General features: G+C 41.3%; 2 protein-coding genes, 1 long non-coding RNA gene and 1 pseudogene across 3 annotated transcripts; 3 read left to right on the top strand and 1 right to left on the bottom strand.

The window, feature by feature from the left end:
- The first annotated feature begins 26,284 nt into the window (after positions 1 to 26,284).
- Positions 26,285 to 49,481, top strand: LOC139181166 (uncharacterized). Its single transcript, XR_011565248.1, has 5 exons — positions 26,285 to 26,526; positions 29,023 to 29,223; positions 31,274 to 31,404; positions 33,812 to 34,586; positions 48,575 to 49,481. It is a non-coding gene; the product is annotated as an uncharacterized lncRNA (long non-coding RNA).
- An 85-nt stretch (positions 49,482 to 49,566) lies between these two features.
- Positions 49,567 to 51,899, bottom strand: LOC139181019 (GTP-binding nuclear protein Ran-like). Its single transcript, XM_070783705.1, has 2 exons — positions 51,708 to 51,899; positions 49,567 to 50,409 (listed from the first exon to the last, which is right to left on the bottom strand). Exons 1-2 carry the CDS (start codon positions 51,865 to 51,867, stop codon positions 49,910 to 49,912), a joined length of 660 nt encoding a protein of 219 aa, XP_070639806.1. The 5' UTR covers positions 51,868 to 51,899; the 3' UTR covers positions 49,567 to 49,909.
- An 8,241-nt stretch (positions 51,900 to 60,140) lies between these two features.
- Positions 60,141 to 65,738, top strand: LOC139181517 (E3 ubiquitin-protein ligase RNF168 pseudogene; annotated as a pseudogene).
- Positions 65,739 to 68,857: 3,119 nt separating this feature from the next.
- On the top strand, positions 68,858 to 70,048 carry LOC139180861 (transcription elongation factor A protein-like 8). Its single transcript, XM_070783429.1, has 2 exons — positions 68,858 to 68,989; positions 69,607 to 70,048. Exon 2 carries the CDS (start codon positions 69,646 to 69,648, stop codon positions 69,997 to 69,999), a length of 354 nt encoding a protein of 117 aa, XP_070639530.1. The 5' UTR covers positions 68,858 to 68,989; positions 69,607 to 69,645; the 3' UTR covers positions 70,000 to 70,048.
- Positions 70,049 to 72,089: the final 2,041 nt, after the last annotated feature.

Raw genomic sequence — 72,089 nt, 5'->3', positions numbered from 1 at the left:
TGTGTTCTTGCCTCCAATGTCCACAGCTATCAGAACTAGTGCGTTTTCTTTTGTGAGAGCTCTCAATGGCCTTTTATATGCCACAGACACAGAGTCTGCCTAGTAGATCATGTGGATTTAATCTGCAGGTGTACAGCTTGTGGGAAGGTTTTGGTCTTCTTCCTTTGCCACACTGCCCCTGGGTTTCAATTGTGGTTTTAGTTCCACCTCTACATGTGGGTTGTTCACTGGGGTTTAGCTCCTGAGGCTGCCCTGTAGGACTTGGGTTTGCCTCGTGAGGGCCAGGTGTGGAGGTGGTGCAGTTGCTTGGGTCACAAGGGTTCTGGCAGCACCAGGCACTCAAGGGGGTTGGCAGCTAGGGCACCAAGGAATATAGTGCTCCAGAAGGGTATGGTAACCAGTATTGGCCAATACACTCCAGTATTCTTGCCTAGAGAACCCCCTTTCTGACAGAATCCTGGCAGGCCACAGTCTACAAGGTTGCAAAGAGTCAAACACGACTGAAGCGACCCTGTGTGCATAGACACAAGACTTTTTTTGTCTGTGGCAGCTCTGCCCCAGTGAGAGTTGAGCATGAAGATGGCACAGCTGCTTGGCTTGTGGAGACCCTGGTGGTGCCAAGTGTACAGGGACATGGAATGCCTCTGCCACAGGAGTTATGGTCCAGTCAGAGTCTTTCTTGAGCCTGTTATAGCTGGCGATCAGGCCTCTTTGGCCAGTCGTTCTCTGTAGCTCTGCCCATTCAGTCACTTAGAGGGCTCCTTTGCCTGGGGTCCTTCTCTGTTGTTCAGCGTGTCAGGCACATAGAGGGGCCCCCTGGCTGGGGTCCTACTCTGTCGATCGATGCATGCGTCAGGCACTTAAAGGGGCATCCTGAGTGGGGACCTACTGTGTAGTTCAGTGCGTCAGGTGTTTGATGCGCCAGCCTCTCTACTGTTCAGCTGCTGATGCTGGCGTGTGGGGAGAGAGAGGCTGTGGTCATGGCTCCATCCCCTGTGTGACACAGCAGTATCGCCTTGCTTCCATGGCCGCCTGGCTTTAATCCACTGGCATTTTTCTCTACGGTCTCCTCCCTCACATCCCCTCAGTCCATCTTTCCACTGTCAACATCAGCCCTCGCCCTGGGATTGCTCCACAATCCCTAAACTCCAGCTCCCAGCTGCTGCTCCTTCCAGGGGGCCAGCGTTCCTGTCCAGGGTATGTATGGTTGCGGCAAGGACTGTCTGATTTTCATTACATTTAGGCTGCCACAGATCAGCTGTTTCACTCTCAGCCTTAAAAGTTTCTCCTCTAACTCAAACAATTGCCCTGATGTGGGGATCACACCCCTGCTTCAGTTCCCCCACCCGCCGAGGGCAGGTCCAGTCCTACTAACACTCCTGTTTTTTCCCCTAGTTCCTTCTTCCTACCAAGTTTTGTGTGGTTCTATATATTCTTTTCTTCTGGTCAGGTATTCCTGTCTGCTCTCAGTTGGTGTTCTGCATGCATTTCTGTGTCTCAAGGTGTATTCCTGATGTATCCATGGAGAGAGATGTACTCCACATCCACCTGCTCCTCTGCCATCTTGTTCTCTTAAGTTCATACCATTTTTATAAGTGGTAGAATGACGGTTTGGGCCTTGTCTGTTTCCAGAACCTACACTCCTAGCCATTATACTTAGAAAGAAGAAAGAGACATTTGTTGAACTATGTCAGCCCCTGTTAGGTGATGTTAGGTGAAAACTATGCTTCAGTAGGCATTTTTGCATATATAGACTGTATTTAACAAAAATGTAAAGATGATGACTGTAAAAATTAGAAGATAATATTCATCACAGGTACTACACCGTAGACAATGTGATATTTTCCATCTTTCTTCTTTTTGCTGTTCTTATAGATACGTGGTAGTAGCTCATGGTGGTTTTAAGTGTAATTTCTCTGAAATCTTGACCTCTTTTCATCCAAATATCCTTTTTAAAATCTCTATTTATTTACTTATCAAGCTGGATCTTTTTCCTGGGGAGTCTGCATTCTGGATTATACTGATTATGTCTCTGTTGTGCTGTTGGTTTTATTCTTCTGGCTCATCCTATTTCCTTTAAATTGATAATAACTGTACATATAGAGGCTTGCTCAGATTCAAATTTGTGGAAAGGGTACCTTAGATGTGGTGGTGTACTTCCTGTAGCCCTATATCAGGAGGCTCTTCATTTCTGGTTGTCTTTCCTCCTGTGTCCTTGTGACTGATCACTTGGGGGGTGTTGTCAGTCTGATCCACCCATATGACATTTTCCATCTGCCTTTTAACTCATGTTTTCTTAGCCTCTTGAAATTTATGGCCTAGATCTATATTTCATTAATGGTTGCAAATGATAATGTTTTAATTCTATAATTCCGTTTCCATTTATTAGCTGGAATTCTTCTAAGACAAACTTCCCCTCATCAACTATGAGGTTACACTGATGTCTGATTGACACAGAAGAGAAGAATTAACGCTTAAATCTTTTGCAGTAATTCTGATTTTCAAGATAGTGAGTTGTTTCTGTGGGATCCTCCAAAAGTGAAAATTGAGTTCTTTTTTTTTTTTTTTCTTTTAGAGTATCATATGATCTAGATGTTTAAATCCATTGCAGGTATTAACATTTTTATGTTCAAACTGTTCTGTTTTTGGACAGTGAGAGCCTTGTGGTTGGCTTATGAGTCTGTAGGTTGGCTGTTGTCTCTTTAACATGTGTTCTAATATGATAGTTTGGTTCAGACTCATCTGCTACAATCCCCACTTAGTCCTAAAATCAGCCTTTTCTCCAAAGAAAGCCAGTTCCTTTTAGTGTGAAATGTGTCTAATTCAATCTGAGCAAGTAGAGTTGCTCTTTACTACTGGGTTGGTCATTGTTTCTTGTCCTTTTTAGTACATGGAGTCAGTAATTATGTATTGTATTTTTAATGAGAATATATATCATCTTCCATCCTGAGCTGCTCCTCTGTTATCTTATAGGTAATCATTTTTATGAATTTGAGTTTTAACTTTCCATTTTAAAAAGTATAATCAATTACAATACATGTATTTATTTCTCTCACATTGCAAGGTAGATTGTTAGCCACTGGACCACCAGGGAAGTCCCTAACTCACATTTAATAAAGAAATGTGATGTAGATGCTGGAGTAAGCAGGAGATGAAAACTATCTAATTTTCCTTTCATTCTCTTTATACACATATGATGGAGAAGGAAATGGCAACCCACTCCAGTATTCTTGCCTGGAGAGTCCATGGACAGAGGAGCCTGGCAGGCTACAGTCCATGGGGTCGCAAAGAGTTGGACATGACTGAGTGACTGAGCACAAAAAGTGTGTGTGTGTGTGTAAAATTAAAATCAGATACTCATTTTAAGGGATTTTAAATAAATCAGGGCAACAACTTCATTTTCTTAGGATCAATAGTTAACTCTGGAATTGTTTTACAGTTTTTCACTTTTCATCTTGAATCTTCCTGGGCTCTGCATGATCTAAAGTCTAAGGCTGACTTATTTGCACTTAGAGTGTTGTTCACTGTACTTTCAGAGTTGTCAGCTGCATAATTTTGAAGTTGTAATATTATTGAGATTTAAAACACATTCTATGTGGAGAATATCTGAAGAATTGTTTGAAAACAAGAGAGACAGCATTTGCAAACTACCACTCAGCTACTGGGTTAGTATCCCTGGTTTGTGATACACATTCATTTATTTATTTATTTTTAAATTTTATTTTATTTTTAAACTTTACATAATTGTATTAGTTTTGCCAAATATCAAAATGAATCCACCACAGGTATACATGTGTTCCCCATCCTGAACCCTCCTCCTTCCTCCCTCCCCATACCATCCCTCTGGGTCGTCCCAGTGCACTAGCCCCAAGTATCCAGTATCGTGCATCGAACCTGGACTGGCATCTCGTTTCATACATGATATTTTACATGTTTCAATGCCATTTAATAACAAGCAAAAAGATTGGCCCATGATTTAAACAGCGAATTCATATAAAATTACAAATGAACAATAAACATGTCAAAATATGCCTAAGCCACAGACAAGATGCAGATATAAATCTTGAGAATTCATACTGAGTGGAAAAACAAGATGCAAAAGATGAGTAATGTGAGTCTTATTTTGGAAGAGATTCTGTGTGTGTGCAGGGTGTCAGGTGCCTTCACCATAGGCACACATCTGGCCGGGAGGCATCATTCAATGATTATAGACTCTTTTGGGTCAGGGGGTAGGGTCATACCACTAAGACATACAGGAGAATTTCATTTTATAGATGTACTTTCATACATTGCTTGAAATACTGTGTATTCAGGGAGAGTCTTTTAATAAAAATTTGAAAGCTGAATATACTTGCAAACAGATTCAGGAAAGTAATGTACACATGCATTTATTACTACTTTGGAAAAGCTTTTATTTTATTCAGTTATATGGAAAATGAAGTAGGAAAAAATAGAATTGAAAATGTCTCTGTGTGCACACATGTGTGTTTCGAGGTCTCCTCCTGCTCTATCACCCTATGTACTGACACTCACAGCTGCAGCTTTATCTTCAGTTCAAAGCAAAGCTGGACTTCCAATCTCAGCTTTAGATTTCCTAGAAAATGATGGAAATAGGTAGATGACTGCCAGTAGGTTAAAAAGTTCCATAAAACTCTAGCAGAAACCATTAGACCAATATCTTCACCTCCATCTGTCCCTCCCTCTTGTTGAGCCTCTGGGTCTGGAACTCTCAGAGCTAGCTAGCATCCTGGATCCTGCTACCTGAAAACAGCCACCTCCACTTTTCTTTTTCATTTTTAAGGAAAGTGAGTACATGTACCAAAAGGGAATAAATGTCATCAGATAGTTTGTTTACAAAGATACCAATTCTATTTGGAAAATTCACATCTCTTAAGAGCCGTCCGATTCGCTGGTGACTCTACATCGTGTTCAGTATTGCTTTCTTTCTTGTCGGTTGGCGGATCCCCACTGTAGAGCGGTCCCTCTCAGAGGGCAGGGCAACCATCCTCCCATTACCCCACTTCTGTAGAGACAGCCCAGTCCATCTCACACCCCGTGTCAGCCCTATATTCCTCTGTCCAGGACCCTGGACACAGCTGTTGATATCCCTCTCGGATGCTTCATCGTCTCCCCGCTACCCTTTTGCCCACCCACTGCCCCACTGCCAAGGCGCTACTGCCACCTGGTGTTTCATCATGAGAAGTTCTTATCAGAGTCGTAAAGAGTATGTTTTTACAGTCTGTGCTTAGAGAATTCCATGCCTGGCGGGCCACAGTCCATGGGCTCACAAAGAGTCGAACATGACTGAGCGACTAACCCTTTACACTTACAATTTGTTTTCAGACAGAATTATAATAATTTTGTGCATAGGTTCAAAAGCTATGTTTTGAAAGAATTTGGAGTTTTTGTTTTTGATTTGTTTTGGCCCAAGGTGACCCTTTTTTGTCAGGAATTTTGACGATGGCGGTACATTGTTGCCACCTCGTGACAGAAATCTGAACTGCAACTTGAACACCCTGAAGCAGAAAGATGGGAGGGAGGGGCTGTGACCCAGGCAAGCAGCGCAGAGCTTTCTGGAAGTCTTGGTGGAAAGTGGACAGTCCCAGATATCCAGGTGGAAAGTACAGCCTTCTATGGTGAAGAAAATTTTCATGTGAGTGGAAGTAAAAGATTATTTAAACATATTACTCTTTGTTTAAAAAAAATAAAATTGCACATATTACTCTTTGAAACCTCTGGATAAATAGCTTAAGATCTTCTTAGCCAAAGTGGAAGAAGTCCACGTATAACCTTTGTAATCTTCTTTTGCACTTTTATAGCCATCTTTTCATATAAATATATTTCTATGATATATTTTTAATATTTTTATAAAATTTCATTTTTCCTATAGAGCACATTATTAGAAAAAATATTTTATTTTTCAAATACATAATGGATTCTTTACCCTCAATTATTTCTTTTATCTTTTTATTAAGACTAAATATATATAAATATTAATAATTTCATCTTTTCTCAAATTAATGACAATGGTATAATTGTGATTATCTTTTAGCAACCAAAGTCTATTTCCAGAGGTTTGAACTTGATATGAGAAAAACACTGTATCAAGTCCATTGTACCTGATTTGGTGCTGAGGTTGAACAGTGTAATGGTTTGCTCCAGGATCTAGAGGCTATTGTAAGCTTGAAAGCAAAGTGAAACCCTTAGGTTGACCTTGGCTGCATAAAGATCCTATGGATGGGGGTGAGGGGTGCCTGATTCTGTTTTGCATAGGTCGGCTCGTCCTCAGGCTAAGCTGGAATCTCTGGGAACAGTGTGTGTGTGTGTGTGTGTGTGTGTTAGTTGCTCAGTCGTGTCTGACTCTTCGTGATCTCATGGACTATAGCCCACTAGGCTCCTCTGTCCATGGGATTCTCCGAGCAAGAATACTGGAGTGGGTTGCCATTTCCTTCTCCATAAAATTTCATTTTTCAATATTGATTATTGCATCATATGATGCTCTAAACTATTTCACTAGTACCCAAGTAGGGGAAATTTAGTGCCCTGACCATACTTCCTGTGACAAACAATAGTATACTTAACACCCTTACCTATATATATATACCTATATCTTTGAGATATTTTATAATGTTTTGAAAATGTCCTTTATAAACCAGGAAAAATGTAATATTTTATATTTACATAACACTGGAAATATTCCTAACATCATTGTAAGAAAATGCTTGTTTCTCCACACATTAGAAATCCTGTGCATCATTGCTTTTTGTATAGGCAACGAGCCATCTCTCATTTTTTTGATCATCACTTGTTTTTGCCGCTTGTCTAGAATTCCATCATAATGTCGGTGAAAATAAGCAATACACAGCCTATAATGGAAACAGAAACGAAGTGTTTTTTTTTTTTTTTTAATTTTGAGCCAAACTGAAGACTGTCCAAAATCACTGCAGATGGTGACTGCAGCCATGAAATTAAAAGATGCTTACTCCTTGGAAGAAAAGTTATGACCAACCTAGATAGCATATTGAAAAGCAGAGACATTACTTTGCCAACAAAGGTCCGTCTAGTCAAGGCTATGGTTTTTCCTGTGGTCATGTATGGATGTGAGAGTTGGAATGTGAAGAAGGCTGAGCACCGAAGAATTGATGCTTTTGAACTGTGGTGTTGGAGAAGACTCTTGAGAGTCCCTTGGACTGCAAGGAGATCCAACCAATCCATTCTGAAGGAGATCAGCCCTGGGATATCTTTGGAAGGAATGATGCTAAAGCTGAAACTCCAGTACTTTGGCCACCTCATGTGGAGTTGACTCATTGGAAAAGACTCTGACACTGGGAGGGATTGTGGGGGGAGGAGGAGAAGGGGACGACAGAGGATGAGATGGCCGGATGGCATCACCGACTCGATGGATGTGAGTCTGAGTGAACTCCGGGAGTTGGTGATGGACATGGAGGCCTGGCGTGCTGTGATTCGTGGGGTCACAAAGAGTCGGACACAACTGAGCGACTGAACTGAACTGAGGACTGTAGCACAGAGGACAGTTTCTGTTCTGATAAACTGCTCTGGAGAAGCATAGGTTTTGGCACAGATTCATATCTTGTCAGAACAAAAAACTTTAAATAACTGAGGGATACATTCCTTCAAGATTTCAAAGAATAACAAAGAAAACAACAACAAATCAGCAGATATTCAGCAAGTCAGTATGGCCTTGGCACCTGGGAAGGGAGTCTTAGCATCAAAGGAGTACCAGCATTAACATCCCAGGAAGGGAGGCTTTGAATCTTTATTTTTAACAGGGATATTCGTTACTTGTGGTCAGTGTATCTTTTTGTTTAATAATTAAAGCAGATGTACAATGTTTGTTTGAAAGGCCACAAAGGCTGTTTTAGTTAGCGCAAAATTCAGATTAACTAATGTATACGTGAGAATGACTTCCCTATACCTTAATATATGAGAATTTCTTTTTTTTAATATAAATTTATTTATTTTAATTGGAGGCTAATTACTTTACAATATTGTATTGTTTTTGCCATACATCAACATGAATCCGCCATGGGTGTACACATGTTCCCCATCCTGAACCCCCCTCCCACCTCCCTCCCCATACCATCCATCTGGGTCATCCCAGTGCACCAGCCCCGAGCATCCTATATCATGCATCAAACCTGGACTGGCGATTCGTTTCACATATGATATTATACATGTTTCAATGCCATTCTCCCAAATCATCCCCCCTTGCCTTCTCCCAGAGTCCAAAAGACTGTTCTATACATCTGTGTCTCTTGCTGTCTCGCATACAGGGTTGTCGTTACCATCTTTCTAAATTCCATATATATGCGTTAGTATACTGTATTGGTGTTTTTCTTTCTGGCTTACTTCACTCTGTATAATAGGCTCCAGTTTCATCCACCTCATTAGAACTGATTCAAATGTCTTCTTTTTAATGGCTGAGTAATATTCCATTGTGTATATGCACCACAGCTTTCTTATCCATTCATCTGCTGATGGACATCTAGGTTGCTTCCATGTCCTGGCTATTATAAACAGTGCTGCGATGAACACTGGGGTACACGTGTCTCTTTCAATTCTGGCTTCCTCAATGTGTATGGCCACCAGTGGGATTGCTGGGTCATATGGCAGTTCTATTTCCAGTTTTTTAAGGAATCTCCACACTGTTCTCCATAGTGGCTGTACTAGTTTGCATTCCCACCAACAGTGTAAGAAGGTTCCCTTTTCTCCACCCCTCTCCAGCATTTATTGCTTGTAGGCTTTTGGATCGCAGCCATTCTGACTGGTGTGAAATGGTGCCTCATTGTGGTTTTGATTTGCATTTCTCTGATAATGAGTGATGTTGACCATCTTTTCATGTGTTTGTTAGCCATCTGTATGTCTTCTTTGGAGAAATGTCTGTTTAGTTCGTTGGCCCATTTTTTGATTGGGTCATTTATTTTTCTGGAGTTGAGCTGCAGGAGCTGCTTGTGTATTTTTGAGATGAATTCTTTGTCAGTTGCTTCATTTGCTATTATTTTCTTCCATTCTGAAAGCTGTCTTTTCACCTTGCTTAGAGTTTCCTTTGTTGTGCAGAAGCTTTTAATTTTAATTAGGTCCCATTTGTTTATTTTTGCTTTTATTTCCAATATTCTGGGAGGCGGGTCATAGAGGATCCTGCTGTGATTTATGTCAGAGAGTGTTTTGCCTATGTTCTCCTCTAGGAGTTTTATAGTTTCTGGTCTTACGTTTAGATCTTTAATCCATTTTGAGTTTATTTTTGTGTATGGTGTTAGAAAGTGTTCTACGTTCATTCTTTTACAAGTGGTTGACCAGTTTTCCCAGCACCACTTGTTAAAGAGATTGTCTTTTCTCCATTGTATATTCTTGCCTCCTTTGTCAAAGTTAAGGTGTCCATAGGTACGTGGATTTACCTCTGGGCTTTCTATTTTCCATTGATCTGTATTTCTGTCTTTGTGCCAGTACCATACTATCTTGATGACTGTGGCTTTGTAGTAGAGCCTGAAGTCAGGCAGGTTGATTCCTCCAGTTCCATTCTTCTTTCTCAAGATTGCTTTGGCTATTCGAGGTTTATTGTATTTCCATACAAATTGTGAAGTTATTTGTTCTAGCTCTGTGAAAAATACCATTGGTAGCTTGATAGGGATTGCATTGAATCTATAGATTGCTTTGAGTAGTATACTCATTTTCAATATATTGATTCTTCCGATCCATGAACATGGTATATTTCTCCATCTATTAGTGTCCTCTTTTATTTCTTTCACCAGTGTTTTATAGTTTTCTATATATAGGTCTTTTGTTTCTTTAGATAGATATATTCCTAAGTATTTTATTTTTTGTTGCAATGGTGAATGGAATTGTTTCCTTAATTTCTCTTTCTATTTTCTCATTATTAGTGTATAGGAATGCAAGGGATTTCTGTGTGTTGACTTTTTATATCCTGCAACTTTACTATATTCATTGATTAGCTCTAGTAATTTTCTGGTGGAGTCTTTAGGGTTTTCTATGTAGAGGATCATGTCATCTGCAAACAGTGAGAGTTTTACTTCTTCTTTTCTAATTTGGATTCCTTTTATTTCTTTTTCTGCTCTGATTGCTGTGGCTAAAACTTCCAAAACTATGTTGAATAGTAGTGGTGAAAGTGGGCACCCTTGTCTTGTTCCTGACTTTAGGGAATTGCTTTCAATTTTTTACCATTGAGGATAATGTTTGCTGTGGGTTTGTCATATATAGCTTTTATTATGTTGAGGTATGTTCCTTCTATTCCTGCTTTCTGGAGAGTTTTTTTTTTTTTATCATAAATGGATGTTGAATTTTGTCAAATGCTTTCTCTGCATCTATTGAGATAATCATATGGCTTTTATTTTTCAATTTATTAATGTGGTGTATTACATTGATTGATTTGCAGATATTGAAGAACCCTTGCATCCTTGGGATAAAGCCCACTTGGTCATGATGTATGATCTTTTTAATATGTTGCTGGATTCTGATTGCTAGAATTTTGTTAAGAATTTTTGCATATCTATGTTCATCAGTGATATTGGCCTGTAGTTTTCTTTTTTTTTGTGGCATCTTTGTCAGTTTTTGATATTAGCATGATGGTGGCCTCATAGAATGAATTTGGAAGTTTACCTTCCTCTGCAATTTTCTGGAAGAGGTTGAGTAGGATAGGTGTTAGCTCTTCTCTCAATTTTTGGTAGAATTCAGCTGTGAAGCCGTCTGGTCCTGGGCTTTTGTTTGCTGGAAGATTTCTGATTACAGTTTCGATTTCCGTGTTTGTGATGAGTCTGTTAAGATTTTCTATTTCTTCCTGGTTCAGTTTGGAAAGTTGTACTTTTCTAAGAATTTGTCCATTTCTTCCAAGTTGTCCATTTTATTGGCATATAATTGATAGTAGTCTCTTATGATCCTTTGTATTTCTGTGTTGTCTGTTGTGATCTCTCCATTTTCATTTCTAATTTTATTGATTTGGTTTTTCTCCCTTTGTTTCTTGATGAGTCTGGCTAATGGTTTGTCAATTTTATTTATCCTCACAAAGAACTAGCTTTTGGCTTTGTTGATTCTCGCTATGGTCTCTTTTGTTTCTTTTGCATTTATTTCTGCCCTAATTTTTAAGATTTCTTTCCTTCTACTAACCCTGGGGTTCTTCATTTCTTCCTTTTCTAGTTGCTTTAGATGTAGAGTTAGGTTTTTTATTTTACTTTTTTCTCGTTTCTTGAGGTATTCCTGTATTGCTATGAACCTTCCCCTTAGCACTGCTTTTATAGTGTCCCACAGGTTATGGGTTGTTGTGTTTTCATTTTCATTAGTTTCTATGCAAATTTTGATTTCTTCTGTGATTTGTTGGTTATTCAGCAGTGTGTTGTTCAGCCTCCATAGGTTGGGATTTTTAATAGTTTTTCTCCTGCAATTGAGATCTAATCTTACTGCATTGTGGTCAGAAAAGGTGCTTGGAATGATTTCAATTTTTTTGAATTTACCAAGGCTAGATTTATGGCTCAGGATGTGATCTATCCTGGAGAAGGTTCCATGTGCGCTTGAGAAAAAGGTGAAATTTATTGTTTTGGGGTGAAATGTCCTATAGATATCAATGAAGTCTAACTGGTCTATTGTATCATTTAAAGTTTGTGTTTCCTTGTTAATTTTCTGTTAGTTGATCTATCCATAGGTGTGAGTGGGGTATTAAAGTCTCCCACTATTATTGTGTTATTGTTAATTTCCCCTTTCATACTTGTTAGCATTTGTCTTACATATTGCGGTGCTCTTATGTTGGGTGCATATATATTTAGAATTGTTATATTTTCTTCTTGGATTGATCCTTTGATCATTATGTAGTGTCCTTCTTTGTCTCTTTTCACAGCCTTTGTTTTAAAGTCTATTTTATCTGATATGAGTATTGCTACTCCTGCTTTCTTTTGGTCTCTATTTGCATGGAAAATCTTTTTCCAGTCCTTCACTTTCAGTCAGTATGTGTCTCCTGTTTTGAGGTGGGTCTCTTATAGCCAACATATATAGGGGTCTTGTTTTTGTACCCATTCAGCCAGTCTTTGTCTTTTGGTTGGGGCATTCAACCCATTTACGTTTAAGGTAATTATTGATAAGCATGATCCCGTTGGCATTTACTTTATTGTTTTGGGTTTGAGTTTATACACCATTTTTGTGTTTCCTGTCTAGAGAAGATCCTTTAGCATTTGTTGGAGAACTGGTTTGGTGGTGCTGAATTCTCTCAGCTTTTGCTTGTCTGTAAAGCTTTTGATTTCTCCTTCATATTTGAATGAGATCCTTGATGGGTACAGTAATCTGGGCTGTAGGTTATTTTCTTTCATCACTTTAAGTATGTCCTGCCATTCCCTCCTGGCCTGAAGAGTTTCTATTGAAAGATCAGCTGTTATCCTTATGGGAATCCCCTTGTGTGTTATTTGTTGTTTTTCCCTTGCTGCTTGTAATATTTGTCCTTTGTGTTTGATCTTTGTTAACTTGATTAATATGTGTCTTGGGGTGTTTTGCCTTGGGTTTATCCTGTTTGGGACTCTCTGGGTTTCTTGGACTTGGGTGATTATTTCCTTCCCCATTTTAGGGAAGTTTTCAACTATTATCTCCTCAAGTATTTTCTCATGGTCTTTCTTTTTGTCTTCTTCTTCTGGGACTCCTATGATTTGAATGTTGGGGCATTTAACATTGTCCCAGAGGTCTCTGAGATTGTCCTCATTTCTTTTAATTCGTTTTTCTTTTTTCCTCTCTGATTCATTTATTTCTACCATTCTATCTTCTACCTTACTAATCCCATCTTTTGCCTCTGTTATTCTACTATTTGTTCCCTCCAGAGTGTTTTTGATATCACTTATTGCATTATTCATTATATATTGACTTTTTAAATTTCTTCTAGGTCCTTGTTAAACCTTTCTTGCATCTTCTCAATCCTTGTCTCTAGGCTATCTGTGATTCCATTTTGTTTTCAAGATTTGGGATCATTTTCACTGTCATTATTCAGAATTCTTTATCAGGTAGATTCCCTATCTCTTCCTCTTTGCTTTAGTGGGCGTTTATCCTGTTCCTTTACCTGCTAGGTATTCCTTTGTCTTTTCCTCTTGTTTCTATTGCTGTGTTTGGGGTGGCCTTTCTGTATTGTGGCAGTTTGTGGAGTTCTGTTTATCGTGGAGTTTCCTCACTGTGGGTGTGGTTGTACGGGTGGCTTGTCAAGGTTTCCTGGTTAGGGAAGATAGTGTCAGTGTTGTGGTGGGTGGAGCTGGATTTCTTTTCTCTGGAGTGCAATGAAGTGTCCATTAATGAGTTATGAGATGTCAGTGGGTTTGGAGTAACTTTGGGCAGCCTGTATATTGAAGCTCAGGTCTGTGTTCCTGTGTTGCTGGAGAATTTGCTTGGTATGTCTTGCTCTGGAACTTTTTGGCCCTTGGATGGTGCTTGGTTTCAGTGTAGGTATGGAGGTGTTTGATGAGCTCCTGTTGATTAATGTTCCCTGGAGTCAGGAGTTCTCTGGTGTTCTCAGGATTTGGACTTAAGCCTCCTGCTTCTGGTTTCAGTCTTATTTTTACAGTAGCCTCAAGACTTCTCCATCTATACAGCACCGTTGATAAAACATCTAGGTTAAAGATGAAAAGTTTCTCCACAGTGAGGGACACCCAGAGAGGTTCACAGAGTTACATGGAGAAGAGAAGAGGGAGGAGGGAGATAGAGGTGACCCGAATGAGATGAGGTGGAATCAAAAGAGGAGAGAGCAAGCTAGCCAGTAATCACTTCCTTATGTGCACTCCACAGTCTGGACTGCTCAGAGATGTTCATGGAGTTATACAGAGAAGGGAAGAGGGAGGAAGGAGACAGAAGTGGCCAGGAGGATAAAGGGGGGAATCAAAAGGAGAGAGACAGATCCAGCCAGTAATCAGTTCCCTAAGTGTTCTCCACTGTCCGGAACACACAAAGAGATTCAGAGAGTTGGGTAGAGAAGAGAACGGGGAGGGAGGAGATAGAGGCGACCTGGTGGAGAAAAAGGAGAGTCCAAAGTGGGAGAGAGCAGTCAAACCTGTAATCTCGCTCCCAAGTAAAAATGGGTACTGAAGATTGGGTTCTTAAAGGTATAAAATTGATAAGAAATACCAAAAAGCAAAGATTAAAAATCTAGAGTAGAGGTTGGATTTTCAAAACTACAATATTAAAGAAAAAAAAGTCACAACATTATAAAATATGTATATATATATTTGAGGTTTGCTTTAAAAATAGGGTCTCTCTCTTTTTTTTTTGCAAAGTAATAGTAGGTTAGAAAAATTAAAATTAAAGGAGTAATAGAGGACTTAAAAATTTTTTTAAATTAAAAAAAAATGAAGAATAATAGTAAAAATAGTAAAAATATATCTAGGACTTTCTCTGGTATTGTTGTGGACAGTGTGGGGTCAGTTCATTTTCAGATAGTTCCTTGATCTAGCTTATATTTCTCCAGATCTGTAGGCCCCTTCTTATGTAGTTGGTACCAACTACAGGGTTTTAATCTATTGCACCTGTCCCGTCCAAGGAGGTTCACTCTGTTTTAGCTTCTTCTGTTTGCTGGTCTCTTCAGTGTCTAATTTCTGCCCTGACACAAGGGGGCGGTGGTGGACGCTTTTTTAGGTTCACTTGTTTAGTCGTGCTGTGGGGAGGGAGGGAGGCCACCAACAGATAACACTGGTGTGTGCTCTCAGTGTCTTGGCCACACTGGGTTTTCCCCTGCTCACGGCGTGTGTGCTTTCCCTGTCAACACTGCTTAGGCTCTAGGTTGCTCTGCCAGGAGCTGTCTGAGGCCGGCCCTAGGTTGTATGTACTTCCCAGGTCTAAGCCACTCAGGTTCAGGTACTCAGGAAGTCCTCAGAGGCACAGACTCGGTTGGGCCTGCCTTTTGTGCCCTTCCCAGGTCCGAGCAGCTCACGTGACCAGATGTTTGGCAAGCGTGATCGCTGCGACTTATTGCCACCCCCGTCCCTGCCGCTCAGTTTTCTGGGTGTACAACCGGTGCACCTTCTCAGGCGGTTGTAGACCGTCCAGAATCCCAAGAAGTCTTAATTAACAATGAAGCCTGCTTGCAGTTTGGTAGATAATGCCTCTGTGGGGCCGCGATTGCCCCCTTCCGGCTCTGGCTGCCTGTCACCAGAGGGGGATGGTCTGCAGCCGACTAGCTCTGCTTAGTCCTTTGTTCTGTGTGCGGGCCTGCCGGTGTCTTAGGTTAGGGCTTTTCATGTGGTAACTATCCCACAGTCTGGTTTCCTAGCCCAAGTTAGTTCATTCAGATTGCCCTCGGGGCATTCAGACCCAGTCCTTACTCTAAGCCATGCAGCCCACACCTCCCTGCCCAGCCCCCGCTTGCTAGTGGTGGATGCAGACATCTGCGGTGCTTCTCTGGTGGGGGAGTTACTGCCGTTGGGCACATAATCTGTGGGTTTTAATTATTTATTTATTTTTCCTCCTGGTTACGTCAAGGCTGGATATTGTCACCCTGCTTATTTAACTTATATGCAGAGTACATCATAAGAAACTCTGGGCTGGAAGAAGCACAAGCTGGAATCAAGATTGCTGGGAGAAATATCAATAAACTCAGATATGGAGATGACACCACCCTTATGGCAGAAAGTAAAGAGGAACTAAAAAGCCTCTTGATGAAAGTGAAAGAGGAGAGTGAAAAAGTTGGCTTAAAGCTCAACATTCAGAAAACGAAGATCATGGCATCTGGTCCCATCACTTCATGGCAAATAGATGGGGAAACAGTGGAAACAGTGTCAGACTTTATTTTTGGGGGCTCCAAAATCAGTGCAGATGGTGATTGCAGCCATGAAATTAAAAGAAGCTTGCTCCTTGGAAGGAAAGTTATGACCAACCTAGATAGCATATTCAAAAGCAGAGACATTACTTTGCCAACAAAGGTCTGTCTAGTCAAGGCTATGGTTTTTCCAGTAGTCATGTATGGATATGAGAGTTGGACTGTAAAGAAAGCTGAGTGCTAAAGAATTGATGCTTTTGAACTGTGGTGTTGGAGAAGACTCTTGAGAGTCACCTGGACTGCAATGAAATCCAACCAGTCCATTCTAAAGGATATCAGTCCTGGGTGTTCTTTGGAAGGAACAATGCTAAAGCTGAAACTCCAGTAATTTAGCCACCTCATGCGAAGAGTTGACTCATTGGAAAAGACCCTGATGCTGGGAGGGATTGGGGGCAGGAGGAGAAGGGGATGACAGAGGATGAGATGGCTGGATGGCATCACTGACTCGATGGACGTGAGTCTGAGTGAACTCCGGGAGTTGATGATGGACAGGGAGGCCTGGCGTGCTGCAATTCTTGGGGTCGCAAAGAGTCGGACACGACTGAGCGACTGATCTGAACTGAACTGATGTTGCCCTCTGTGGTTCCAAGGCTCGCCACAGACTTGGCAGTGAGAGTGTTTTCTGGTGTTTGGAAACTTCTCTCTTTTTTTAGACTCCCTTCCTGGGATGGAGCTTTGTCCCTACCTCTTTTATCTTTTATATTTTTTCCTACCTCCTTTTGAAGACAATGGGCTGCTTTTCTGGGTGCCTGATGTCCTCTGATGGCATTCAGAAGTTGTTTTGTGTAATTTACTCAGCGTTCAAATGTTCTTTTGATGAATTTGTGGAGGAGAACGTGGTCTCCCCGTCCTATTGCTCCACCATCTTAGGACCTCCTCGAGAATTTATTTTATCATTATGGATGTGACATAATTCTCACAACCTTGTGTTACATAGAGTGTTTCTGATATTCCCTACTAATACTGGGGATGATATCTTTTCAGTGTCTGTATACTGCTACAGGACACATTTCCTCATAGATAAGTGCACAGTGAGCTGACTGTGTTATCTTTGAGTCTAGAAAAGCATCTTGGGACAATTCTAGTATTATGGTAACAGAACCTGTTTGGTATGTGAGTGTGTGTGTGTTTGCGTGTATGTATGTGCACTGGCAGCCACATTTCCTTCTGATTCCTTCTGTGCCTTCATGGCGTTGCTTCCTATTTGGCCTCCCTTTCTATACTCAGACCCAGAAGTGAAGCTAGGGAATTACCAGAATGGATGTCTTTATAACAAATCCTAATCACCATCCTTAACTACATCCTGAATATTCACTTCTGAAAAAGAAATTGTTGGTGCAAAGGGTGTGCAACTCTATGTGCCTTTGAGAAGTCCTGCCATACTAATACCCAGAAAGATAGTTGCAGTGTAATCTCCCCAGAGTGCAATCACGTGAGAAAGGCCACAGTGAAGTGAAGGAAGTAGTAAGGCTGGCACCATGTCATAGAGGCCAGCCCTGGATCCTATCATAAACCCACTTTCAAGTCACCACCACAGTGGGAAGATACAGAGGTGACCATATGTAAATTAAACTGCACACAGTTCAGTTCAATTCAGTCGCTCAGTCGTGTCCGACTCTTCACGACCCCATGCATCGCAGCACGCCAGGCCTCCCTGTCCATCACCAACTCCCGGACACAAGGGTGACCTAAAGTAATATCTGTGGGAGAAAAGCATTGCTTAGAGGAACAGAGGACACAGAGTCAGCAGGCCTGGGACACAGGCACACGTTTATGTAAATTAACATTTATATAAAACGTGACTTATGTAAAACATGTGCATCTAGACCTTTGTATAGAAAAGGTTTGTTGTTACTATGGTAAAACAAGACCATGCCAATACCATTAAATTTTTAAAAAATTTTATTTTATTTTTTGGCTGCACTGAATCTTCATTGCTATGCATGCGTTTTCTCTAGTTGTGGAGAGCAAGGGCTACTCTTTGTTGCAGTGTGTGGGCTCCTCATTAGGGTGGCTTCTCTTGTTGCAGAGCACAGTCTCTAGAACGTGGGTTCAGTGGTTGTGGAGCAAGGGCTTAGTTGTTCTGCGACATATGGGATCTTCCCAGACCAGGGGTTGAACACACATCCCCTGCATTGGCAGGCGGATTCTTAACCACTGGACCATAGGGAAGTCCCAGTATTATACTTTTAACAACATTTTTTTTTTTGCAATCTAATTTACAGAGTACAGAGTCCACACACTTTAAACGGTACAGTTTGATGATTTTTAGTAACTGTGTAGAGTTGTACAACCATTATCATAGGTGAGCTTTAGATGTTCCATCACCCCCAAAAAGTCCCATCAGTTTCAGTTTTCAATTCAGTCACTCAGTCGTGTCTGACTCTCTGCGACCCCATGAATTGCAGCACGCCAGAGTCGGGCATGACTGAGCGACTTCAGTTTCACTTTTCACTTTCATGCATTGGAGAAGGAAATGGCAACCCACTCCAGTGTTCTTGCCTGGAGAATTCCAGGGATGGGGGAGCCTGGTGGCTGCCGTCTATGGGGTCACACAGAGTCGGACACGACTGAAGTGACTTAGCAGTAGCAGCAGCAGGCCTCCCAGTCCATCACCCACTCCTGGAGTTCACCCAAACTCATGTGTATTGAGTCAGTGATGCCATCCAGCGATCTCATCCTCTGTCATCCCCTTCTCCTCCTGCCGCCAACCCCTCCCAGCATCAGGGTCTTTTCCAATGAGTCAACTCTTCACATGAGGTGGCCAGAGTATTGGAGTTTCAGCCTCAGCATCAGTCCTTCCACTGAACACCTAGGACTGGTCTCCTTTAGGATGGACTGGTTGGATATCCTTGCAGTCCAAGGGACTCTCAAGAGTCTTCTCCAACACCACAGTTCAAAAGCATCAATTCTTCAGCACTCAGCTTTCTTCACAGTCCAATTCTCACATCCATACATGACCACTGGAAAAACCATAGCCTTGACTAGATGGACCTTTGTTGGCAAAATAATACCTTTGTTTTTAAATACGCTATCTAGGTTGGTCATAACTTTCCTTCCAAGGAGTAAGTGTCTTTTAATTTCATGGCTGCAATCACCATCTGCAGTGATTTTGGAGACCCAAAAACTAAAGTCTGACACTGTTTCCATTGTTTCCCCATCTATTTGCCATGAAGTGATGGGACCAGATGCCATGATCTTTGTTTTCTGAATGTTGAGCTTTGAGCCAAGTTTTTCAGTCTCCACTTTCACTTTCATCAAGAGGCTTTTGAGTTCCTCTTCACTTTCTGCCATAAGGGTGGTGTCATCTGCATATCTGAGGTTATTGGTATTTCTCCCGGCAATCTTGATTCCAGCCTGTGCTTCCTCCAGCCCAGCGTTTCTCATGATGTACTCTGCATACAAGTTAAATAAGCAGGGTGACAATATACAGCCTTGACGTATTCTTTTTCCTATTTGGAACCAGTGTGTTGTTCCATGTCCGGTTCTAACTGTTGCTTCCTGACCTGCATGCAGGTTTCTCAAGAGGCAGGTCAGGTAGTCTGGTATTCCCATCTCTTTCAGAATTGTCCACAGTTTATTGTGATCCACACAGTCAAAGGCTTTGGCATAGTCAATAAAGCAGAAATAGATGTTTTTCTGGACCAGTATGGAGATTCCTTAAAAAACCAGGAATAAAACTACCATATGACCCAGCAAACCCACTACCTCACATATACCCTGAGAAAACCATAATTCAAAAAGACACCTGTACCCCAGTGTTCACTGCAGCACTATTTACAATAACCAGGACAGGGAAGCAACCTAGATGTTCATCAACAGATGAATGGATAAAGAATTGTGGTACATATATATGATGAAATACTACTAAGCCCCGAAAAGGAATGAATTTGAGTGAGTTCTAGTGAGATGGATGAACCTAGAACTTGTTATTCAGAATGAAATAAGAAAGATATAACCAAATATATTAATGCATATACATGGAATCTAAAAAAGTGGTACTGATGAACCTATTTGCAGGGCAGGAGTAGAGATGGAGAATAGAGAACAGACTTGTGGACACAGGGCAGGAGAGGTAGGATGAGATGAGAGAGTAGCACTGAAATATATACATTTCCATATGTAAAATATATAGCTAGTGGGGATTTGTTGTATAACACAGGAAGCCCAACCTGGTCCTCTGTGACAACCTAGAGGGTGGGATGGGGTGGGGAGTGGGAGGGAGATTCAAGAGAGAGGAGACATATGTATATTTATGGCTGATGTTCATTGTTGTATGACAGAAACCAATTGAACATTGTAAAGCAATTACCCTCCAATTAAAAAGGGAAAAAAAGCCCCATTGTGCTTGAATTCAGTTAAAGCCCATACCCATCCCAACCCCACTTTCTCTCCAAAGACTCATCTATTCTGGATGTTTCATATGATGAAATGTCACACTATTCTCACTTCTAAAGAATAGAGTTATTCTTTATAACAAGCTCCACTTATTTTTCTGATATGTGGTTTCTTTCACTTGATATACTGTTTTCAAGGTTCATCCATTTTGTAGCATGTACCAGTACTTCATTTCTTTTTTGTTGCCAAATAATACATGACATTTGATTTATCTATTCATTAATTGGTAGACATTTGAGTAGTTTCCTCTTTTGGCTGTTATGAATAATGATGCTACATACATTCATGTACAAGTTTTTATGTAGACAAATGTCATTTCTCTTGGCTGTGTACCTACAAATGCAATCGCTGGGTCATATGATAACTGATTAACTGTTTGAGGAATTGGCAGACTGTTTCCATGACTTTGACTATCTTGAAGAGTACAGGCATAGTCTGTTATTTTTCTTATGGTTAGACCGTGGTTGCGGGTTTTGAGAAAGAATACCACACAGTTGAAACGTCCTTCTCATCACAGCATATCTGGGAGGACATGGTACCTGCATGACATCACTGAATCACTAGAATTGTTAACCTTCATCACTGGGTTAAGGTGGTATTTGTTGAGTTTCTGCAGCACACAGTAACTGTTTTCCATTTGCCTATTCTACTCCTTAGAAGTGAGTCAGTCACCAAGTCCACCCTGCCCTCAGAGGTGGGAGGCAGATTTCACATTCATTTTATAGAGACAGGGTATCTACATGTACTATTTAGAATAATATATTATACTATGTAATATTTAGAATATGTCTCCTCTCATTCATTTCATTATTAATTCAAATATTTATATAATTGTTTCTATCCATATGGCTTCATTTTTTAAAAGTCTGTATTTTTATTTCATTTAGCATCATCCTATTCTTTTGTTTTCCACTCTAGAATCTTTCATTTTTAACCAGAAATCTTTATTACTTGTCTTTATGTGTCATTTGACTAATAGGAACCTGCAGTGACGTCAGCCCCCTCCCACCTGCCTGTCCACTGGCCCAGACAATCAGGAATTGCTGCCCTGAGCTACAGCCTTTGACTCCAAGTGTGGGAAAGTCATCTGGACTGAGTCAGTAGAAGACTTTCTGGGATGTTCAGATTTGTGTGGCACTTGTCTCTTGTTTGTTTGATTGCTTGCTTTTAATCATGGATGGGCATGACATGAATCTAGAGCTGCCAGTGAGCATACCTAGCCTTCCTTGGAGCAAATTACAAAAAGGGTGGTGACCAGATAAGGTCACAGGGTGGTGTTCTTTCTTTTTCCTCAACAAATTTGAGCACTGGTTTTTTTTTTTTTTTTTTTCCACTTTCAAGCACACGTTGGACAGATAAATCCCACCATGTTAGCTTGGCATGATGAAAAGTACATCCCAGTTCAATGCCCAGTAAAATGGAATTGGTCCTTATTCCCTTCTTGATATTTCATCAAACTTTCTCTTTAATCATGTGCATTGATTATCCATACTCTAAGGAGCATTAAGCGTGTGTGTGTGTGTGTGTGTGTGTGTGTGTGTGTGCTTGTGCACTCAACAAAAAGCAAAGGTAAAGAAAATTCTAGACACATGGAGAAGAAATCATTGTGTCCCATCAGAACAATGCTAAGTGTGTTTAGAGCTTAATGAAAATGGTCTTTATAACCAGAAAAACATAAGATAGGCAGCAGACATACAAAATTAAGCTCATTTCTAGTAATGAAGCTAATCCTTGTCAGTTCGTATTTTAGAAAAAGTCTTTTTGGTAAAGTGTACATATAACAAGAGCCTTTGCAGATTTTAATGATATAAAAACAATAGTTAACAGAGTTAAAACTTGTTGATACAGGAAGTGTTATAGTCTGAGTGTTTGTGTCCCCTCAGAATTCATATGTTGAAATCCTAACCCCTAAGGTGATGGGGGTCTTGGGTTGATTAGGTCGTAAGGGCAGAGCTCTAATGAATGGGCTTAATGCTGTTATAAGAGACTTCAGAGAGCTTCTTCCACCATGTGGAGATACAGTACAAAACCTGTGACCTGGAGGAGGGCCTTTTTCTGACCGTGTTTGCAACATGATCTCGGACTTCCAGCTTCCAGAACTACAAGAAACATATTTCTGTTGTTTATAAGCCATGTGGTTTTTGGTATTTTTCTTATAGCAGCATGAATGGAATAAGACAGGAAATGATGCCTCATACAAGAATGAAAATGGTTTCTGTTAAAAATGAAAAGCCAGAGATTAAGTTAGTTATTTACATCAAAGGAAAGCTCAAAAAAGAACAGGCAAGGGAATTTCAAAATGAATAAAACCCCATCATTTGGCCACAACTCACTTTTTGTTTAGAGATTTAAAACAAGAAAAATCTAGGGAATTTCCTGGCAGTCCAGTGGTTGGTACTCTGTGCTTTCACTGCCTAGGGCATTGGTTCAATCCCTAGTTGGGGAACTCAGATCCCACAAGTGGCGCTGCCAAAACAATGACAACAAATCTATCCTCATAGTTTTGGAGGACAGAAGTCCAAAATGGGTATTACTGGGCTAAAATTAAGATATCACCTAGGCTGCATCCCTTCTGGAGGGTTTAGGGGAGGACAAGTTTCCTTGCCTATTCCAGCTTCAAGTGGCTGACTGCATTCCTAGGCTTGTGGCCCCTTCTGGCTCATGGATTGAGGCTTGTGGCCTCCATCTTCAGAGCCAGCACAGTAGCATCTTCCAAACTTTTCCTCACTTCTATCCTTGCATCTGTCATAACATCTCTTTCTCTCATCCTTTTGCCTCCTTCTTTCCCTTGAAATGACACTTTTTTACAAAAAACTGTGCTAAAATATACATGATAGAATTCAATTTTAACGAATTTCAAGTATATAGTTCAGTAGCCTTACTTACATTCACAATGTTGTATAAGCATTACCACTATGTATTTCTAGAACTTTCTTATTATCTCGAATAGAAACTCTGTACTGATTAAACAATGACTCCCCATTCTCTTCTTCCCCCAGCCCTTGGTAACCTCTCTTATACGTTCTGTCTCTGAGTTTACCTATTCTAGATACCTCATATAAGTTGAATCACACAGTACTTGTCCTTTTGGGTCAGGATTATTTCACATAGCGTAATGTTTTCAAGATTCATCCATGTTGCAGCATATATCAGAATTTTATTCCAATTTAAGGCTGAATAATACTCCATTGTATGTTTATATCAGATTTTTAAAAATCCATTGATCTTACTGATGGACACTTGGGTTGCTTCCACCTTCTGGCTATTATGAATAATGCTGCTATGAACTTTGGTGTGTAGGTATCTGTTTGAGTCCCTGCTTTCAGTTCTTTTGGGAATATGCCTAGAAGTGGAATTGTTAGATAATATAGTAATTCTGTGTTTACTTACTTGAGAACCCAGCATACTGCTTTCTGCACAGGCTGTACCACTTTACATTCCCACCAACAGTGTACAAGTGTCCTAGTTTCTGTATAACCTTGCCAACACTTGTTAGTTTCCATTTTTGAAACAATAATATCCGTACCATTAGCTGTGAAGTGGTTTCTCATTGTGGTTTTGATTTGCATTTCCCTAGTGACTAGTGTTGAGCATCTTTTCATGTGCTTATTGTCCATTTGTTTATCTTTTTTGGAGAAATGTGTATTTAAGTCCTTTCTCCATTTTTGCATTGTGTTAGTTTTTTTTGTTCCTGGGTTACAAAACTTCTATATATCCTAGATATTAATCTGTTATCAGATATTTGATTTACAAATATCTTCTCCCATTCTGTATATTGTCATTTCACTCTCCTGATAGCGTGCTTTGATTCAGAGAAGTTTTTAATTTTGATGAAGCTCAATTTATTTATGTTTTCTTTAGTTTCCTTATACTTTTGCTGTTGTATCCAAGAAATCACTGCCAAGTCTAGTGTCATGAAGGTTCCTCCAGTGTTTTCTTAGAGTTTTATAGTTTTTGCTCTTATGTTTAGGTCTTACATCCATTTTGAATTCATTTTAAAATATGGTATAAAGTAAGGGTGTAACTTCCTTTTTATGTATATGGATGTCCACCTTCCCCTGCACCATTTGTTAAAAAGACTTTTCTTTTCCCATTGAATAGGGTTGTCAGTGAAGCTCTTCAATTGAGTTCTTATATTGAATCACTATGTTGTACACCTGAAAGTAACATTATATGTCCATTTTTTGTCTGTATAAAACCCCCAAAACAAAAAAGTATGCCTCAGGTGATGAATAGGATTCAGCTACAAGATTATTAGACTTTATTAAAGACACATGAAAACTGTAAAACTATCACAACTACGAAAATATCAAGTTGCTCATATTTATACAAAGTCTAACATTTATTGAGCTGTTACTGTACCTAGCACTGTTCAAAGGGATTTCATCTATTAATTAAATCTCAAAGTAACAACCCATTGGGAACAAGACAAGGATGCCTGTTTTTGCCACTCCTGTTCAATCTAGTATGGGAATTTCATTACACGGTAGGCATCAAGCTAATGGTACAGAAAGAGAACGCTTCACTGACAACCCCATCTATAGCAATCCCTGACCCAGTGTTTTCTGCTCTATTGGTTTTTTTATTTTCTTCAAAACACTCATCCCCATATGAAATTGCCCTGCTTATTCATTTACCTACTTATTGCCAGTTTTCCCAAACTAGAATGAAACTCTAGGGATCTTGCCATGGACCACACTTGGGAAAATTTTGACCAAACTGCTGACATCTGTGTAGCATTAATTTAATGCCTACCATGCAGAGTTCTATGATTTCTTGGATCTCCGTTAATGTAATTACTCAAAAATGCATTGGTCCTTCCCTCCCACATACAGTCACAGACTGTTTTCCTACATGGGCACATACCTAAACTCCACAATACTCCTGGGTGGTCAGAAGCATTGGGTACTGTTATCCTGTTGTATAGGAGACAATGCAGGGAAGGGTGGTGACTTACCTGGAGTGTCCCAACGATGGGGCCCAATCTCTTCACTCTTGATCTAGGAAGCTGTACAGCAGATTCAACATCACAGCTGGTTCTTGTTTACTGAATCCTGTTTCTGGGGCTCAGTGTCCACATCCTTCTGTGATGTCCCACTTTAAGGAAAAGTAAGGAGATAAGACAGCTGCTGCTGCTAAGTCGCTTCAGTCGTGTCCGACTCTGTGTGACCCCATAGATGGCAGCCTACCAGGCCCCACCGTCCCTGGGATTCTCCAGGCAAGAACACTGGAGTGGGTTGCCATTTCCTTCTCCAGTGCATGAAAGTGAAAAGTGAAAGTGAAGTCTCGCAGTCGTGTCCGACTCTTAGCGACCCCATGGACTGCAGCCTACCAGGCTCCTCCGTCAATGGGATTTTCCAGGCAGGAGTACTGGAGTGGGGTGCCATTGCCTTCTCCAAGATAAGACAGCACATGGAATACAGAGGAAAGTGAGAGGAGGGGAAAGTACATGAAACGCAGGGAAAAGGGTTGGGGACGGTCTGCCTGTCCCCTCTCAGTGAAGCTGTGCAATGATGCTTCCCCAGCTTCATCACACAGCCCCCTCCACACACTGTGAAACTACTTTGCAAAGAGTAAAAAATGTCTTTAAATGGTTTGTTTTCATTGATATCAACTCTTTTTGGAAAATTCATATGTATTCAAAGCAGTTCCAAATGCTGTTGACCACAAGTCTGCATTTTTATTCAATCACTTCCCTCAACAGTGTAGGTTGACTGGTCCACACTGTAGAGGGGCCCCTCCCAGAGAGCAGGGTATTCACCCTCCATTACCCCACCCCTGTACAGGCTTCTCAGACTTTCTCCCACCACCTGTCATCCTTTATCCACAACACTGGACACAGCTTTTTAGACCCCGCTCCTATGCCCCCTTGCCCTGTGCTCCTTTTTGCCCACCCACCACCCACTGCCAAGGTACGGCCAACAGTGTTCCACCTTATGCAGGCCCTGGAGTACATGTTTCTACAGTCTTTTACAACTAGCAGTTTTTTTCAGACAGAATTAAGAACCATTCTACACAGACATTCACAGGCTGCCTTTTAAGAGAGGGTATTGCTTTTTGTTGTTTTTTTGTTTCTAGTTGACCTTGTTTGTCGTTTGACGATGGCGATACGTTGGCGCCACCTCGTGACAGAAGCCTGAATTGCAGCTTGAAAAACTGCCGCGGAGCAGAGGAAGGAGGGAGGGAGGGGCTGCAGCTCACACAGACCTGGCAGAGCTCTCTGGGAGCCTGAGTGGGGAGTGCGGGCAGATTGCCATGGTAGAAGGATATTGATGGCCTCTAGACCGGAAGTGCAGACTCCGTCTACCTTAAAGAGAAAGGTCAATGTGAGTACAAGAAAGGTATTATTTTAATTTCTATTTTACTGGTTCATAAATTGAAAAATTAATGAAACAATAGAAAATAGTGATATAGCCCCAGTTATAATTAGAAATTTAGACCATAACAAAAGCAGCATTATAAATCAGTGGAGGTGTGATGGAGGATTAAGAAGTGGTTTTGAGATAACTAGATAACCATAAGGTTAAAAAGATAAAAAGGGATCCATTTCTATATCTTGTAGCAGGATACATTCCAAAATGGTTCTGAATGAAATATAAAAGAAATGTCCATACAAGTATTAGAAGAAAAATAAAAGAATATTTGTACAAGTATTGGAAGAAAACAGAGGGTAATTCTGTGATCTGGAAGCAGAGGAAATTTTCCTAAGTATAAATCAATATCCAGGAGCGTTAAGGAAGAAGGTTGACATATTTGAGGACATAAGAATAACAATGACAACTCTGCATGGCAAAAATACACTAGCCAATTAAAGACACTGGGGAAAACATTTGCAGCTAACATCTTTAACAAAGCATTAATATCCCTCCAATATAAACACTTATCAATAGAAAAGCATGAAAAAACCCTATCAAAGTTAACAGAAAAAAATAGATTGTCTTTAAACATATGAAAAGTCTCTGGCTTGTTTTAAATAAGAGAGATGTAATTAACACTACACTAAGATACTGTTTTTTTACTCTTAGATTAGCAATGATCCAGATGTTTGTCAACACAGTGGTTGAGGATGTGGAAAACCATTTCCTTTTGCACCCTGCTCACAGGGATGCAAAATGGTATGCTCACTGTATTAGGCTTAATGGTCTCTGCAAAGAGAGCAGGTTTTAACCCCTGGAACCTCTAAATATTGCCTTATATGAAAAAGGGTGTTTGTAAAATTAAGGATCTTAAAATTGGGAGATTAGATTTTTCACATGGGCCCTAAAGGCAAACCAAAGTGTCCTTATAAGAGAGGAGCAGAGGGACAGTTGACACAGAGAGAAGAGGAGAAGGCAGCGTGGCCAAGGATGCAGATGCTGGAGTGATGGAGCCACACACTAAGGAGTGCTGGTAGCCAACAAAAGCTGAAAGAGGCAAGGAGGCTCCCTTATAGTCTCAGAAAGAAGTTAAGTCTGCCAAAACCTTGATTTTGGCCCACTGAAACTGTTTTTGAACTTCTAGCCTCCAGAACTATGAAATAATATTTCTGTTGTTTAAGGACACTAAGTTTGTAGTAATTTATTTTAGTAGTCATAGGAAACTAATGCACTCATTCTGGTGGGGAATTTTCTGATATGGTGGGGAATTTTATATGCCTTTACCCTTTGACTCACAGGTCTTATATAGGAATATCCTCATGATACATTGGCAGTGACAGAAAAAGATTTTAGATATAATAAAAATATAGATATGGATATTCACTCTGGCACTATTTGAACAGCAAAAGAATGGCAACAACTTAAATTTCATTAGTTATGTGATGGATGAATAAAGTACCAAATAACCACACAAAGGTGTACACTAAGTAAGGTGTAAGGAATGATGAAAATTTCCACATAGGCTATGGAAGGATCTCCAGAAGATAATGTTAAGTGAAAAAGTCAATGTAAATAAAGGTCCAAATGGATGTATTGTTTACTTACGTTTTGAATATAGTAAAGTTGCAGGATATAAAATTAATACCCAGAAATCCCTTGCATTCCTATACACTAACAATGAGAAAACAGAAAAGGAAGTTAAGGACATAATCCCATTCACCATTGTGATGAAAAGAATAAAATACTTAGGAATAAATCTACCTAAAGAAACAAAAGACCTACAAAGAAACAAAAGGCGAGGGTGGGATGATTTGAGAGAATAGCATTGAAACATGCATATTACCATATGTGAAATAGGTCACCAGTCCAAGTTCGATGGACCCAGAGGGAGGGGGAGGGGGATTCGGGATGGGGGACACATGTCCACCTGTGGCTGATTCATGTCAAAGTATGGCAAAAACCACCACAATATTGTAAAGTAATTAGCCTCCAATTAAATATTTTTTTTTAATTAAAAAAAAGTAGATGGAAAGAACTTCTGTTTTGGAGACCGGAAGGAGTAGGTACACTTCTCCTTTTTTTTTTCAGTTTACTTTTTTTTTGGCTGTGCTGGATCTTCATTGTGGCATGCAGGCTTTCTCTAGTTGCAGCACGTGTGGGCTTCTCTAGTTGCAGTGCAGGCTTAGCTGCTCCATGGCATGTGGGATCTTGGTTCCCCAATTGGGGATGGAACCTGCGTCCCCTGAATTGGAAGGCTGATTCTTAAGCACTGGACCACCAGGGAAATCCCTACACTTCTCTCTCTTTTTTCTACAAGGTGCAGCTAGAATCTCTGGATATTACAGATAAAACAAATATAGAACTCTGAAAGGTGGAAAGAAAAAAGAGAGTATCTTGGGACTTGGGAACCCAGGGAATGACATGCATTGAATTCCTTTGGTTTTATTTCTCTCTTGTATGTCCTAGGTGGGGTGCTGGAAGAGCAAGTGACTCAAAAATGTCAACAGGAAAAAGCAAGACTAGCTCCAGACACAGAACCAGAAAAGAAAGAAAGCTTTTAGACAACAACTGCCCTAACATCACAGAGTAAAACACAGCTGTGACCTCAGCATGGCAGCAAAGACTGAGTGGGAGATGTGGATTCCACGCTCACTTGATTGTAACCAGGTACCCCTCCCCCACTCTTTGGGATGGTATCAAAGAAGACCCCATGGGAAAGAGGGACTGTCATCCCCACCTGGTAGAAATGAGCACCCACCTTATGGCCCTGCACAGTGTTGAGGGAGGCCACATAGAGAGCAGTAAGGAAGTGTCTTTCCCTACCTTCCAGGGTGGCATCAGTGGAAGCCTGGTAGGGAGTGAAATTCTACTTTAACCAAGCAGTAGTAACGAGGCACCACTTCCCTTCCACTCCCATCCCTGTCTCTCCCCATGTTAATAAAGATTGAGTGGGAAGCCTGGATTTTTCTCTTCTTTGCCATCTGTGTCTATGGTTAGGAATACATGCTTGGTGACATTAACATCCATGGAGAGGATCCTAATACCTCACTAGCAAGGTTGTGGTGAGGAATAAATTCAGCCAACAAGGTGAAAAACCTATCCCTTGGCCATGAATTTTTTTAAGCTTCATAAATATTAGCTGTCTGTCTTCCACAGATCACAGAACTCATGTGGCTTCTTTATCTGGGCCTCCTCAACTAGGGCCCTTTAACCTGGACACAGGTCAGAATCACCAGCATTGAAACATGTATGTTACCATATGTGAAATAGATCACCAGTCCAAGTTCGATGCATGAAACAGGGCACTCAAAGCCAGTGCACTGGGACAACCCTGAGGCATGGGATGGGGAGGGAGGTCAATGCATGGCAAAAACCACTACAATACTGTAAAGTAATTAGCCTCCAATTAAAATGAATAAACAAAAAAAGAATCACCTTGGGAATCCTTTCCTAAACCCTCCCTCATCTCAAATTCTCTTGTTGGTGGAAATAGGATTTCTGTATCCAAGGCCATTGAAATTACTCTGCTGTAATAACATGGGCATCAGAGAGTGGATATGCTCATTTGGCATCAAAGTGTATTCTAGTGTCCATTGCCCCTTCATTGCTCCAACACCATCTATTACCATCCTATGTCTTTATTGTGAATCTGCTCATTTCCCCAGACCTGGCCTATAGGAAGGATCATCTAAGATGGCTGGTCTGAAGCGGGAAGGTGTTTCATTCTGATGAAAAGGGACATAGTGGTGGCTCAGACAGTAAAGAATCTGCGTGCAGTAAGGGAGACCTGGGTTTGATCCCTGGGTCAGGAAGATCCCCTGGAGAAGGGCATGGCTACCTACTCCAATTTTCTTGCCTGGAGAAGCCCATGAACAGAGGAGCCTTGGTGGGCTTACAATCCATGGGGTCGCAAAGAGTTGGACATGACTGAGTGACTAAGCACACATGGTGCCTGGGCACACACTTACAGCCTGGCAGTTACTATAGAAACGTGACGTCAACAAGGCGACCTGGACGACTTTTTAATGGAGACAAAAGCACCTGGTGGCAGCAAGGAAAGCAGGTTTTACCTTCAGGTGTTTGGAACTGAGTTGGGAGAGTGAGTTCCTGTGGTGGGCGCTGGACCGCCCTGGGGTATGGGGAAACAAAGGGATCCACACTCAAGTCACCGCTTTCCTGCTTTGGGGCTCAGTGCCCCGGCTGTCTCGTAGGTAAAGCTCTGGGGTCCCGCCCAGCCCCAGTGAGTGCAGTGTCCTGCTTCAAGGGTGTCCTGGAGCCACTTTCCTCCTAAAGGCAGGGACGCGGGAGGTGAGACAGGTAGCGATTCTCTCTGGCCTCAGCTTTCCCCTCTGTAACATGGGGATAAGAATCTTTCCCCACAGAATCTCTGAGAACATTCAGTAATAACACACGAGTAAGCCTATGGCCCTGTGGTTATTGCGGGATTATGAACGTCTGTATGAATTCAGGCCACTTCTTACTCCTTTTCCACTTTGTTGTTGAGGGATAAATGAGGAAAGGAGATGAAAAAGTCCATGGTGTGAAGCTCATTGTAACATCTGGTTGTTATTATCACTACCCAATTGTTTCAATGAAATTGGCACTAACCCAGTGCCTAGCACAGTGTGGGGCACACAGTTACACTGGTAAACCATGGTGATTGCTGGATGTGTCTCTCCCTGTGCAGCCCTCATGCCTGTGACCTTGCTCATATCAGGTGTCTGAAGGAGACAGCTTCTGAGGATCAGTGTCCTGATGGCTGATGGAACTTCTACTCCGTTCAAGGGCAGCAGTCCTCAGGAGACCCCAACACTTCACATCTTCAGTTGGATATGAGGCCTGACTCAAGTGAGTTCGTAGATATGATAAAAGCATGTTGTGAAATAGCTCCTGTAAGCTTATAGCCTAAAAGTAGAGAAGCTACTTTGATCTCATCATGGGAAAGAGATTTAGCAAGTGGAATATCATTCCATCAGGTGCTAGCTACATGCATAGTTGTCGTCCTGAAGCCCATCTGAGAGAAGACTTTTTTTTTTCTTTTTGGTTGAAAACCAGTGAATTGTCCAGTTGATGAAGAAACTTAGTCTCAAACAAGCATTTGCAATAAATATACCAAATTGTTTTCACTGTACAAATAATAATCGTTTTCCATGTATCTCTCAGATGAATGTGGAAATATACAGTTGTTAGCTCTACTAGCAATTTGAGATTGTAATATAGATTGTTCTCTGCTGACCATGTTTTTTTGTTCCATTGTATATTGAAATTTTTCAGAGGCAGAAAATTTGTAAGTGTTAGTGTATTTATTTATTGTTTGGCTACACTTCATGGCGGGTGGGAATCTTAGTTCCCCAACCAAGAATCGAACCCATGCCCTCTGCAGTGGAAGTGCAGTCTTAACCACTGGACCACCAGTGAAGTCCAAATGTTAGTCTAAAAATGTCAATTATTGGAACTTAATATTTAAAAATAATCATCCTAGAGTTTACTCTCTTATAATGATACTCAGCCTCATTCTCCAAAAGAACCAGTTACTCTTAAATACCATTATGATTATTTTCGTAGAATATAATATTTTTATTTCTGTATTTCAGATAGAAATGTATATCATCTTTCACTAAATATTTGGATACATTTCATTGCAAATGATTCTTTCTATTTTGGTTATATGTTGTGTGGACCAATTTGATAAAATATAGAGTGGACTTGTTAATACTGTAAGAGATAATTGTGGGAATCTTTCAACTGATTAATTGTATCAGAAGTTTAAATATATAAATATATTCTAAATACTTTATTGAGGTATGGTTAACATGCAATATAATGTGCATATTTAAAGTATATGCTTTGATGTTTTGATATATGTATGCACCTGTGAATCCAATACTGCAGTCCAGATAATGAACATATCCATCAACTTAAAAAGCATCCTAGGGCTCCTTTGTTATCTACCCACCTCTCTCTCTATATCACCCTACTCCTTTCCCAGATAGCTAGTGATCTTCTGTCACTATAGATTAGTTTTCTTTTCCTATAATTTTATGTGAATGGAATAATACAATGTATATTTTTTGTCTTCTTTCCTTCAACCTAATTATTTCTGGATTTATCCTTCTGTTACACATACAAATACTTCTTTCTTTTTAATGTTGACTAATATTCCATTATATGACTATACCACAATTTGTTTTATCCGTTGATCTGTTAATGGGTATTTGAGTGGTTTCCAATTTGGGACTCTGGTAAATAAAGCTGCTACTAACATTTGTATATTAGTCTTTGTATAGACATAGACTGACTTCCTCTAGGATAAATGGCTGGATAATGTGATGGATGTGAAGTTAATGTTATAGGAAACCACTAAACTTTTCCAAAGTGGCTGCACCATTTTTCACTGCCAACAGCAGTGTACGAGAGTTCCATCCTCCACAACCTTGCCAAGACTTTGTATGGTCAGTCTTTTAAATTTTGGCCTTTCTCAGAGAGGTATAGTGGTATCACATAGTTTTCATTTATATTTCCCTAATGACTTTGAATATTTGACAAAAGATGATTAGAATCTTGTCATGTACTTATTTGACATTTGTGTATCTACTCTGGTGGAGTGTCTATTCAAATATTTTGCCCATTTATTTGTTAGAGTGTCTCTTTTCCTATTTACCTTTGTGAAATTTTCTATATTCTGGGTACAAGACTTTTATCAGATACATGATTTGCAAATATTTCCTCCCAGTGAGTGGCTTGCCTTTTAATTCTCTCAATAGAGTCTTTGGAATAGGAGAAATGTTGAAGTTTGGGGGATCCCAATTTATTTGTCCGTTCACTTATGGATTGTAGTTTTGGTTTTGCATCTATGGAATCTTACTTTACCTAAGGTCACAAGGATTCTCTCCTGTGTTTTCTTCTAGAAATTTTATGTTTTTTATTTGGGTCTGTGCTCAATTTTGAGTTGACTTTTGTATATGGTGCATTACACAGATCAAAATTTATATTTGTGCATGTGGATATTCATTTTTCCCAGCCCCATTTGTTGAAAAAACTATCTTTTCTTCACTGAATTGCCATTACAGCTTTGTCAAAAATCAGCTGAGTCCAGAAATGGACTCCTTATTCTATTCCATTGATATCCTTGTCTTCCTTGATGGCAGTAAGTACCACACTGTCTTGATTACTGAAGATGTATAATGATTCTTTAAGTTAGGTAGTTTTGGTCCTCCAGCTTTGTTCTTTTTCAAAGTTGTTTTTCATTGTCTAGGTCCTTTGCATTTCAATGCGAATTTTAGAATCAGTCTGTCACTTCATGGCAGATAGATGGAGAAACAGTGGAAACAGTGACAAACTTTATTTTGGGGGACTCCAAAATCACTGCAGATGGTGACTGCAGCCATGAAATTAAAAGACGCTTGCTTCTTGGAAGAAAAGCTATGACCAAACTAGACAGCATATTAAAAAGCAGAGACATTACTTTGCCAAGAAAGGTCTGTCGAGTCAAAGCTATGGTTTTTCCAGTAGTCATGTATGGATGTGAGAGTTGGACTATAAAGAAGTCTGAGCGCCGAAGAATTGATGCTTTTAAACTGTGGTATTGGAGAAGACTCTTCAGAGTTCCGTGGATTGCAAGGAGATTCAACCAGTCCATCCTAAAGGAAATCAGTCCTGAATATTCATTGGAAGGACTGATTCTGAAGCTGAAACTCCAACACTTTGGCCACCTGATGCAAAGAACTAACTCATTTGAAAAGACCCTGATGCTGGGAAAGATTGAAGGCACGAGGAGAAGGGGACGACAGAGGATGAGATGATTGGATGGTATCACCGACTCAATGGACATAAGTTTGTGTAAACTCCGGGAGTTGGTGATGGACAGGGAGGCCTGGCGTGCTGCAGTCTATGGGGTCGCAAAGAGTTGGACATGACTGAGCGAGTGAACTGAACTGAACTGAGAGAAGAACCAGTTGTGATATTGAGTCTGCTAGACACGTTCCTGGAGCAAGAATGAAAGATTGGGCCCCATCATTGGGACACTTTAGGTAAGTTACTACCCTTTCCCATGCCTTGTCTATACAACAGGATAATGCGCCCAACCATACAGAATTATTGTGGAGTTTAATTGTGATCATGTGAGAAAGCAATCAGTAGTTGTAGATGGGAGGGCAGGACCAGTGTACTACATTAACAGACAAACCCCAGACATTAGAACTCTACATGGCAGACATTAAAGTAGTGCTACACAAATGTCACATGTTTAGGTCAGGATCTTTTCAGATGTGGTCCGTGGACCACTTTATCAAAATTGTCAGAGGTGCTTATTAAAATTGCCAATTTCTTGGCTCAGTCTAGGTCTGAGGGGATGTGGGGTGGGAAGTGCCAAACAATTGGTTCTGGCTTCAGTTCAGTTCAGTCGCTCAGTCGTATCTGACTCTTTGTGACCCCATGAACTGCAACATACCAGGCCTCCCTGTCCATCACCAACTCCCGGAGTCCACCCAAACCCATACCAATTGAGTCGGTGATGCCATCCAGCCATCTCATCCTCTGTCATCCCCTTCTCCTCCTGCCTAAATCTTTCCCAGCGTCAGGGTCTTTTCCAATGAGTCAGCTCTTTGCATCAGGTGGCCAAAGTATTAGAGTTTCAGCTTCAACATCAGTCTTTCCAATGAATACCCAGGACTGATCACCTTTAGGATGGACTGGTTCTGGCTTACCTCAGTAAAAAACACTGCCGTGGGTTTGCAACAAGGTGTTCCTAAAACTTTGAATCTTTTGATGTGTATTTTCAGTTTCTTCTGTCACTCAGGTTTTTTTTGGTAGCTTAAAAATGTTTATTGAAGTATAGTTGATTTACAGTGTTGTGTTAAATTTCTTCTGTCTAGCAGAGTGACTTAGTTTTATATATATATATATATATATATATATATATATATATATATATACATACACATATATATGTATGGAGAAGGCGATGGCACCCCACTCCAGTACTCTTGCCTGGAAAATCCCATTGATGGAGGAGCCTGGTAGGCTGCAGTCCATGGGGTCGCTAAGAGTCGGACACAACTGCACGACTTCACTTTCACTTTTCCCTTTCACGCATTGGAGAAGGAAATGGCAACCCACTCCAGTGTTCTTGCCTGGAGAATCCCAGGGACGGTGGAGCCTGGTGGGCCGCAGTCTGTGGGGTTGCACAGAGTCAGACACGACTGAAGCGACTTAGCAGCAGCAGCATGTATATGTATATATATATATATACACACACGTATTCTTTTTCATGTTCTTTTACATTATGCTTTGTCACAGGATACTGAATATAGTTCCCTGTCTTATACACTAGAACCTTGTTGCTTATCCCTCCTGTATATAATAGTTTGCCTTTTGCTAATCCCACACTCCCATTTCAGTTTTTAATATCTGTGTCTACTCCTGTGTTTCAGATAAGGTAAAATTCCTTCAAACTTTTTTTATTGATTTATATGCAGGGCATTGAACTAGGCACAGGGGGACACAGCACAGAGAAACAAGATAGACAGAGTCCTTGAATCTTTCATTCTAGTTTGGGAAAACTGGCAATAAGCAGGCAAGTCTGTAAGTGGGGCAATTTCATATGGGGATGAGTGCTTTGAAGGAAATAAACACATAAATAGAGTAGAAAACTTTGGGTCAGAGGTTACTGTCCATGGGGTTGTCAGTGAAGCTCTTTCTTAGAAAGTGACATTTGAGCTGAGCCCTGAAAGACAAGCACATGCCAGCCCTGAGCAGGCCTTTTTGTCAGCAGCCTTTCACTGTGTGTGCGCCAGTTATTCCTGGAGGAGATGATGAGCTTGAGTGATTGGAGCCTGGCAAAGTGTGGAGTGGTAGGAGATGAGGTCAAAAAGCCAGACAGGAGCCGATCCAGTGACTGTAAGGTGAAGTGAAAGTATTTACACTCACACGTTTTATAAGTGACAGATCTTGCATTTGGCCCTGGTCTGTCTCCAGAGCCCACACTCCTAAAAGTGAAAGTGTTAGTCGCTTCTGTCGTGTCCAACTCTTTTTGACCCCATGGGCTGTAGCCTGCCAGGCTCTTCTGTCCATGGAATTCTCCAGGCATGAATACTAGAGTGTGTTGGTATTCCCTTCTCCAGGGAATCTTCCTGACCCAGGGATCAAAACTGGGTCTCCTGCACTGCAGGCAGATTCTTTACCGTCTGAGCCATCACACTCCTAACTGGTACACTTATGAAGAAGAAAAAGACGTGTTGAGATGTAACAGCCCTTAGTGACTGATGTTAGGCCGAGACCGTATCTGTTTGGATGAATACTATGTTTCAATAGCTGTTATCCATTTATAGAGGGTATTTATTTAAGAAAAATGAAAAGATAATAATTATAAAAACAAAAAAGTAATAATTATTACAGTTACTATGCATTAGACAATTTGGCTGTTAAAATAGTTATTTGGACTCCCGTGGTGAATTCCTTTCTTTTTATGATTTCAGAGTGCTTTTCAAATAGTGATCTTATTGCTCTATGTCCGAGGTCTTCCTGGTTGGGCATCAGGGATAGTCTGATTCACTTGATAGGTGAGACCAGAGGAAGTGTGGTGACCTACCCAAAGTCACATAGGGTTAGTGGGTTAGGTCTTCCCCTTGAATGACTCCTGTCTATCACCCAGTTTTTTGTCCATCAGACATGGCACTAGCCTGTGTTCCTATATGTAGTAAATCACTTCTTGACTCAGAGGATACATGCTTCTTTGAGGTTAACCTGTAGGTAACATAGAACAACACTAAGTGCCTTCAATTAAAAGGTACTTCTTCTTCCCCAAACTCAGGTGGAAGATTAGAAGAAAAATTCCTGAAATCCTATGGCATATACTCTTTTGTATCTGGCTCTTTTCAGTGAACATAATGTGTATGTGATTTACATTACTGTTGTCTGTAGTGGTAGATCATTCATTCTCGGTGGTGTACAGTATTATATTGTGTGGATATTTCACAATGTATGTGTTTATAATGGAGGTTTGGGTATTTCCAAGTTTTTGACTTACTGTAAATAATGTTGCTATGAATGATCTTGTGCATAGCTTTTGGGTAAATGTTTATTTTCTTTCTCTTGGGCACAGACCTAAGAGAGGCATTTCTATATCATAGGACTGAGCTCAGTAGGAATTGCAAAGTGGTTTTCAAAGGGTTCTTTTCAGTCTATAGTCCCTATCATCGGCAACACTTGGTAGTTTCCATGTTTCTCATTTTTGTTGTTCAGGTAAGCATGCTATGGTTTTAATTGTGATTTCTCTGAAGTCATAAGTGTCATGTATATAAAAAAGGCTTCCTTGTTTTTTAAACCTTCCACCCATTTGCTTAAGAAATTGCATCTTTTGTCCTGTGGAGTTTATATACCTCATTCAGTTGATTATATGCTTATCGTTGTGTTGTTTGTATTCCTGCCTTCCTCCTCCATTACTATAAAAGTGGTGATTAGATTTAGAGGCTTGATCCAGTTCACATTTTTTGGTAAGAATGCTTCAGATTTAATGTTGTACATCTTTTAATCTTACACCAGGAGGCTCATTCTGTCTGGCTGTCTCTTTGACACTAAATTGATCACTGGATTCAGGTGTTATCAACCTGATCTATCCATTAGAAAGTATCCCATCTGCTGCTTACCTCATGTTTTCTTGTAGCCTCCCAATATAGTTGCCTAGATCTGCTTGTCATTAACGTCTGTAAAAAGGTGATGTTCAAGTTCTGTGATTTCTTAGGCATTTATTAGCCAGAATTCTTCTATAAAATGACTGAACTGAACTGAACTAGTTGAAGTCATTTGGGCTTTTTGAATTTGGATGTCCATTTTGTGAAATTCACGGCCATTATTTCCTCAAATCAACTCTCTGCCCTCTTCTCTCCCTCTCCTCCTTCTTGGAGACCTATAATGTATATACTGATCTTCCTGGTGTACTATGAATCTCTTAAGCGTTCTTCACTTTTCTTCATTTTTTTTTTTTTGTTCCTCTGACTCCATGCTTTTAAATGACCTATATGCAAGTTTGCTGATTCTTCTGCTTGATCAAATATTCTGTTGTTGTTGTTCAGTCACTAAGTTGTGTAGACTCTTTGCGACCCCACAGACTGCAGCACGCCAGGATTCCCTGTCCTTCACCAACTCCTGGAGCTTACTCAAACTCATGTCCATGGAGTGAGTGATATCATCCAGCCATTTCATCCTCTGTTATCTCCTTCTCCTCCAGCCTTCAGTCTTTCCCAGCATCAGGGTCTTTTCCAGTCAGTCGGCTCTTTGCATCACGTGACCAAAGTATTGGAGCTTCATCTTCAGCATCAGTCCTTCCAATGAATATTCAGGGTTGATTTTCTTTAGGATTAACTGGTTTGATCTTCTTGCAGTCCAAGGGACTCTCAAGAGTCTTCTCCAACACCACAGTTCAAAAGCATCAATTCTTCAGTGCTCAACTGTCTTTACAGGTCAACTCTCACATCCGTACATGACCAGCTTTCTTTATGGTCCAACTCTGACATCTGTACATGACTACTGGAAAAACCATAGCTTTGACGATATGGACCGTTGTTGGCAATGTCTCTGCTTTTTAATAATACACTGTGTAGGTTTGTCATAGCTTTTCCTCCAAGGAGAAGTGTATTATTTTAATTTCATGGCTGCAGTCTCTATCTGCAGTGATTTTGGACCCCAGGAAAATAAAATCTGTCACTGTTTCCATTGTTTCCCAGTCTGCTGCTGCTGTTAAGTCGCTTCAGTCGTGTCTGACTCTGTGTGACCCCAGAGATGGCAGCCCACCAGGTTCCCCTGTACCCGGGATTCTCCAGGCAAGAACGCTGGAGTGGGTTGCCATTTCCTTCTCCAATGCATGAAAGTGAAAAGTGAAAGTGAAGTTGTTCAGTCGTGTCAGACTCTAGCGACCCCATGGACTGCAGCCTACCAGGCTCCTCTGTCCTTGGGATTTTCTAGGCAAAAGTACTGGAGTGGGGTGCCATTGCCTTCTCCAGCTTCCCAGTCTATTTGCCATAAAGTGATGGGACCAGATGCCATGATCTTCATTTTCTGAATGTTGAGTTTTAAGCCTGCTTTTTCACTCTCCTCTTTCACCTTCATCAAGAGGAACTTTTCTGCCATAAGGCTGGTGTCATCTGCATATCTGAGGTTATTGATATTTCTCCCAGCAATCTTGATTCCAGCTTGTGCTTCATCCAGCCCGGCATTTCGCATGATGTACTCTGCATACAAGTTCAATAAGCAGGGTGACAGTATACAGCCTTGATGTATTCCTTCCCCAATTTTGAATGAGTCCATTGTTCCAGGTCCGGTTCTAACTGTTGCTTCTTGACCTGCATACAGGTTTCTCAGGAGGCAGGTCAGGTGGTCTGGTATTCTCATTTTTTGAAGAATTTTCCACAGTTTGTTGTGATCCACACAGTAGAAGGCTTAGTCAATGAAGCAGGTGTTTTTCTGGAATTCTCTTGCTTTTTCTATGATTCAACAGATGTTGGCCATTTGATCTCTGATTCCTCTGCCTTTTCTAAATCCAGCCTGTACATTTGGAAGTTCTCAGTTCACGTACCGTTGAGCCTAGCTGGAAGGATTTTGAGTGTTAACCTAGCTAGCATGTAAAATGAGTGCAATTGTGCGGTAGTTTGTACATTCTTTGGCATTGCTTTTCTTTGAGAAATGAATGGAATGAAAACTGACCTTTTCCAGTCCTATGGCCACTGCTGAGTTGTCCTAATTTGCTGTCCTACTGAGTGTAGCACTTTCATAGCATCATCTTTTAGGATTTGAAAAAGCTCAGCTGGAATTCCATCACCTCCTATAATGAAATTTTCAATTCAATTATTGTATTCTTCAGCTACATAATTTGTTTGGTTCTTTTTTTAGAATTTCTATCCCTGTTAATATATTCATTTTGTTCATGATCACTTTCCTGATTTTGTTTTGTTGTCTTTGATGATAATTTTGAATTCTCTGTCACATAATTTTTGATCATTTATTTATGATTCATTTCTCTAGATTTATTTTGTTCCTTTGATTGGGCCAGGTTTCTCTATATGCCTTTATTACTTCTTTTCTGGGATTTGAAAAAGCAGTCTTATCTCTTAGTCTTTTTTAAAAACTATTTTTTTTTCTTTGGCTCTGTCAGTTCTTAATTGAGCATACTAGATCTTTGTTGTGGCCCTCGAGCTTAGTTGCTCCATGGCATGTAGGATCTTAGTTCCCTGACCAGGAATCGAACCCACGTTCTTTGCATTGCAAGGTGGATTCTTAACCACTGGACCACCAGGGAAATCCCCGGCTCCCAGTCTTCATGGACTAGTTTTATACAGGGTAAGATCATCTCCAGCCCAACCTGGCTGGAAATTCTGGGGGCCTTACAACACGTTTTTGAGGATGCATATTCTTCAGCTTTGTTCAGGTAACTTCCCAATTTGAGAGATTTGCTGGACTTCTTTTCTTCCTTGGAGTTTGTAATCTCTTTCTCTCTCTGATGTCTGTGGTCCTGCAGGTTCTCTGGTTCCACAATAGGCTGCAGAGCTCTCATTTGTTCTCAGTGGCCCCCAGGCATCCAGAGTAGACTGATTCCCTGTCAAAAACTAGTCCCTTGGGAAGTGCCTGAAGAGACACCATGTTTGATGTATAAATCACTCTTCACTTTTCCTCCTAAGAGAAAAGCTGCACTTGGCTAACTGGTTGGCAGAACTGGTGAGCATGCTTTCAACTTAAGGAGCTTTATTTGGAGGGAACAAAAAGCCCACACAATAATAACAATGACTGTAGAAATAATAATGGTCAATTTAGGTATGATAAGGATGATAAGAATGATAAATATTTATTGCTGACTTCCTCAGTGCCCACCAACAGTGGTATAAGTGCTAACAGTATACTTACTTGTTTCATCCTCACTATAACCTCTGAGGAGACTTTAAGCATGAGGGAACTGAGGCACAGTGAGGGCAGGGCTAGCAAGTGGTGGGGCTTTGATTTGAATACAGGTTTGTAGTTCTGAGCCCTTCATCTAAGCAGTGTATGCTACCGCTTTTCAGATGATAAGACCCTACTTTTTCAATCAAGGTAAAGCAAAATGAAACACAGTAAAGTACCATGTTTTTCTTCCTAATTAACTAAGAAGAGATTTAAATATTGATAATAATCAATGTAGTGTAGAATTTGGGGGCCTGTGACCTGTCCTACCGGTAGGGGCTTCCCCAATGTCTCGTCTCCCATCCTATGCCTCTGAGTGTTCCTTTTCTAAAGTTGAGTTGATTTCTTGTAGATTTCCTGTAAGGCTAAGAATGCTTAAACTTCTCAAAATTAATTAAATTTCTTAAAATTATTATTTTAAATAATTGAAACAGTGTGTACTGTGGGGTGTTTAGTAGAGTAAAAAATTAATTACTAAAAAAGGAAAGAAAATATCCTGAAACATATCATGAAAAGAAAAGCCCCACTAAGATTTTTGTTTGTATTATGTCCTGTTTTTAAAAGAAAAAGTACTTTTCATTGAAATACAGTTGATTTACAGTTTTGTGTTAGTTTCAGATGTACAGCAAAGTGAATCAGTTATTTGTACACATTGCTCATACTCTAGAAATTTTCTTTTGCTGTTATTTATACATTTGTGCATGTGTGTCTGTATTTACATATTTATGTACAAAAGATAAGTTCTCATCATACACTGAGTTTTGTGACCCACTCACCTTCTGTCAGCATACCTCTAGAGTCAGTGATTAAAAATCAGTTTATACCACAGGGATGGTAGAAATGCTCATAGCCAGTGAAGATATAAACAAAGAAATAAAAATGACTAAAATGCATTTAACCAAATGCTTTTTATGTATTGACTCATTGTGCTCACAACAGTATTATGAATTAGATATGGTGTTAACCCACATTTCATAGATGAAATGATAAGGGACAGAGACATAAGGACTTAGCTCAGGACTGCACAGTTTGGGAACAGAGTATTTTGGGTTTGGACCCACTTTCTCATGCTTCAGAACCTGGGAAAATGTCAAAGATTTGTTAGGAGCAGTCCATGCAAGTGTACATATTTTAGATGGTTATTAAAAAGTTATCGTATTTGTATATTAATATATTTATAGAAAGCATTGGACTTAGTGACCAAGAGGTAGCTTGTGACCTGGTGAGTGCACGTTCATTGCAATCATGGGGGCAGAAGCTACAATGCAGTGAGATGAGGAGACAGTGGGAAGTGAAGAGTGTTAACAGGGAATGCAGAAAATGCTTCCTGAAACTTCTGATGAGAGAACAAAGAGAGATTTTTTTATAAAAATCTTCAAATCCTTGAAACTTCAGCAATTTTAAAAGTTAATGTGAAGCTCATCTCAGAAATAACCCTTGAATTTGTCCTTTCTACACTCTTATTTGCACTGTGGAATTAATAAGACACTTCCAGTGGAATAGTATGGGCCCTAAAGCTCAATATATATTAAAGTATCTGTGAATGGAAGAATGGATGATTGTCTGTCAAGAAATGGTAGTAATTTGTGGAATTTTGCCTCTCAGGAGGCAGCACATGGCTGAAATCTTGGTGTGATGTGGCTGGAAAATGTATGATCTGAGAGCCCCTGCACTGGTGACTATGGGGTGAGTCCCAAATTTTCTTACCAATGTATTAACATAAGGAGCAGTCCAGGAGCAGAAGTTAGACAAACACCACAGCCCACTGCCCTGGTGCCATCTCTCACTGAGCTCACCAGGTGAGTCAAAGGCTAGCCTGTTTTCCCAGGGTGGGGACTGGATTAGGATCAACACACAGGTATGTTGTGAGCATCTCTTAGGAGATTCTGTAACACCAAAGAATGAAGAGAACCTGCTATCTCAAACCTTCAGGTCAGCACTTGTCAGAGAGTTGTTTGCTCCCTTCCCCTAGATGCATGTAATCTCTGTAGGAGAAAGAGTGAGCAATGACTTTTTACTGTACCTTCCTTAGGACCAGGGCTCAGATAGCCCCCATTGCTACTCAGTTCAGTTCAGTTCAGTTCAGTCACTCAGTCGTGTCTGACTCTTTGTGACCCCATGGACTACAGCACGCCAGGCCTCCCTGTCCATCACCAACTCCCGGAGTTTACACAAACTTATATCCATTGAGTCGGTGATGCCATCCAACCATCTCATCCTCTGTCATCCCCTTATCCTCCTGCCTTCAATCTTTCCCAGCATCAGAGTCTTTTCAAATAAGTCAGTTCTTCACATCAGGTGGCCAAATTATTTGAATTTCAGCTTCAATATCAGTCCTTCCAATGAATATTCAGGACTGATTTCCTTTAGGATGGACTGGTTGGATCTCCTTGCTATTCAAGGGACTTTCAAGAGTCTTCTCCAACACCACAGTTCAAAAGCATCAATTTTTCAGCACTCAGCTTTCTCTAAAGTCCAACTCTCACATGCTTACATGACTACTGAAAAAACCATAGCCTTGATTAGATGAACCTTTGTTGGCAAAGTAATGTCTCTGCTTTTTAATGTGCTGTCTAGGTTGCTCATAACTTTTCTTCCAAGGAGTAAGCATCTTTTAATTTCATGGCTGCAGTCACCATCTGCAGTGATTCTGGGGCCCCCCAGAATTAAGTCAGCCACTGTTTCCACTGTTTCCCCATCTATTTGCAATGAAATGATGGGACCAGATGCCATGATCTTCATTTTCTGAATGTTGAGCTTTAAGCCAGTTTTTTCGCTCTCCACTTTCACTTTCATCAAGAGGCTTTTGAGTTCCTCTTCACTTTCTGCCATAAGGGTGGTGTCATCTGCATATCTGAGGTTATTGATATTTCTCCCGGCAATCTTGATTCCAGCTTGTGCTTCATTCAGCCCAGTGTTTCTCATGATGTACTCTGCATTTAAGTTAAATAAGCAGGGTGACAATATACAGCCATGACGTACTCCTTTCCCGATTTGGAATCAGTCTGTTTTTTCCATGTCCAGGTCTAACTGTTGCTTCCTGACCTGCATACAGATTTCTCAATAGGCAGGTCAGGTGGTCTGGTATTCTCATCTCTAAGAATTTTCCACAGTTTGTGGTGATCCACACAGTCAAAGGCTTTGGCATAGTAAATAAAGCAGAAATAGAACTTTCTTGCTTTATTGATAATCCAACGGATGTTGGCAATTTTATCTCTGGATCCTATGGGCTTCCCTCATAGCTCAGTTGGTAAAGAACCTGCCTGCAATGCAGGAGACCCTGGTTTGATTCCTGGGTCAGGAAGATCAGCTGGAGAAGGGATAGGCTACCCACTCCAGTATTCTTGGGCTTCCCTTGTGGCTCAGCTGGTAGAGAATCTGCCTGCAATGCGGGAGACCTGGGTTCCATCCCTGGGTTGGGAAGATCTCCTGGAGAAGGGAAAGGCTACCTACTCCACTATTCTGGCCTAGGGAATTCTACTGACTGTATAGTCCGTGGAGTCACAAAGAGTCGGACAAGACTGAGCGACTTTCACTTTCACTTTCTTTCCTCTGCCTTTTCTAAAACCAGCTTGAACATCCGGAAGTTCACGGTTCACATACTGCTGAAGCCTGGTTTGGAGAATTTTGAGAATTACTTTACTAGGAAGTAACATGCGTGCAATTGTGTGGTAGTTTGAACATTCTTTGGCATTGCCTTTCTTTGGGATTGCAATGAAAACTGACCTTTTCCAGGCCTGTGGCCACTGCTGAGTTTTCCAAATTTGCTGGCATATTGAGTGCAGCACTTTCACAGCATCGTCTTTCAGGATTTGAAATAGCTCAACTGGAATTCCATCACCTCCACTAGCTTTGTTCGTAGTGATGCTTCCTAAGGCCCACTTGACTTCGCATTCTAGGATGTCTGGCTCTAGGTGAGTGATCACACCATCGTGATTATTTGGGTTGTGAAGATCTTTTTTGTATAGTTCTTCTGTGTATTCTTGCCACCTCTTCTTATCTTCTGCTTCTGTTAGGTCCCTACCATTTCTGTCCTTTATCGAGCCCATCTTTGCATGAAATGTTCCCTTGGTATCTAATTTTCTTGAAGAGATATCTAGTCTTTCCCATTCTGTTCTTTTCCTCTATTTCTTTGCACTGATCACTGAGGAAGGCTTTCTTATCTCTCCTTGCTATTCTTTGGAACTCTGCATTCAAATGGGTATATCTTTCCTTTTCCCCTTTGCTTTTTGCTTCTCTTCTCTTCACAGCTATATGGAAGGCCTCCTCAGACAGCCATTTTGCTTTTTTGCATTTCTTTTGCTTGGGGATGGTCTTGATCACTGCCTCCTGTACAATGTCACGAACCTCCATCCATAGTTCATCAGGCACTCTATCAGATCAAATCCCTTGAATCTATTTGTCACTTCCACTGTATAATCACATGGGATTTGATTTAGGTCATACCTGAATGGTCTAATGGCTTTCCCTACTTTGTTCAATTTAAGTCTGAATTTGGCAATAAGCAGTTCATGATCTGAGCCACAATCAGCTCCTGGTCTTGTTTTTGCTGACTGTATAGAGCTTCTGCATTTTTGGCTGCAAAGAATATAATCAATCTGATTTCGGTATTGACCATCTGGTGATGTCCATGTGTAGAGTCTTCTCTTGTGTTGTTGGAATGAAGAGGAAAAGTTAAAATTTTACATAATCTCCCTTCTCTTTCTGCCTCTGTAACTCAGCTTGCCCCTTGCAAATCTAGATCACATAGGTCACGCAGTCTCAGAAAGTGGGGACTTGCAATACTAGGAACTGGAGTTTATCTCACTCACCCTTGTCCTGCTCTTTGCAATTGCCCAGCACCTGCAAACCTGCTTAATCATGCCTGTCCAGGCGAGGCATCCCCCTCCCCATCTTGACTGCTGTTCCTGTGAATGCAAAACCCCTTAGTTTAAACCAGCCTATTAACAGCTAGTGTTGTCCACTACATCTGTCTATAAAAACTCTGTAATCTGTTTGATCTGAGCTCAGAGCTTGGAGTGTTAATGCCTCTGTGCCCACTGGCGTAATAAACCTGAGTTCTCCAACTCTCTGAGCGTGGTGCTTGGTTTCTCAAGTACTGGTTTCTGTAACAGGAGGAGGGTGTTTGCTATGACCAGTGCGTTCTCTTGGCAAAACTCTATTAGCCTTTGCCCTGCTTCATTCTGTACTCCAAGACCAAATTTGCCTGTTACTCCAGGTGTTTCTGGACTTCTACTTTTGCATTCCAGTCCCCTATAATGAAAAGGGCATCTTTTTTTGGTGTTAGTTCTAGAAGGTCTTGTAGGTCTTCATAGAATCATTCAACTTCAGCTTCTTCAGCATTACTGGTCGGGGCATAGGCTTGGATTACTGTGATATTGAACGTTTTGCCTTGGAAAAGAACAGAGATCATTCTGTCGTTTTTGAGATTGCATCCAAGTACTGCATTTCAGACTCTTTTGTTGACTATGATGGCTACTCCATTTCTTCTAAGGGATTCTTGCCCACGGTAGTAGATATAATGGTCATCTGAATTAAATTCACCCATTCCAGTCCATTTTAGTTCGCTGATTCCTAAAATGTTGATGTTCACTCTTTCCATCTCCTCCTGTTTGGCCACTTCCAATTTGCCTTGATTCATGGACCTGATAGTCCAGGTTCCTATGCAGTGTTGCTCTTTACAGCATTGTACTTTTACTTCCATCACCAGTCCCATCCACAACTGGGTGTTGTTTTTGCTTTGGCTCCATCTCTTCATTCTTTCTGGAGTTATTTCTCCACTGATCTCCAGTAGCATATTGGGCACCTACCCACCTGGGGAGTTCATTTTTCAGTGTCTTGTCTTTGCCTTTTCATACTGTTCATGGGGTTCTCAAGGCAAGAACACTGAAGTGGTTTGCCATTCCCTTCTCCAGTGGGCCACATTTTGTCAGAACTCTCCACCATGACCTGTCCATCTTGGGTGGCCCTACACGGCATGGCTCATAGTTTCATTGAGTTATACAAGGCTGTGGTCCATGTGATCAGATTGGTTAGTTTTATGTGATTGCAATTGTCAGTCTGTCTGCCCTCTGATGGAGAAGGATAAGAGGCATATGGAAGCTTCCTGAAGAGAGAGACTGACTGAGGGGGCAACTGGGTCTTGTTCTGATGGGCAGGGCCATGCTCAGTAAATCTTGACTCCAATTTTCTGTTGATGGGTGGAGCTGTGTTCCCTCCCTCCTGTTTACCTGGAGCCAAACTATGGAGAAAGCGATGGCACCCCACTCCAGTACTCTTGCCTGGAAAATCCCATGGACTGAGGAACCTGGTAGGCTGCAGTCCATGGGGTCGCTAAGAGTCGGACACGACTGAGCGACTTCACTTTCACTTTTCTCTTTCATGCATTGGAGAAGGAAATGGCAACCCACTCCAGTGTTCTTGCCTGGAGAATCCCAGGGACGGGGGAGCCTGTTGGGCTGCCATCTATGGGGTTGCACAAAGTCGGACACGACTGAAATGACTTAGTAGTAGTAGTAAACTATGGTGGAGGTAATGAAGATAATGGTGACCTCCATCAAAAGATCCCATGCATGTACTGCTATACTCACTGCCCCCAACCCTGCAGCAGGCCACCACTGACCCACGCCTCCCCAGGAGATTCCTGGACACTCTCAGGCACGTCTGGGTCAGTCTCTTCTGGGGTCACTGCTCCTTGCTCCTGGTTCCTGGTGCACACAAGGTTCTGTTTGTGCCCTCCAAGAGTCTATTTTCCAGTCCTGTGTAAGTTCTGGCAGCTTTATGGTGGGGTTAATGGTGACCTCCTCCAAAAGGGCTTATGCCATACCCAAGTCTGCTGCTCCCAGAGCCCCTGTCCACTGCTGACCCCTACCTCCACAGGGGACGCTCAAACACAGTTCTGTCTCAGTCTCTATAGGGTCCCTGAGTCCTGGTGCATGCAAGTTCTGTTTGAGCCTTCTGAGCATTTCTGGTGGGAATGGGGTTTGATTCTAAGCATGAATTCACCCCTCCTACCATCTTGCTGGGGCTGCTGTACCCCAACATTTATTTAAATGGCACTGAAGTCTCACCTCGTGCTATACACTCTGGGCAGGTTTCCTCGTTCACCCCTCAGGACAGCTCTGTGACAGAGGTAACATGAGTCCCAGCCACAGATGCCCAAAATCATGGTGATAGAGCGTGGATCACCTCTGCAGGTAAGTGTCAGGATGGGATGAGGTCCCATCCCTCACCCTCCCTGAGGACACGGAGCGGGCTCCCTTTCAGAAGATGGGCTTAATGGTCATACACCCCTCCCGTTGTGGTCCCTAAGTACTCAGTCACCTATCCCTCTGGATGAGGAAGATAACATGCCAGCTGGCATCATATCCATCTCTATTTTTGTTCTTTTTTTAATGAAAAGGAGTATATTTGGAAAGAGTAAACTAGGAAACTGATTATGATGATAGCAATTCTATTTGGAAAATTTTTTGTGTTGAAGCAGTTCCATCTGCTGTTGACTACTCCAAACTTACATTGCATACACTGATTTATCTCTTCCCTTATTAATGTTTGCTAATGTCCAGTGTGGACTCTACAGAGGGTCCCTTCCAGAGAACACATGCTAACCCCCATTACCCTCCAGGCTACACATGCTGCCCATTCTTTCTCTTACACACTCTGTCATCCCCTGCTGGGACACTGAACATTACTGCTCAGGCTGCCCACCCCAGGACCCAAGGTCCCATACTCCATCAGTCACCTCTTTCCTGCCCTTTGCCTGACCACCAACTGCTGCTGCCGCTTGGTGCTTCATCTTGTGCAGGCCCCAACGTATATTTTTTACAGGCTTCTTTTACACTTACCAGTGTTTTCTGACAGAATTAGTTTCATTCTGTACATATATTCATAGGCTGAACTTTAAGTTTTGGTAGTTGTTTGAATAAACTCGTTTGTAAGAAAATTGAAAGTGGCAATTTGTTAGTGCCACCTGGTGTCAGATGCCTGAAGTGTAGCCTGAACATTTCAAGACAGAAAGGTGGGAGGGAGGGCCTGTGGCAAAGAGCCACAGCAAAGAGCTTTTTGTTTTTTTAGGTATTTGAAATACAACTTTATTCTGATTCTAAACAAAAAGGAATGGGAATGACAGTAACAAACAAGATTCCACCTCTTAATATTGTCATGTGACTATAGCAGTCTTATATTTGAAACTCAATAAGGAAACAACTGTGTTCCAAAACACCTAAATATGCAGGTCCAAAAAATGAAGGTATTTTTTTTTAAACTGCCACATTTACTCCAAAGCCCATCCATCTCCTTCAGCATCCACAGATTAAGCACATGTTCTGCTTAGCTGTGTAATAAAGTGGCAAACACGCTGCACCGCTGACGTCACAGGACAGTTGCCTATAAAACTAGCCTTCCGATGCTGGGCCCCAGCTTCACTTTCTCACAGGTCATCATCTTCATCCGGGAGAGCAGTTGTCTGAGCAACCTCTAAATTGTGCTCATACTGTGCTGCCAAGGCTGGGTCCATGACCACCTCTGGTGGGGCAAGAGCAGGCATGTTGACAAACTCCAAGTTAGGGTCTCCAGTCAGTTTTCTAGCAAGCCAGAGGAAGGGCTTTTCAAAGTTGTAGTTACTTTTGGCAGAAATGTCATAGTACTGAAGATTCTTCTTTTGGTGGAAGACAATTGACTTTGCCTTAACCTTTCTGTCCTTAATATCCACTTTGTTGCCACACAACACAATTGGGATGTTCTCACACACTTGTACCAGATCTCTATGCCAGTTAGGCACATTCTTGTAAGTAACTCTTGATGTTACATCAAACATTATAATGGCACACTGAGCTTGTATATAATAACCATCTCTCAGTCCACCAAATTTCTCCTGACCAGCTGTATCCCATACATTGAACTTAATAGGTCCTGTGTTGGAATGGAACACTGCAGGGAGCCAGCGTGAGGAACTCCGCCCATGGCAAAGGTCATGAGGAAGGAGGCTCGGCATACGCAAAGGCGGGATCGAGCCTCAGGAGTCCCCCTGGAAATTCTCGAGCATCTACCCCCAAAACCAGAGTCTGCCTACTTTACTACTTTGTGCTCTCACCTACACCTCTGACTTTACGGGGGGCTGTCCCCCACCACCTCTTTCAGAGAATGAGTTAAATTAGAGCTCCAGTTAATAAAAATTCCTGGGCATGACAAGAGTGTTTCAACCTACAAACTCCTCTGAAGGTTCTCTAGCCTGCCTGACAGGCTTGTCCGGCCACATGTGATTGTTCACAGCCTCCCAACCATGAGAGGCACGAGATGCTTTAAACCTTCTAAAAACAGGTTCTTTAGAGAAGTTAGAAAACTATTAGTATAAGTATAGTGGGCTGATTAGAAATTGTATTGGTGAAGGGTTTTTCATTTGTTGAGCCAATGTTTGCTGCTAAGTCTCCACATCCCCTGCCCTTATACACATTAATGAATATATAGAAGAAATAAGTATTAACCTTTGATATTAATCATGTTAGACCTTAGGCTAAGCAAATTCTTTCCTTAATTAAAACCACTACACCCTCACCCTATAGAAATGTAACTTTATCTGGTACCTTCAGAAGGTGGCGTCTGTTTTAAGAATAATCACCCCTGGAGAAATAAGTGTTCTGGTTGACTGACTGCTGTCACAAGGAGAGGGTCATAAATTGTCAGCAGGCCCCCTGGCCAGAAGATGATGTAACACCCCTAAGACCTCTGTATACATTTGTATGAAGCACCTGACTTTAACAAAAGTCAGGACTGCTGACCCTGCATGACTTTTGTATAACATCTCAGTGTATAAAAACAGACCCTGGAAAAATAAAAAATGGGATCAGTTCCCAGAGAGACTGGTCTCCTCATGTCATTCTTTCTCTCAACCTCTGGCTGAGTTCCCATCTGGAGCACGGAGGCCTGCCAAGCTTACTAATTTTGCCTGAGCTTCTAAGATCCAACCGGGGAGGCCTCAGTGTCTCCTCTCCCACAGGAGAATGGAAGGACGCCTATGGCCTACGTAAGTGGTGCAAACTTCTTGTCTCGAAGTTTTATTGGTTTTCTGCGTAAACCAAGTTACTCAGCCTCTTTCCTCCACTAAATTTTCTCACTGAGCCATCCTTATTCTATTACTCTTTATATCTCTAATTAATATTTAGTTAAAGCCAGTGTATTTGCTGATGCTGTCTCTCCTTCAAATTTCCCTGGATCCACCAGGGCTGGACCCTGGCAGAACACAAGAGGATGGACCTCAACACCCAAGGTAGCTACATACTTCTCAAATTCACCAGTCAGATGATGCTTAACGAATGTAGTTTTTCCAGTACCACCATCACCAACCAAAACAAGTTTGAACTGAACTTGGGGTTCTCCTTGGGCAGCCATCACGAAGTTACTTCCAGAAGCATCTCTGTGCCTGTCTGACTGAGCAGCAAAGAGCTTTTTGGAAGTCTGGGTATAAAGGGGGGAATCCCTTGGGTACAGCTATATTGATGACATCTTTCTGGACATTGCATATAGATAAAATCATATGCTATGTGGTTTTTTGCATATTTGGCTTCTTTCACTTGGCATACTGTTTTCAACATTTATCTATCTTATGGCATATTTCAGTACTTCATTCCTTTTTATTTTCCAGTAGTATACAATATTTTATTTACACATTCTTTAGTTGGTGGACATTTGGGTTGTTTCCACTTTTGGCTCTTGTGAATAACAATGCTATATACATTTGTGTGCAAGTTTTTATGTAAATATATGTCATCATTTCTCTTGGTTTTGTACCTAGGAGTGCAATTGCTGTGTCATATGATAACTCTCTGTTTAGCCATTTGAGGAACTGTCACACTGTTTTCATGACCCTGATGGTCTTGAGTACAGGCTGTTATTTAATTTACTTGTGATTAGGCAGTTTGTTAGATTATCTGTGGTTATCAGTTTTGAGGAAAAATACCACAGAGTTGAAGTGCCCCTCTTATCACCTCATATCTGAGAGGACATGGTACCCACATGACATCACTGACTCATTGGATATGATGACCTGCTTCACTGGGTTAACGTGCTGTTTGTCCAGTTTCTCTGATGTACAGTAACTTTTTCCATTTGCTTTCTCTATCCTTCAGAAGTCAGTCACTAAGTCCTCTCTGCCCTCAGAGGTAGAAGCCAGAATTATGGTTTACTTCATGGAGGCAATCAGGCTTCCCCAGTGGCTCAGTAGTAAAGAATCTACCTGTAATACAGGAGACAATGGTTCGATCCCTGTGTTGGGAAGATCCCCTGGAGGAGGAAAAGGCAACCCATTCCAGTATTCTTGCTTGGAGAATCCCAAGGACCAAGGAGCCTGGAAGGCTATAGTCCATGAGGTCGCAAAGAATTGGACACAACTGAGCACATATGCAGGCACACTTCATGGAGGCAATGGTATTTACATATATTATTTGAAATTATTTGATAAAGATGTTTATTCTCAACAGCATTTCTTTATTAATTCAGACATTTGTTGATATCAATATGGATTCATGTATACTTTTTGTAGGTTGGGTTTAATTTTTCTTATTTAATGGATACATCCCCAAAGAAAGTTGAGCATCAAAATTTCTACAATCCAGTAAAAGAATTTTGACTTAACAGGAAACTGCAAAAGAGGTCCCTATCCCTACCAGTATATTGTCCAAATATGATATATCGCACAATTCTTTCAAACAATATATTTTCATGGCAGAGTTTGGAATAACAATATAATTTCAGACAAGTTTATTCCCTACTTGCTAAGTTCTTGAGAAAGAAATAAATGGATAAAACACAGGTTATTGAAGTGACTATAAAAATTATTGGTAACTTGCACTTAACATATTTGAAAAATCAATTTCATTGAAGTAAAATAATGAGATATGACTGAGAAAAAATGTGCTTCATTTGAAAGCCAGTTGTTGAAAGCACAGCCTTCATGTTATCTAACTTTTACTCCATGGAATGTATTTTACAGCTTGAGCTTTTGGATAACTGGCTGTCCTGTAATGTGATTCCCCATCTGTAGTCAAGTAATTGAATTCTGAACTACAGAAGGGAAGTTCTCTTCTCTCTCTCTTTTTATAAAAAAATATTTGGCTACATGGGGTCTTAGTTGCTGTATGTGGGATCTCTTTCAGTTGCAGCATGTGGGATCTATTTCCCTGATCAGGGATTGAACTCTAGCCCCCTGCATTAGGAGCAGAGTCTTAGCCACTGGACCACCAGGCAAGTCCTGCAAGCCTCTTCTCTTGAGAAAATAACCTTATTTGCCTGTATTTGAAAAATCCTTTCAACATTCTGGATCTATTGTATAAGTGTGACAAACAAGTGGTTGTTGAGTTGGCAAGTGTAATTTCAGTGAAAGCACAGAGGAACACATCCCCTTTAGATGAGGGAAGGGAGGTACAGGAAGATGTGAATTAAGTGTGCAGAATTCTTGATAGAACTTCGGTGTGAGAGAGAATCTATGGAAAGAGGACAGTAACAAGAAATGTGGAGAGGGAGCAAGGGCTTAAAGCATGTTTTAGAATCATCAAATAGAAACTTGAGCTGGTTGAAATCTTAATGTGCATTGGTCCTCAGTTATTCGCTTCAGTTTGCTCTTTGCGATCCTATGGACTGTAGCCCACCAGGCTCCTCTGTCCAAGGGATTCTCCAGGCCAGAATACCAGATTGCTGTGCCCTGCTCCAGGGGATCATCCCGAGCCAGGGATAGAACTCATATCTCTTATGTCTCCTGCTTTGGCCAGCGGGTTCTTTATCACTAGTGCCACCTGGGAAGCCTGGAATCTTAAAAGAAAGAGAGCCATGTCTTCTTAAAGTTAACAACTGAATTTTCCACACCTGTTTTCCTACGCTTTAATTCCCTGTTGCCATTCTAGAGAGGCCTAAAATTTAACCAAAGAGATCATATAAACTTTGGTCTTAATACCTGTTAACTAGATGAATAGATGGATGGATGCAGAATGTGTCAAACATGCGTTGGGTATTCACGGATTTTTATGCTCCAGTGCAGAGCTCTTCCTGCAGACGACAGAACCTGTGGTGTTGGATGACTGCGGGGATGCAGCTTGTCAAGACTGCAAATGATGGTTACAACATAGGAGACATTCCAGGTGTAGAGAACAGGGCTGCGCACCGCGGTTGCCGTAGAAACCTGACGTCATTGCGGAGACCGTGACATTTTAATACAGACAGAGGCTGCCTGGTGAGGAAAGCAGGTTTCACCTTCAGGTGTTTGGAACTGAGTTGGGAGAGTAAGTTCCTGTGGTGGGGGCTGGCTCACCCTGGGGTGTGGGGAGACAAATGGATGGACACCCAAGTCACCTCTTTCCTGCTCTGGGGTTCGGTGCCCCACTGTCCTACTGGTAAAGGGTCCCACCTGGCCCCAGTGAGTGCAGTGTCCTGGAGCAGGGTCATAGGAGGTGAGTCAGGCAGCAGCTCTCTCTGTGCCTCAGCTTTTCTCTCTGTAAAATGGGGGTAAGAATGTGTTACCTACAATATTTCTGTGAACATTCAATGATAACACATGAATAAACCCATGGCCCTGTGGTTATTGTGGGATCATGGATGTCTGCATGAATTCAGGCCACTTCTTATTCCTTTTCCACTTTGTTCTTTGGGGACAAATGAAAAAAGGAGAAGAAAAGGGCCTTGGGAGAAACCCATTATATCATGTGCTTGATGTGTCTCCCTGTGCCACCCTCATGCTGGTGGCCTTGCTCATATCAGGTGTCTGAAGGAGACAGCTTCTGAGGATCAGTGTCCTGATGGCTTATGGAGCTTCTACTCAAGGTTCAAGGGCAGCAGTCCTCAGGAGACCCCAACACTTAAGTTTTTTACTGATACTGGTTCCCATGGAAGTTTCTGCTGATGGGTTTTGCTTTGGTAAGTTGTATTCTCTGTATTCACCTGTCTCTTTAATTTTGGAGACAGAAATTTGACTTGTGGCCTCACCTCTCTGATCTGAGAAGAGCTATTTTTTTTTCTAGTTTGACTTTGTACTTACTAGGATGGAGTGCTGACTTTGAAGCTCCTTACATGTCAGACTAGAATTAGACATCTATTTATTTTTTTATTTATCTATTTTGTTGCGTGTGTCAATAGCTCTTTTTTTTTTTTGCTGAGTAGTAATCCAGTATATGAAAGGGTTATTCGCTCAGTCGTGTCTGACTCATTGCAACACCCTGGACTGTAGCCCATCAGGCTCCTTCCTCCATGAGATTTTCAATGCAAGAATACTGGAGTGGGTTGCCATTTCCTTCTTCAAGCGATCTTCCTGACCCAGAGATTAAACCCGGGTCTCCTGCTTTGCAGGCAGATTCTCTACCATCTGAGCCACCCATCCAGTATATCCATATGCCACAGTTTGCTTTATTCATTCACCTCTTGAGGGACATTTGAGGTGTTTCCAAGTGGATTTCTTCTAAATAAAGCTGCTATGAACATTGGTGTGTAAGTCTTGGCGTGGACATATGCTTTCTTCCTCTAGAATACATCCTTACCAGTGCAACAGCTGGATCATATGGTAGATGTAAGATTAACATTGTAGGATATGAACAAACTGTTTTCCAAGGTGGTGACACCATTTTCATCACCACCATTAGTGTGTGAGAGTTCCATGCCCCACTGTCGTGCCAAAACTTGATTTGGTCATTCTTTTTCTTCATGAACATTCCCTGTCAGGTGTAGTGGTAGCTAATTGTAGTTTTCAATTATATTTCCACAATGATGATAATGATGAGCATAGTTTCATGTGCTTCTTTGCCATTTCTATGTCTTCTTTGATGAAGTAGCTCTTGAAGTCTTTTGTCAGTTTATCTATGAGTGTGTCTGTCTTCTTCCTATTGACTTTTGATTATTTTTTCTGTATAGAAGTCCTTTATCAGATATATAATTTATGAATATTTTCTTCCAATCAGTGGCTTGTCTTTGTGGAGGATGAGGTTTTCCATTTGTTTTTAACAGTCTCACCTTGTGGTTACAGGAAATAAGGTCTCCTTCAGGGCACTAATGAAAGCTTACAGATCATTTATGTGGTACTTGAGCTGGAAATTCCAATTTCTGAGCTCACCATTTTCTTTCTCCATTTTGTCTAGTGACATTAGGGGCAATCAGGCAATCTTCTTATATTTGTTATCTTGCAAAAATGTTTGAAAGTATTATAAACACAGTCACCCACATACTTTCTTCTTTTAAGTGTCTGTAGTGGTGACATTTAGGTTATATCTATTCACAGATCACAGCATGGACGATCAGGGCTCTTTTTACTACTGGAAATGTAGTCCATAGCACCTTTAAATATGATCAGATTCGAGAGCCAATTCCAGAAACCTCCCCCTGCCCCCAGGCCAGTTCAGAAACTCAACCTTAAATTTTTCTTCCTTTAAAACCACTGTTGGTACCAAAATCTGTATTAGTCAGAAACAGAACCAATAGCCTATTATAGAGAGGGGAGTAGACTGACTTTAGGAATTGTTTCAGGTCATTATAGAAGCTGAGAAGTCCCACAGTCTATGGTCAGCAAGCCCTGGGCCCAAGAGAGCTGATGGTGTAAGTTCCAGTCCAAAAGCCAACAGGCTCAAGACCCAAGAAGAGCCCATTTTTCATTTAGTCTGAGTGCAGGAACAAGCTGCCAATATGCTTTACTTCATGCACCCATTCAAATGTTAATCTCATCCAGAAAAACCCCCATAGACACACAGAATAATGTTTAACCAAATGTGTATGCACTCTGTGGCCCCATCAGGTTGACACATGAAATTAACCATCACATCCTCCAATTTATTTGCATAAGAAGCTATGTTTTTTGTTCTGTGGGGTTTGCATTCTAGAGTCTGCTGTGCTCAGTCATGTCTGATTCTTTGCAACCCCATGGACTGTAGCCCACCAGCCTCCTCTGTCCATGAAATTTTCCAGGTAAAAATACTGGAGTGGGTTGCCATTTCCTCCTCCAGGGGATCTTCCTGACCTAGGGATCAAACCCATGTCTCCTGTGCCTCCTGCATTGCAGTTGAGTTCTTTACCCGCTAAACTTTCAGTCTGCTGACTCTATCCCTATTGTTTTATGTTGTTCTGTCTCCTCCCCCTTTAGACTGGTGATTTAAATTCACAGGCTATATCCAATTCATATTTTTGGCAAGCACACCTCGGATGTGGTGGTGTTTACTCCATAGCCTTCTTCCAGGAGGCTCATTGTGTCTAGTTGTCTCTCCAGTTGTGACACTAAGGTTAATCACTGGTTGCATGTGTTGTCAGCCTGCTACTGCCATTGTAACATTTCCCATGTGTTTTTCACCTGAAGTTTGTGGCCTCCAAATATCATTGCCAAATCTGCATTTCATTTAAGGTTGCAAAATTTTGAATGCATTTGTTAGTTGGAATTCCTTTATAAAAGGAATTTCCTAATCAACTATTAGGTTGCATGGGAGGATAGGATGAATGTTTAATTCTTTTACAATGTTTTCACTCTTCAGAACAGCAGGATGTTTCTTTAGGATCCTCCAAAGGTGAGCAATAAGTTGGTTTCTGTGGACTTTTTTTCCCATTAGAATGGTGTTACGAGCTCTAGATTTTTCTATATCTGATGTGCTTTAAATATATTGTAGTCATTATTTTACTTGACATTCTAATTGTTCTGTCTTTAGCCTGTGTGAGCTCCTTCTGGTTGACTTTTGTGCCTTGATTGTGTTTTCTTGTATGAGAGTTTGGTCCAGATTCATCTGGTACAATCCCTACGCAAAGCTGGAATCAGACATTTTTTCCAAGGAAGCCTGGTTCTTTGTAGGGCTTCCCTTGTGGCTCAGGGGTAAAGAATCCACCTGCCAAGCAGGAGACGCGGGTTTGATCCCTGAGTCAGGAAGATCCCCTGGAGAAGGAAATGACAACCCACTCCAGTATTCTTGCCTGGGAAATCCCATGGACAGAGGAGCCTGGCGGACTATAGCCCATGAGGTTGCAAAGAGTCAGACACGACTAGGCGACTGAGCATGCACTAGTGTTGCTCACTGCTGCTTTAATTAGATTCTGATATGTTGTGTTTTCGTTAACATTATCCTCATCAAATTCTGCCATTTTTAATCTGTATTTCCATCTGGGCTGAAGATTTGTTTACCAGCCTCAAATAGAATAAATTTTCATGAATGTTCCATGTTCACCTAAAAAGTGTGCTGTCTAAGACCCTTCACAGTTCAGTATGTTCATCTGTCAGATCTACTCTTGAGACTGTGTAGTTTAAGTCTTTTCTGCAATGAGTAAATATTTTTCTACTTGACTATTTTGGATTAAGGGAAGTATGTTAGAATCATCTACTATTAGTGCATTTCTTCCTGTGTCCCTTGCATGTACTGTAGTTTTGGCTCTGTGAATAGTTTTGCTGTGTGATTGGGTATATAAGTATTAATATTTCATATCTTCCTTCTGAATTTTAAACCTTTAACAATAACAACTATGCTATTGTCTTTTGCCACTCAACTACCTTACCTAAGATTAATCCCAACTCTTATACATAACAACATATATTTTTTAAAGTTTTGTTTTGATTTGGACCATTTTAAAAGTCTTTATTGAATTTGTTACTATATTGCTTCTGTTTTATGTTTTGGTTTTTTGGCCACAAGGCATGTGGGATCTTAACTCTGCCACCAGGGATCAAACCTATAACCTGTGCATTGGTAGGTGAAGTTTTGACCACTAGACTGTACCCTGGGTTTTTGATTCTTAATACACATCTTTATACTTGTATTACATGCATATATATCCCTATTATGAAATATGCTATTATTTTTATTAATGTTTTATCTATAGTTGCCTGGCTATAATCTCTGTATGGGCTTATGTGCAGGTATAATTTTTTTTTAATTTAAATTTATTTATTTTAATTGGAGGCTAATTACTTTACAATATTTTATTGGTTTTGCCATACATCAACATGAATCTGCCACCGGTGTAAGGTTTAAGTGGGTATAATTTTTGAACATTTCCTCAATTCCTTCTTAAAAGGGATTTCCAAGAGAAAATTTAATGACATATGATTTCATTGTAACCTTGAAATTTAGAAATTTATTCCAATCCCCTTGCACATGAGGCTCCACTTTAGTCATGCTTGTGAAGGGAAGAAGAGGGTATTGATATAAACTGCTCCCTGAGATGCATAGAAAGCCATATCCTCAGAAGATGTTTTGGTGAGTACATAGAACAAGGAGTATTTACCCATTTTGAGAAGATTTTCTCAAAGAAGGTGTCCTGAAACAATTTCTCCTACTACAAGAATAGACTTGCAAGGAAGCCACTTTTCTTGGTTACACATAGGATGCTTTCATTAGAATGCAGAGAGATATGCATTGCAGTCCTAGTCCTTTCTGACTGTCCTGGTACACCAGTGCAGGATGGACAGGTCTGTGCAGTGCTAGGGTTCATGAATAGGAAGCCCACTTGCCTTGTGTGAAATCTAAGGCACATTCTACAATATCACCTTTATAAGGAACAAAGTTGATGTATTATTCTCTTTATTTTTCATATTTCTTAGCTGGTTTAGAGTCAAGATGTGAAGGAGTGTATTTTCAGGGCCTCTTAAAAACACAACCATTTTGGAGCACAACCATTGGAATAGTTTGGAAACCAGTGAGACAGAAAAGAGGAGAAGAGCTATGGATCTGTTTGTAGACCCACTCCTGAGGGCAGAGCAAACGTGCTCCATAAGGGCAGCTTACTTCAAGAACTGGCAAGTGAGAGGCCCTGGGCTAGGCAACCTATTTGTTCATCCAACCTCACTAATCAGGGAAGTGATACTCCAGATAGAGGAGTGAGTGTATAGAGAGGCCACATGGGTTTGGTCATGCCTGTTCCTGCACATGGAAGAAAATATCAGGAATGGAGGTTAAGAATTCCCCAGGAAAAACCAATGTATGGTTCAAATGACTTAGGTTTCTGCCTATTAAATGTTTTAGTTTTCCTTCCCTGAAATCACTCTGAGATTCGTTTACTGACAATTTTCTGTATGTTTCTAGATCATTCAGTCACGTGACCAGAGAGTTTATTTCTTTGCAGATGGCTAACTGCTTAGCTTTTTCTAAAACCAGCTTGAACATCAGGAAGTTCACGGTTCATGTATTGCTGAAGTCTGGCTTGGAGAATTTTGAGCATTACTTTACTAGCATAGGAGATGAGTGCAATTGTGCAGTAGTTAGAGCATTCTTTGGTATTGCCTTTCTTTGGGATTGGAATTAAAACTGACTTTTTCCAGTCCTGTGGCCACTGTTGAGTTTTCCAAATTTGCTGGCATATTGAGTGCAGGACTTTCACAGCATCACCTTTCAGGATTTCAAATAGCTCAACTGGAATTCCATCACCTCCACTAGCTTTGTTCGTAGTGATGCTTTCTAAGGCCCACTTGACTTCATATTCCAGGATGTCTGGCTCTAGGTCAGTGATCACACCATTATGATTATCTGGGTCATGAAGATCTTTTTTGTACAGTTCTTCTGTGTATTCTTGCCACCTCTTCTTAATATCTTCTGCTTCTGTTAGGTCCCTACCATTTCTGTCCTTTATCGAGCCCATCTTTGCATGAAATGTTCCCTTGGTATCTCTGATTTTCTTGAAGAGATCTCTAGATCTCAAGCCTCTTGATGAAAGTGAAAGTGGAGAGTGAAAAAGTTGGCTTAAAGCTCAACATTCTGAAAATGAAGCTCATAGCATCTGGTCCCATCACTTCATGGGAAATAGATGGGGAAACAGTGTCAGACTTTATTTTTTGGGGCTCCAAAATCACTGCAGGTGGTGACTGCAGCCATGAAATTAAAAGATGCTTACTCCTTGGAAGGAAAGTTATGACCAACCTACACAGCATGTTCAAAAGCAGAGGCATTACTTTGCCAACAAAGGTCCGTCTAGTCAAGGCTATGGTTTTTCCTGTGGTCATGTATGGATGTGAGAGTTGGACTGTGAAGAAGGCTGAGCACCAAATAATTGATGCTTTTGAACTGTGGTGTTGGAGAAGACTCTTGAGAGTCCCTGGGACTGCAAGGAGATCCAACCAGTCCTTTCTGAAGGAGATCAGCCCTGGGATTTCTTCGGAAGGAATGATGCTGAAGCTGAAACTCCAGTACTTTGGCCACCTCATGCAAAGAGTTGACTCATTGGAAAAGACTCTGATGCTGGGAGGGATTGGGGGCAGGAGGAGAAGGGGATGACAGAGGATGAGATGGCTGGATGGCATCGCTGACTCGATGTACGTGAGTCTGAGTGAACTCTGGGGGTTGGTGATGGACAGGGAGGCCTGGCGTGCTGTGATTCATGGGGTCACAAAGAGTCAGACACGACTGAGCGACTGAACTGAACTGAACACCTTATAGCATATTAGAAAGGCTGTACTCAGAGATACCATCCCTTCCTTGTTGGAATCCCAGTGCCACATCTGTCTGGAAATCCTCATTGAGCCTGTGACACTGCCTTGCAACCACACGCTCTGTAAAGCGTGCTTCAAATCGACTGTGGAGAAGGCACATTTGTGCTGTCCTTTCTGTCACTGCCGGGTCTCTTCGTGGACTTGGTACCACACCCAAAGAAATTCTCTTGTCAATATGGAACTGTGGGAGATAATTCAAAAACACTATCCAGAGGAATCCCAGCTTAGAGTTTCTGGGCAACAATCAGAGGAAATCATTGATGACTATTTGCCAGTTCATCTATTAAGTCAACCTGGGGAATTAAGAAGAGAATATGAAGAGGAGAGAAGCAAGGAGGAGGCAGAGCGACGAGCCATTCAGGAGGGAGAAAACAAAGCCAGTGAAGAATACATACAGAGATTACTGGCAGAGGAGGAAGAAGAGGAAAAGAGACAGGCAGAAAAAAGGCAGAGAGAGATGGAAGAACAACTGAAAAGTGATGAAGCGCTGGCAAGAAGGCTAAGTCTTAATATTAGCAATGTCTGTGAGGAACGTGTCTCGGCTCTCCTCTCATATTCCAAAATATCTAATCCAGCCAACAACCAAGTCACAAAGGAAAAGGAAGAGCAAACGAAAAAACACTGGCGATATTCAGAAGTATTTGTCACCGAGTTCTCAACTTGAGTCAGCGTCACAGTCTGAAGTTGTAGAAGAAGACAGGAAACCTCCAGGTCCAAGGAAACTGACAGCAGTGATGGGAAGAACCCTACATGGCAAGACACAGAAGTTGAGGAAGATATGCCAGTGCTTTCTCCTCAAATATGCCTTGAAGTTCAAAAGCAAGATGCAGAAGCTTCACTGCAGTCACTGAAGTAGACCTCAGTTATGTGCCAGTGGTGGAGAATGGTAGCTTGAAGGAAAAGTGAAAACAAAACAAATCAGTCATGAAAGAGAGTTACGTGTCATCAGTCATGAAGAGCCTAAAGCTGGAGTTTCCTCTTCTGGAGAAACTGCAGTTAAGCCTTATGGCGAAACGGAGAGTGGATGTACAGTGTCAGATGTGACACAGACACTGAAAAATAACACAGTTGTGACAGAAAATGAGGAGTCTCACCTACTGACCAATAAGGACATCTCCAGAGCAAAAAACCAGGAATCTTTGTCTGAAGCAGTCAGCGATCCATGCTATTCTACAAAAAGAAGGAAAATGTTCCTCAAAGTTTCCTCCGACCAAGAGTAAACAAGTCCACTTCACCCCAAAACTGATAGATTTGGAACGTCTATTTTTTGAGAGACACAAACAAGAAGAACAGGATAGGTTATTAGCATTGCAGCTTCAGAAAGGGGTGAATCAAGAACAAATGAGGCCAACCTGGCTAAAAGGATCCCCAGATGAATGTCAGTTACGAGCTACGTCGTCACCTCCAGGCAAATTACTAAATGGACAGAGGAAGCATCCCAAAAAGAGAAGCTTCCACAGACAAACTGATCTAGAGCATCCAGCACATCACAGAGCCTCAAAAAGTGAACATTGGCAACCTTCTTTTAGGTTCCAGTTGGAACATTGTTCAGTTAATGCAAGAAAGTACCAAGTTCTACTGTAGATACTTGTACATAAAATGACTCATTCCCTACAGCCTGGTAAGTCAAAGAAAAGTATTTTTCAGATGCTTCACAGATATACACAAAGTAATGCTTGGGTAAGAAGACTGTTTACAACCTAGTAAAGCTGGATTGTGAAGCTCTATCATAGATTCCTTATAAATTTTTCATTAGTGCTGCTCTGTGGGCACACTCATTGTCCCTAATTAAAGGCCTGTGTGATCACAGAGGCAGAGTATACAGATGTGTTTCTGCCAAACCCAGTTGTAAGCAAGAATTCCACTCCTTTCCTTTTTTTTTAATAACTGTGACAGACTAAGTTTAAGTTGACAGTCCTTATGGATGTAAAAATGCCTTGGCCAACTCCCAGGAAATCTTAATATCTATGCATTTCCCCCCAAGATGCATATTTTAGTGCCTTTGAGCACTTTTTTGTCCTGACTAGTAATCAGAGCAACATTATTGTATACCGAGTAACTAAGGAAGCCAGGCAGAGTTTAAAATCTGTTTTCTTGCAAGTTTCTCATTACCTTTGCAGAGCACTTGACATGTATCTTCCACAACACTAATTTCCATCTCTAGTTTGATTGTTTTCAGTATTACAGCATTTTCTTTGACTTCAAATGGGTTAAATCGTGGAGTCAGAAAAATCAGACTTTTCTGGAAAATGATGACTTAGCTGAGAGAAAGGAGAGCTGGTGCAAAAGGAGTTAATCTTGGCTTGAGACTGAGTGGGATAGATTGAGAATTTGGAAGTACTGGAACTGAGTGGATAATAGACAACTGGGTCTAGGATGGAGTAGCAGGTGGAGTTTGGCAATATATTCTTTCTTGTCTTTCTTTGCTAAATGACACAAAAAGCATGTGCGTTTTACTGATTTTCACACCATACTATGTAAGCTGCTCTTCCAAAACACAAAACGGGAATTTACTGTAGCAGAGTTATGTCCTAGTATCCTGTGTTATAGAACCTGACTAAACATGTTGTCTCCTTATGTTGTCATTTGTATTGATACTGACTCTTATTTGTGTTTATGCACAAAAATGGCAAGGATGATACTTGGATTTTGCCCTGTCTTACCCCAAAAGTTAAATCAGAGAGCAGCAATTTCACCTGTGAAATTTATCTTAGAGACTGTTAAACTTTTATTTCATTCATATGAAAAACTTGGAGCAAAAAAACCCCAACAGCTTTAACAGCATTTCTGTTGATGTCTAGTTTGCCATCCTTTTAAGGTAATAATACAATACAATGTCCTAGAGCTAATAATACTAGCTTAAATTTGTCAGTGATTTTATACATAATTATGCTTTTTGCCTCCAAATTTCATAACTGACATTCTGTAATTTTGTATACTTGATGACATATATTTCAGTATTGATTGGGTGATAATGGGTAGAATTCTGAAGGTAATGTAAACTTTAATTTCCCCTTTCTCATAAATGATTGTCCCCTGAGTTATGATTGTGCTGAAGTGTAGTTAGAAACTAACCAGATTTGTCTAAAATAGACTAAAAACTCTCTTTTCATCAAACCAATATTTTTTAAGACCTGTTTTGCTTTACATTTTAAGGACTCTTTGAATTAAAGTTTTGTAATTACATCTTCCTGGAGTAGTCCATTACCAAAATGGATATAAAATAGTGTAATGTATTTAGGATTTACATATATAGCCACTTATTTGTCAAGCCACTTATTTGTAAAGTTTCCTAACTAACATCTTTTTTAAGGTAAATTTTAATTTTTCAGTTACTCTTTCTGATGCTCCTTCCATAAATGCATTTTTGTGATAAACTAGTAAATGTTTTGTGTCAGTCATTAGTATATACTGATGCATTTCCTCCCGTTTTTATGGAAGGGATACGACAGTGTTTAATTTCTCAGGGAGAACTAAAACTGTGCAGAGCTCAAGAATCTGGAAATGAAAATATTTGTTAAAAAGAGAGAGAAGGAGAGAGAGATGTCACACAGGCAAGAAGGCCATGTGAAGATGGAGGAGGAGATTGGGGCCCTGCTGCCACAAACCAAGGAGCTCCAGAAGCATTCAGACCCGAGAAGAGGCAAGAATGGATACTACCCCAGAGCATTTGGAAGAAGCACGGTCATGCCCCACACGTTGATTTTGGGCTTTATGTCTTCAGAATTATGAGAGAATACATTTTTTACGTTTCAGACAACATAGTTTGTGAAGTTTTGTTACACAGTCTTCAGGAGCTAATATGCTCACTAAATGCATCCCCAAATGTTCTTGTAAATAATCAACACATTGCATTCTATATTTTTCATGCCTACTGTGAGAGAAATTGCAATAAAGATTTATAAGTAGAAATAAATATAGATAACGTTTCTCATTACCAGGGTTTATAAAATGTATTGTCACTTTCAGAGCTCACAGCATCCCTGTGAGGTAGTCATTGTTACTACTTCCCATTTTGTAATAGGAAAATAAAAAAGGATAACTGAGGGACAGGGAGAAGAAGAACTTGGGGGAGAGGGAAGAGGTTACCCAAGAAAAACATAAAAAGTACAAAAGAGGCGGAAGTGTGTGTTGTTGTTTAGTTGCTCAGTCGTGTCCGACTCTTTCGTGATCTTGTGGAATGTAGCCCGTCAGGCTCCTCTTTCCATGGGATTTCCCAGCCAAGAATGCTGGAGTGCCGTTTTCTTCTCCAGTGTTACCTCTATAGAACCCCCTTAATTTAAAAAGAGGAGGAAGGGCTCACTGGAGTCATCAGAAATTCCTGAGAGGAGCTGGGCCTGGGATAGTGGGCAGGACCTAAGGGGGCTAGATGGAAAGGAGGGGATGGGGAGTCCATCCTGACTGGAGTGAAGAGTGGGGGTGCCAGGTGAGCAGACAGGGCTCAGAGGCAACTGATGGGACACTCCAGGGATCTGAGGCCATCCAGGTGTAGGACTGATTGGGGAAGGACCATAGTTGCTTCCATGGGACACTACACAGCTCCTTTATACGCTGATATGGTGTACAAAGTGGGTAAGGAGTAAAGTGCCCCATGTCTGTCACTGGTCTACAGGGCAGAGAAGGACCAGGTCCACTGACAGTAGGGAAGCTGAGCTGATGCTAAGTTCCCAGAGCCTCCTTTAAAGTAGGAAGCAGGCATGAAGCAGAAGGATTCATGACTAAGGGGTCCCCCACACCTCCTGGAGACCATAACACTCTCTTTAGTTTCTCTCTGACCCCAGGTCCTATGGACTCCATCTGCCAGTGAGGTCCTGTCTGCCTCCTGGGGTCACATTCCTAACCAGAACACTCTGTCCACTCGTTAGCTCCTCCCACGTTCTGGTCTGTTCCATGTCTGCATCGTCCCTGAGATCACTCAGGCTTTTCTCCTCCTTCGTTGCCTTAACCCCTTTCATCAGATCGGTGAGGTGTATCCCAACACTGTGCTTTCCTTCACACCTACTATGATTTATTCCTTATAATGTTTCTTTGAAGAGTTCAATGATTTATACTCAGAAGTTATATAGCTAAGATATAACCAAGTATAATACAAAGATTGATCTGAAGTCTTCACAGTGAAGCCCATACACAATCTCTTATTTCAAGGAAATAGGAAAAATGAACAAAAACAACACAAGGCTCCTTTGAATTCAAAATCTCAATAAAAAATAGCCTCAAAGGTTAGTGACATTGTAGGTGTTAACATATCATGGCAAACAGATCTTGTGCCAATATTAAAATTAACAGCCAGGCTTTTGTATAGATGCCGTTTATTATAAACAGTAAAATATATGTAATGTCTCAACTATAAAACATTCAGCAATATGTGAACCATGAACTTCCTGATGTTCAAGCTGGTTTTAGAAAAGGCAGAGGAACCAGAGATCAAATTGCCAACATCCGCTGGATCATGGAAAAAGCAAGAGAGTTCCAGAAAAACATCTATTTCTGCTTTATTGACTATGCCAAAGCCTTTGACTGTGTGGATCACAATAAACAGTGGAAAATTCTGAAAGAGATGGGAAAACCAGACCACCTGACCTGCCTCTTGAGAAATTTTTATGCAGGTCAGGAAGCAACAGAACTGGACATGGAACAACAGACTGGTTTCAGATAGGAAAAGGAGTACATCAAGGCTGTATATTGTCACCCTGTTTATCTAACTTATATGCAGATTACATCATGACAAACGCTGGACTGGAAGAAACACAAGCTGGAATCAAGATTGCCGGGAGAAATATCAATAACCTCAGATATGCAGATGACACCACCCTTATGGCAGAAAGTGAAGAGGAACTCAAAAGCCTCTTGATGAAAGTGAAAGTGGAGAGTGAAAAAGTTGGCTTAAAGCTCAACATTCAGAAAACGAAGATCATGGCATCTGGTCCCATCACGTCATGGGAAATAGGTGGGGAAACAGTGGAAACAGTGTCAGACTTTATTTTTCTGGGCTCCAAAATCACTGCAGATGGTGCCTGCAGCCATGAAATTAAAAGACGCTTACTCCTTGAAAGGAAAGTTATGACCAACCTAGATAGCATATTCAAAAGCAGAGACATTACTTTGCCAACAAAAGTCTGTCTAGTTAAGGCTATGGTTTTTCCTGTGGTCATGTATGGATGTGAGAGTTGGACTGTGAAGAAGGCTGAGCGCCCAAGAATTGATGCTTTTGAACTGTGGTGTTGGAGAAGACTCTTGAGAGTCCCTTGGACTGCAAGGAGATCCAACCAGTCCATTCTGAAGGAGATGAGCCCTGGGATTTCTTTGGAAGGAATGATGCTAAAGCTGAAACTCCAGTACTTTGGCCACCTCTTGCCAAGAGTTGACTCACTGGAAAAGACTCTGATGCTGGGAGGGATTGGGGGCAGGAGGAGAAGGGGACGACAGAGGGTGAGATGGCTGGATGGCATCACTGACTTGATGTACGTGAGTCTGAGTGAACTCCGGGAGTTGGTGTTGGACAGGGAGGCCTGGCGTGCTGCGATTCATGGGGTCGCAAAGAGTCGGACACGACTGAGAGACTGATCTGATCTGATCTGAAAGTGTCTCTAACATGAGCTGCTTTAATATTTCGAGGCGAAAAAGTTTCTGAACGTCACAGTGGAAACAATCCAATACTGATAAACTCTAGTGGTCAAAGACATTCTCTTTTAGTTTATTTAAAACAATTCATAATTACAGAGGGAATGTCCCAGTTGTGTATAGTAGGAAACAAGCCACTTTTCCAGACTAAAAGGCACTCAGGTAGCTAACTGAGGATCCCAAGAGAGACACAGAAACAATTTAGAAACAACTTGAGTCGCTCACTCCCTGCCTGAAGGGAACCGGTGGGCACCGGGGAGGGCGGGCGGGCTTGCCTTATAAGGATCGCGAGGATGAGGACGTGGGGAAACTTTAGACGAACAAGGCCTAGAATCGTTCAAGGGACCCGTGATTCAGGTACTGACCTCCTCACCAAGCAGTCTTGTCGGTCTGCAGGACTCTTGGTCTTTGGGGAGCGACCCAAATCGACTGAGGGAAGAGGGAGGAAAATTCCCTGGATCCCTGCAGGTCAGTGTAAAGGTGCAGTTGCCTCCTGTTCCTGGGGGTGGGGGTGGGGTGTGAGTGCGGATGACACCGAAGCCCATCCCGGGGTCACTGCAGCCTCTCCCCATCCGGATGAAGCGCCAGAGGCCTGTGCAGAGCCTGCAGCGGAAATGGGGCGGGGGAGGGGGGAGACTGGAGAGACGTGGAAGGGGGAGGGGAGGCCAGAGACTGGACCAGCCGGTCTCAGGTGAGAGGTAGAAGGTTGGAATGGCTTGGGAAAGCCTAAAAGGGCGGGAGTGTTGGAGATCGGAGGCGAGGGAGGGGTTAATTGCTTCCGCGCTGCTCGCTGCTCCCTGCTCCTGTTTCGGTGCTAGGAGAGGCCTGTAGCAGGGCCTGCTGGGAAATGGTGGGCTGGAGCGGGAGGAGAGAAGATGGAGCTGGAGCGGGAGGGGGAGGGTGAGGAGGGGGAGAGAGGGGCGGAGCCAGGGGAGTTCAGAGCCTGAGGATCTAGCCTTTTCTAGTTGGAAAACTTTGACAGTTAAGAGACCTAAATGAGAAGAAGCCAGTCTCTATGGAAACCCATGCTCTAGCTGCTGGTTCATTTGCCTGGCATCTAGTTGTTTTGTTCCTTTGTTTTCCAGGGTTAATTTATTCAAAAAGGAAATCGAAAAATACTCAACATGCAAAAATCTTGTGGAGAAAATGAAAGAAAACCACAGAACATGCCAAAGGCTGAGGAAGACCGCCCTTTGGAAGGTGTACCACAGGAGGCAGAAGGAAATCCTCAACCTTCTGAAGAAGGTGTAAGCCAGGAAGCAGAAGGAAACCTTAGAGGAGGGCTGACTCAGCCTGGTCAGGGATATAAAGAGGACTCTCCTGTTAGGCATTTGGACCCTGAAGAAATGATAAGAGGAGCAGATGAGTTGGAAAGGCTTAGGGAAGAGATAAGAAGAGTAAGAAACAAGTTTGTGATGATGCATTGGAAGCAAAGACATTCACGCAGCCGTCCTTATCCCGTGTGCTTTAGGCCTTGAATTCTTTTTTTGTCCGATATTAAAATCTTGCCCCAGCTTTCTGTTAGCATTTTCTGATGTATCTGTGACTTTTGCTTTATTTTTAATCATCTGGTGGAGTTTTGTTTTAGGTATAGTTTCCTTGTTTTCAGCATCTGCATTTTGTATTTTGACACATTCTCTAGGTCTGTTTTTGGATTGGGAAATTTCACACATATGCATGAAAATATGTTCATTTCATATTGTAAAGTAAAACATAACAGGTTACAAAGCAGCATATTTGGTACCAGCTCACATATGTAGGAGAAAGTCTCAAATTGTGTGTGTGCGCGCGTGTGTATACATACACGCATATATCAGAAATCTAACTGTGCTTGTTTCTGCGTGCTGTTTTTTTTTGCTTATATGTATTTTTTAATGAACACATCACACACACAAAGAGAATTAAAGTTTTTTTATTAATTAAGAGTCAATCAAATAATTTGCAACCAGCTTATAAGGGCAATGGGGGCACTTAAAATCTTGATGAAAGAACTATTGAAAAAATGTAAACCTCAAAATACCTCGGGATCTCTTAGCCAGAGGAATAAAACTGGCAATTATTACAGATACACTTGCTTAAGACTTGATCTTTTCATGGGAAAACACTTGTCTCACAGGGCTGCTGTGGGGAAGAAATGAGGTGACTGAGCTGTACTTGGTGGGCTCTTCTTCCCACCTATACATATAGAACCCCAACCCATTGCAGAACATCAGTTTTGAGGGAGGGTCCTAGTGTGACTCAACCTGTGCTCAGAAACAAGTCCAATAGGCAGGGAAGTGGGGGCTTCCATGCCAGGCCTCTGCCGTTGAGCCCCACCCCTGGTTTCCCTGGGTCCTGTCATGCCTGCTGGGCACTGGAGTCCTCCAGTGCCAAAACCCCACTGAGTTTCCTGGTGTCCCCAGTGGGTTGAACCCCCACTCTTCCAAATCTCTGCTTTATAATGATGCTTAACACAGTGGGAGGACTTCCCAGGTGGCTGAGTGGTAAAGAATCCGCCTCCGATGCAGGAGACGCAGGTTCGATTCCTGGGTCCCTGAGTCGGGAAGATCCCCTGGAGAAGGAAATGGCAACCCACTCCAGTATTCTTGCCTGAAAAATCCTATGGACAGAGGAGCCTGCCGGGTTATATATAGTCCAGGGGGTCGCAAAGAGTCAGACATGACTTAGCGACTAAAAAACAACCACAAGTGGGGGCTGTTCCAGGATTGCATGGGCAACAATGTGATGCAGAATTCTTAGCAACAGTCCCATCCAATTTCAACCACAGGATACCTCGTCCATAGGAGTCAGACAGGATGAGTCCATTTTGGGAATTGGACTAGCGTTCAAATTTGAGTAAAAGATGCCACTCTATAGTCAGAGTTGCTGCTTTAAGGCTAAAAACTGAAGTTTTTTCTTCTTTTGTGGGATGGTCTCTCCCTGAAGGCTCCTGGCAGGCCTGTCCTACTGGTTCAGAAGACTCGGAATATGTGTAAATTGCAAAAAGTAATACAGGAAACAGATCTAAGAGAACAGTTCCCTTCATCCCATCACCAATCGATAACGTGGGGAAAAAGAAAACTTGAAAGGTAAAAACTTTATAAATACACTTAAAGTAGAATGGCTACTATATAAATATTAGAAGTTATGTTTTCCCTACAGAACAAAGACTATCTTTTCCTTCTGATATCCACACATACTTGTGACACATCATGTTTCAATATTTAATTGAATTTTTATTTAATTGATTTTCTGATTGATTTTTGCTAAGGAGCCAGTTGTTGTTTAGTCACTAAATTGTGTCCAGCTGTTCTGCGACCCCATGGATTGTAGGCTACCAGGCTCCTCTGTCCGTGCAGTTTTTTCAGGCAAGAATATTGGAGTGGATTGCCATTTCCTTCTCCAGGGGATCTTCCCAACCCAGGGATTGAACCTGCATCTCCTGCATTACTGCTGAACCACTAGGTTTGTGCAAATTCTGTCATTGACTCAATAATCTTCCACAAGTTCTTTTATCATTCTAGTATTATGACAAGCAATTCCAGGAAGAAACAGTTCATGGAATGGATTGCACTTCAAATGTTTTATC

The sequence above is a fragment of the Bos indicus genome, chromosome X (assembly GCF_029378745.1).
Source record: "Bos indicus isolate NIAB-ARS_2022 breed Sahiwal x Tharparkar chromosome X, NIAB-ARS_B.indTharparkar_mat_pri_1.0, whole genome shotgun sequence".
Classification (NCBI taxonomy): domain Eukaryota; kingdom Metazoa; phylum Chordata; class Mammalia; order Artiodactyla; family Bovidae; genus Bos; species Bos indicus.
Note: the sequence above shows the minus strand (reverse complement) of the source record. Positions and strands in the feature narration are given on the sequence as shown.

Coding starts and splice junctions, on each gene's coding strand:
- LOC139181019 (XM_070783705.1), bottom strand. CDS start 51,867: ATGGCTGCCCAAGGAGAACCCCAAGTTCAGTTCAAACTTGTTTTGGTT. Junction 50,410..51,707: donor TCCTCTTGTGTTCTGCCAGG/GTCCAGCCCTGG, acceptor GGCTCCCTGCAG/TGTTCCATTCCAACACAGGA.
- LOC139180861 (XM_070783429.1), top strand. CDS start 69,646: ATGCAAAAATCTTGTGGAGAAAATGAAAGAAAACCACAGAACATGCCA.